The 60,948-nt window shown below is 33.4% G+C and overlaps 4 protein-coding genes and 1 pseudogene across 5 annotated transcripts; 2 read left to right on the top strand and 3 right to left on the bottom strand.

Annotated features, from left to right (window-relative positions):
- Window positions 1-429: 429 nt before the first annotated feature.
- Window positions 430-3,256, top strand: LOC107931550 (50S ribosomal protein L24-like; annotated as a pseudogene).
- Window positions 3,257-4,305: 1,049 nt separating this feature from the next.
- On the top strand, window positions 4,306-6,677 carry LOC107931543 (vicilin Pis v 3.0101). Its single transcript, XM_041082382.1, has 6 exons — window positions 4,306-4,974; window positions 5,070-5,245; window positions 5,319-5,399; window positions 5,492-5,779; window positions 5,859-6,156; window positions 6,235-6,677. The coding sequence occupies exons 1-6, from the start codon at window positions 4,341-4,343 to the stop codon at window positions 6,384-6,386; spliced, it is 1,629 nt and encodes a 542-aa protein (XP_040938316.1). The 5' UTR covers window positions 4,306-4,340; the 3' UTR covers window positions 6,387-6,677.
- A 10,524-nt stretch (window positions 6,678-17,201) lies between these two features.
- Window positions 17,202-21,305, bottom strand: LOC107931531 (type IV inositol polyphosphate 5-phosphatase 7). Of its 2 annotated transcripts, XM_016863450.2 has the most exons (12): window positions 20,786-21,305; window positions 20,596-20,683; window positions 20,154-20,222; window positions 19,922-20,009; window positions 19,715-19,819; window positions 18,971-19,598; window positions 18,688-18,881; window positions 18,482-18,590; window positions 18,211-18,359; window positions 17,761-18,063; window positions 17,604-17,676; window positions 17,202-17,526 (listed from the first exon to the last, which is right to left on the bottom strand). In XM_016863450.2, exons 1-10 carry the CDS (start codon window positions 20,813-20,815, stop codon window positions 17,838-17,840), a joined length of 1,686 nt encoding a protein of 561 aa, XP_016718939.1. In that variant the 5' UTR covers window positions 20,816-21,305; the 3' UTR covers window positions 17,202-17,526; window positions 17,604-17,676; window positions 17,761-17,837. The 2 variants fall into 2 exon arrangements, with proteins under 2 accessions (XP_016718939.1, XP_040938315.1); XM_041082381.1 differs by lacking the exons at window positions 20,596-20,683; window positions 20,786-21,305 and having other exon boundaries at window positions 19,715-19,808.
- Window positions 21,306-50,722: 29,417 nt separating this feature from the next.
- Window positions 50,723-52,349, bottom strand: LOC107931522 (EKC/KEOPS complex subunit TP53RK). Its single transcript, XM_041082380.1, has 6 exons — window positions 52,175-52,349; window positions 51,955-52,068; window positions 51,580-51,858; window positions 51,365-51,478; window positions 51,053-51,125; window positions 50,723-50,944 (listed from the first exon to the last, which is right to left on the bottom strand). The coding sequence occupies exons 1-6, from the start codon at window positions 52,241-52,243 to the stop codon at window positions 50,907-50,909; spliced, it is 687 nt and encodes a 228-aa protein (XP_040938314.1). The 5' UTR covers window positions 52,244-52,349; the 3' UTR covers window positions 50,723-50,906.
- Window positions 52,350-53,242: 893 nt separating this feature from the next.
- LOC107931512 (serine/threonine-protein kinase STY13) lies at window positions 53,243-56,889 on the bottom strand. The gene is made up of 6 exons (XM_016863426.2): window positions 56,036-56,889; window positions 54,680-54,801; window positions 54,313-54,521; window positions 54,050-54,224; window positions 53,741-53,875; window positions 53,243-53,655 (listed from the first exon to the last, which is right to left on the bottom strand). The coding sequence occupies exons 1-6, from the start codon at window positions 56,361-56,363 to the stop codon at window positions 53,452-53,454; spliced, it is 1,173 nt and encodes a 390-aa protein (XP_016718915.2). The 5' UTR covers window positions 56,364-56,889; the 3' UTR covers window positions 53,243-53,451.
- Between the last annotated feature and the right edge of the window lie 4,059 nt (window positions 56,890-60,948).

Raw genomic sequence — 60,948 nt, 5'->3', positions numbered from 1 at the left:
TGATAAAACAAAACGTTCAGGGACTTGATATGAAACTTTCCCTTTTAGATTAATTGTTGTAAAAAGAAAAACCCTAATATGAAAGTTTTTTCTTGAAATAGCTATATCAGATACCATTAAGTAAGTTATGGACATTGAAAATAGAAAGAATGCACTAGTTCGCAAACAGGGCAGAGCCAGGGGGTTGGCAGGGGCTTTGACCCCCCTAAAATAAAAATTTTAAAAATTAGTAATGATAAAATTACATTTTGACCCCCTCAAAAATAATAAAACATTGATTTAGTCCTTTAAAACCTATAAAGATACAAATTATTAAAATTATAAAATTACATTTTTAATTTCGACATCCTGAAATTTTTTTTTTAACTTTGTCTCTGTTGGCAGAAATATTGGTGACTGAAGCTCAAAGAGGAGTTTGTTTTTGGGCTGTTTGTGATTTACCAATGTTTTTTAGTTATAGTAACTTTTTTGGATCAAGTGTTTCTGGGTATGTTTCGATCTTCAATCAGGTGGTCATACCATTCTCTCCGACGACGGTTCGCGCCAGCTCTCTCTCAGTTTATATTCGGGTTGCTTCTAGGCTTAGGGTTCTTTATATAGACTTTCGGCTTCTATCTTCTAGGCTTGGTCTTTACCCTTTGTGCTTTTATGTTTCTAATCTTTTTGAGGACCATTCCTTGATTCAATGGAATTCCCATTATTGAACCTACCCAAACAAACAGAGTGGACTCTTTTGAAAAGCCCAAAGCTGAAACCAAACGGGTTGTCAAAGAATTTTAGTTCCCAACCCGTCGGAAACCCGATAATCCATAAGGGTATAAACTTAAAACCCTAAAACCTGATATAGCAGGAGCACGATCCAGAGCTTCCGAATCATTGGCGAAAACTCCGCGCTTTAGTTCTCTGAGGTACTCTCTGCCCTTCCTTTTTTTGTTATTGTTTTTTCAGTTATCTGTTTTTGTTCTGAATTTCTGAAGCTTTGGGGGTAAAGATTAAAATGGGTTGGAAAGCAGCTGAGAAGCTTATTAGGCACTGGAAAATTCTTAGGGGTGACAATGTAAGCATCTGATTTTAAATTCCCATTTTGTTTTTAAATTCAAGATAAATTCGAACCAATTATATATATAATTGTAATGGATTGAACAGGTAATGGTAATCAGGGGCAAAGATAAAGGTGAAACTGGCATTATCAAACGCGTTATTCGCTCTCAGAATCGTGTAATTGTTGAAGGGAAAAATCTGGTTAGATTCTCTTCAAATTTTAAGATACGCGTCTTTCTCTTTTACTAGGAAGTATTAAAAAAAGAGAGTTTTTTTTTTCCTATTTTACAGGTAAAAAAGCACATTAAGCAAGGTCAAGGTCATGAAGGTGGTATATTTACTGTTGAGGCTCCACTTCATGCCTCAAATGTTCAAGTTCTTGATCCTGTTACTGGGTATTGGCTTTAATTCTGATTGTATATTTTAAATTTTTTTATTTTTTAACAAATGAAAGCTTTTTTGATGGATTACTATTGTTGTAGGAAGCCTTGTAAGGTTGGAGTTAAATATCTAGAAGATGGAACTAAGGTGAGATATCTAGAGGTATAGGAGCTTCTGGGTCGATAATTCCTCGCCCTGAGATCTTGAAGATAAGGACTACACCAAGACCTACAGTTGGTACTTCACTATGCTTTTTGTTCTTCCCCAATTTAAGTGGAATTTTTCCCCTTTTTTTCATATATATATGGCTAGCATTTCTACCTTATTTTTGGAATTGCACCAGGAAGAACTCATTGCCTATATGAATTCGAAATTCAGCTCATTTTCTATAATAATAAGATGGTCGTTGTTGTATCAGAAGGATGGAAATTGTAAACATTGTTAGTCGGTTTTCAGTTCAGTGATATTGATGAAGTGGTATTATAAGTGGTTACCTAAGAAGGCTATCAATGGAAGTTAGGACTTAGAAAACTGGTCAAAGACTCTAAATAGAACACAGTAAACTGTACCCTAAAATGTAAATTTTCAAGGACCTAGAACTTAGCTTTTTTTCTATTTGCAACAGTACATGGAATGCTTTAACAATGACTACAACTAGCTTGCCTACATAGTTGCAATTCTGGAGAAGGCTATAAATTGGAATTTAAACTAGGAACTTTGATATATATGATTCTATGTTTGTAAATATTTACCTTAAATGTTTGAGGTAAATACTCTAACAATGGCACTATGTAAATATTCCAAATTTCCTTTACATGCATACTTGGTTACCTCGTATCTTTTGTATGCTCATTGCCTATTGCTGTTATCATTGTATACTCATTTCAGTTCTTTAAATCCAATTTTTTAAAAGCTTGGATGTAGTTGATGGTTGAGGGAGAAATTCCTTCGATCACTTTGTTTTTTGGGGGGGGGGTAGTCTTGTGTGATTTGAGTTTAATTCCCTCGTTTTAAGGAATACCTGAAGGGATAGTGCATATGTCCTAATGAGTGTGTAACATATATATATATCAATCAGAGACTGTGAAGAGTTGAAATTGAAAATTTCTGTTTCTCTTCTGTTTCACCACTGCTTGTCTGTCTGTCATGGGTTCTAAATTGTCAGGTGCAAATGAAGAATACGACATGGCTTTTGGTATTGTGTGCATAAATTTCATTAAAATCCAGAAAGATGATACTTTCTTTGGCAGTTTTCCTTTTCAAAGATAGTTGTTATTACTTGTCTGTTATTTCTGCTGTGTTTAGTTGGGTCATGCTACCTTCCTGTAAGGTATCAGGTCCATTTGCACTTCTTAACCATCATTAAGAAACAGGCTTTTGTTCATAAGCATGTCATAGATAGTTGTGTAGGAAGTGGAAACCAGTGCAGCACAGTGATGTAAATTTGTTATATAAAATATTTCCTCAGTGCTCAAGTTCTGCCTATAACTTATTCCGGTTATTCTGTGTTGCAGCTGGTCCCAAGGATACTCCAATGGATCTTGTGTTGCAGAATACATACGATCCTAAAACCGGGGTGGGCATGCCTGACCTTTAAAGAACCTTGTTCAATCTCATTCGAGGCACCAAACATATGGGGCAAAGAGGCTATAGAGATATGGTCCATGGTTCAGGGGCATTTGCCTATCATCAATAATACTCTTGATCAAGGTCCGCTTCTAGAGTTTAATTTGGTTGGCAGATCTTGCAATTAAATATTTTGGATTGTATTTAAACATCCGAGGTTAAACAGTTTACTAGAGTATAGCTATTTATGGTGCCTTATTTTCTTGCATGAACCATTCAGCACTTTCTTCTTTGTGCGTTATAATGCATTTGTTAAGTTTCTCACGGTTGAAAAATGGTTATCTATGCATCTTGAATCGGCAAAATTTGACCCTAAACTCGATTTAACTGGATTTGATAATAAAAAAGATAAATCTAAACTCGAATTGATCTGAATTCAAAATTAATTTGAATTTGAAATAATTTAAATCCGAAATAATTCGAACTCGAAAAAATTAGTACTTGTAAAACTCAATCCTATTGAACTAAAATAATCTAAACTCTAATTTAACTTGAAAACATCAAAATAAATTTTCCATAAGCCTACTTTGCATCTAGCCGATTTTCGAAAAGATCATTTTGTGAGCCAAGGGTATCAACGAGGCCAAAACCTTGCGAGCTTATAATCTCACGAGCATGTTCCATGAGGCCCTTGACATAAATAGAATACCTACTACTTATATATAAAATATATTTGTTGTATTGACACGACAACACATACTCATCAAGATAAGATAACAGTAGATCAGTTAAGTTTACGGAACCACGACATTAAAATAGAATAAGACTTTCATTCTGTCCTCCGATACTTTTTGCTATCTCCCTTCCTTTTCTCGAATCTCAATTCTCTTTACCAACCGATACTCCCATCACTGTTATTTTTCTGTAACTCTCCGCCTTTCGAGTGATCCATCGTGAGTCACCACTTCGATCTTGCATCAACAAAATTAATCCATAAAACGACAACATCAAAGTCCAGATATGCAGCCTCCTACCATGTCCAACGTGGTAGTACTTTGCCATAACCGTGCGCCCACGTGAAGGCTCCGTTCTCAAGACATTATGATGCCACGCGAACGCGATCTCTCTCTCCATTCCGAACTCAAAGCGTCATCAAACAAAATGGTCCCTTCATTTTTTTCATCCCATGCAAGCCAACACCACGCGGCCTTTCAGCATTTACTAGCCTTGACACGTACACTGGACACCCGTCTCCATGCATGCACGCATTTTGCCACTCTTTCCCATCCATGCACCATATATAATCCCAATCTCCATCTCTGAAATCTCTGCACCAAGTTACACTTTTTAAAATGTCTGCCAAATCAAAGCTTTCTACACTTATTTTAACCCTGTCTCTTGTGTTTCTCTATGCCGGCTGCTTAGCCTTTGCTAAGCAAGACCCTGAGCTAAAACAATGCACCCACCAATGCAGAGTCCAGCAACAATACGATGAAAAACAAAAGGAAGAGTGTGTGAGGACATGTGAAGAGTACCACCGTGAGAAAAAGGATAGAGAGTCCCTTAAAGAAGTTGGGCAAGACCCTGATGTCGAATTTCACCCTGGCGACGGATTGAGTGAGTGCCAGAGCCGGTGCGCGGGACTAGCAGGAGAGGTGCGGCAGCTGTGCCTCTTCCGGTGCCAACAGAAATGGCGGAGAGATTATGCGAGCCGGTGGGAGGAAGAAGGCAAGAAACAGAGTAAAGAAGACGCAGAAGACGAAGGAGAAGAGGAAAAGCACAATCCTTACGTATTTGAAGATAAACATTTCTCTACTGCAATCAAGACAGGGAAAGGAAGAGTTGATCTTCTCACCAAATTCACACACAACTCGGATATTCTTCGTGGCATTGAGAATTATCGACTGGCCCTCCTTGTTGCCAGTCCAAAGTCATTCGTAGTCCCAAATCATTTCGATGCTAACGCCATATTTGTTGTCACTCAAGGTTATATGATCTTAATTTCTCTCAAATATTAATGTCATATATTAAAAGAAGAAAACTTGAAATTTTGACTGAGTTCTGCATTTTGTGCATAACAGGACGTGGAACACTCACGCTGATCCATGAAGATAAGAGAGAGAGCTTTAACATTGAAACTGGAGACATCATCTATGTTCGTGCTGGGACTCCTCTATATTTGATCAACAGAGATGACGACGAGAAACTGTTTATCGTCAAGTTATTGCAACCCATCAATCAACCAGATCATTACGAGGTGAAAAATCCACTCTTTCCCACAGTTATAAAACATAAATCATAGTCCCTAAGCTTTACTTTCCTTTCTGCAGGTATTTTATGGTGCTGGTGGTGCAAAACCAGAATCATTCTACGAAACATTTAGCACTGAAATCCTTGAAGCTGCTCTCAAGGTAAAAGTGCTGTATTTAACGTTATGTATTGAGCTTGAATGTGACCAAGTTTTGCTTATTTCTTAAAATTGTTAAAAACCATAATTAACCAGACTTCAAGAGATAAGTTGGAGAAGTTTTTCGATAAACAAGGCAAAGGACCCTTCCTCGAAGCTTCCAAAGAACAAATCGAGGCCATGAGTAGCCATGAGGAAGGCAGCAAAGGCGGTGGTTTGTGGCCATTTGGAAGTGAGTCAAAATCAGAGAGTGCATTCAACCTCTTCAGAAAGCGTCAGCCTTCACATTGTAACAGATATGGTCAGCTCTTTGAAGTTGAAGAAGAAGAATTCAAGGGCCTTAAAGACTTCGATCTCAGGGTCTCCTATGTCAACATCACCAAGGTTATTTATAATTATTCCCCCTTTGAACTATTTATAACAGGTAATGGATAGCCCAACCATGACGTTATTTTATGTTCAGGGATGTATGTCAGCCCCATTCTACAACTCAAGGGCAATAAAGATAGCCATTGTTGTGAAAGGTGAAGGATACTTTGAAATGGTATCACCTCCTGTTTCCCCCAAGTCCAGTCAGGAGGATTCAGCAGGAAGAAAGAGTGGGTCTCGTTATCAAAAGATAAGCTCACGTTTGAGATCCGACACGGTGTTCGTTGTTCCAGCAGGGCATCCTTTCGTTACAGTTGCTTCAAGAAACAATAATCTAGAGATTCTATGCTTTGAGGTCAACATAGAAAACAACGTTAGGTACCTTCTTGCAGGTAAAACAAATACACATGATCCCCAACAGTCTTCCTTTAGTTTTTGTTTTCATCTAATTGTGGTATTTCTTTCTATAGGGGAGGGGAATTATGTTCAGCAATTCGAGAAGGAAGCAAAGGAACTGGCATTCAAGAGCAAGGAAGAAGAGGTGGATAGGATCTTTGGTAACCAAGATGAGGAGTTCTTTTTCCCTGGACCAAGGCAACAAAGAGGCCGATATTATGAATGAAGATTGGGAGTTGTGGGGTTTAAGCTTTGAGGGGTTATGTGTGTGTGTTAAGATGAGGAGCTCCATGGCTGAGAGCTTAGCCGAGTAGTTTCTGTAAATGCCGAAGTTGTGAATGTTGTGAAATGGGAAAAAACTGATGCGAGAACGATGTAATTAGAGATGTTTGTAAGTTTTTGAGGTAAGATGAAACCCGAATAAGAAGAAGCCTCCTCCTCCTAGCTAATATGTAAATTATCTTTGGTTTTACGTGTTTGGGCCCATGTTTAAATAAAAACTCCAGCCTTCCAACGAGCCCAGTTCTTCTAAGCTGATTTTAAATAAATACTGCACTGCACTGCATACGGGCCAAGAATGTCCGGTTCAATTTAACTTAGATTCTCACCGTAAGGTCCACCGTAAGGTCCATAGAAACCCAAATAGACATCACATCACATCAAATAGGAACATGGATTCAATCGATGATGTAGACTGCCCCTCTCAACAACCAGATGTTAGCCAATGAAAAAAATTACTCCCTCAGATGTGATTGGAGTAGGACTATCGTAAGACCCCAAGAAGACCAGGCGTCTCGTCGGTTGCCTGCTCACATTTCTGAAAAGATGCCCTTTCCCTTTCTTCCATAGGCCGAGCGAAAGTCCCGGATGCCGCCTAAAACCCAGAGTCGAGTATGTTAAGGACATTGTGGACAACGAGGGTTGGTTTGACTATACCCTCAAAACAGAAAACCCAAATTATTATTATTGACAGCCAAAAACAAGGTTAGTGTAAGAGATCTGCAAGTGGACTTTATAAACGAAGCATGACACCAGGTGTACGCCCCAAGCATCATCCCTGCTCACTGGTAACACTGACACTACTTGTTTAACAAGCAACAAATACAAGCTTAAGATGACATCACCTCATTCTAATCTGTTTTTTTTGGTCCTTTAAATTTGTGGGATTGCATCAATTGAGTAATGGAAGGGGTTGGTTTGCTGCATTAGAATGGCGTCTCCCTAGGACAATAATAAAAGACCGAGTCACAAGGTGTTATGTTGTTGTCAAGCGTGGGGGAATGCAGTTTTGTCAGGTCTCAAAAGAACCTCCATTCCAGTTTTCACTTTGGGTTCGATCTTTCAGGTAAAAAAATATATACATATATATTCCCCTTGCTGCAATCTCAATTGCAGCATGCACTTGGGTTATGCTCTATCATCAAAAGTAGCTTTTGCACTTTGATAGTTTGGGCCATTGAACCATGTTGGTCGTGCACTCATGCACTGGTGGCCCTATTGCTCGGACATAGACATTTTTACTTAGTTAAACGACCATTAAGTTGGCCTGTTTGCTGCATTTTAGTGAAGGGCAATTTTCCCCGTGCACACAAGCTTTCACGCATAGCATGATTATGCGTATCCCACATGCAGCATCTGCCCCCACGTTAATTTTCATGCCCAAAAAAAAAAAATCAATTTTGCATTATTCAATAATTCAATATCGAAAAACACCCAAATTGTACGGTCCCTCTCAGTGGATGACGTCAAGTGTGGATCACGTGGCAGAGGGGAACCCATCCCACCTCCCCTGGCGGCCTCAGAGACATATGAAGAAAGCCAAGTTAGCATGCTTAAGCAACGGGTGCGGTACGAGTCAGAGGCAGAGGCGTGCTTTTTTGGCCTTTGCATTTTGCTTTGTGTTCCTCCAAGGATGACGATATCAATGGCATTCTGAAACGTGGGGTACCCCCTCAAAGGCTGTCAGGCTTTGAGGGCTGCCATGATCCCTGGGCCTTAATATGTTCCACAGTCTATCGAAATTTACCCAAAAAAGGTTATGATATTTGGTATTTAAAGAAAATAAATTCGTTGGGTTTGCTTTTGAGATGTTTGTGTAGTTGTAATAGGATGAATTTACTATTAGTAATGAAATAGGAATCAACCCAATAGATTGATTATGCAATTCTAAAAGCTTTCTCAGAATTGTTTAGTGACTAATTTTTCCCAAATCAACAAGTAAAAGTTGTGATTTAAATTTAATTTATCCATTAGTTTATGTAATTTTATTTCTATATTGCAACCTTACTATGATCTAAATCACCCTACTAATAAACCTTTCTCCTGAAATCTTAATTGGGAAATTGTCAAGTGCATGTGCACCAAATCTTGGTGTTTTATTAGGGTGTTTGAAGAATTGTAACCCAAAACTATTTATCTTTAGTACCAGAAAGCTGGTAGAGAAAGCAGCAATGGCATATCTAACCCAATATCTATTAGGTCAAGTGGTTAAAAGTTCAATATTTCTTAAATAAAGCTTTGAATTCGAGTCTTGTAAATAAGAAAAAAAAACAATATTGAAAGAGTTCTTCACCCGTATAGGAGTGTGACCCCTATCTTAGTGACCCAAATGTTGGGAAAATGAAATGATGGTAACTATATAGCTTTTATATAAAGCCTAAGGTGTGTTGAAGGATATTGACAAAGAAAGAGCTCTCTTTGGCGCTTACTTTCCAGTAACTGTCCTCTGCCTTAGATAGCTACTTCACATAGCACATTAATTCAGACATGTTGGTGAATTAAAGTGATAAAGTAATATACATACATAGATTGATAAATCATCTTCAAAATCAAAACATATAGTAGCAGTAAGACACTTTCATGCTGGAAATTAAGGAACAAAAAAGAATACTAAAACAAGAAAAGAAAACGAAAGAGGGGCCCCGTTTCCCATCCATAAAAACGGGGTACTTCATATGTATTGTTGTTTGTAACTCTGGGTTGAATGAATTGATCAGGCTTTATGGGATTCTCTTTCAAGTTTCAATTGTAAAAAACGTCCAAACATGTGGTTTTAAATCTTACAATATCACCCAAATTTGAAGCCTGAAAATTCCCAGAGCTGAAAAAGAAAGTGTAATGTAGTGTTGGTATCAGATCAAAAATCCAGGTTTGAAAATCTGTAAAAATCATCAGACTCTGGGCAATGGAAAGCTATTTTTCCTCAGGAGTTGAACCCCACACCCTATCCAAAATGGGCCCTCTTTATCATATCTTGAAAATGATTTTATTCATAAAGAATCTTCTGTTTCATGTCTTCTCCTCATTGTTTATATAACTTTCAAGATTATTTATTATTCACTGTGTGAAAAAAATACAAATTGTATTAATATCAGTAAAAATATAATTTTTTTAACCAGTTGACTCTTTATTGTAACCTTGATGGGTTAAAAAAACAAAAGACCTTCAGTTTCATAAATTTGTTGGTTCTGATCTCTGACACCTGCCAAAGGTTTGGTTTAGTCCAAGCCAAATACAGCACAAAATGGCAGCAAGCAAATCACCAATTCAACTGCAGGCTTTAAGGGTTTTTTTTTGTTTTTTGTTTTTTAATATCATAGCTAAAATTTGCATTCACAAATTCTTATAACTCTATCTTATGAGTTTTACCAACTTTGCAGAGTAACTTACGAACTAAAGAACTGCGAGAATCAAATCATACCGATCAAGATTCAAAAACCCTCCCAGACCCATGATAAGACGAGCACACATTGTAGGGACTACAGGTCTAACAAAGGTGGCATATCCATAAACCATATTAACTAATAGAGCAACCCACTCTTAAATTAATAAAATATTATTAAGATAAGTATTAAATTATATTTAATATTAAATTATTAAAATAATATTTTTTGAATTGTTAATCTGAAATTATATTCTCTTTTAGAGTCCCAATAGAAATGTAACACTTCTACTGCTCAACCACCAAAGATCAACTACCGTCAACTACTGAAACGCCGCTGTCGCAGTCGTTGGCACCGCCATGTCTGGCGATGCAGGTACGACACCTTTACAGCACCTCGAGCAGGTTCGGTTACTGTCAATTCGATTAGGGTCAGTGACGACCTGACCAGTCTGGTCTAGCCACCGGTTAGACTGTCGGCCTAGTTTCACGTACCAGACTCGGTTAGACCAGTTTTTTGAGTCTTGGTATCGGTTCTAGGCTCTTGAGCTTAATTTATGATCTCAGGTCCAATTTTCAAGTTCAATTCCTTATTGGGCCAATTATCTAACTTGAACATTAATTTTCAAAAATATCATATTAATTTTAATTAATTTGATTAATTTAATTTTACTTGATCAAAATTAATTTTTTCAAAAATCGCTTTGATTTTTCAAATTAATTTTTCAAAAAAATTCTTTAATCAAATTTTCTAGTTGAACAATTCTCACGACCACCAAATTTAATTCCACATAAAATAAATCGACTTAATTAAATTATTCCAAAGTCGTAGAATTTTCTTCTGATTCAAATTTAATTCGATCGAGCTTTTATTGAGCTAGCGGAGGGACCAATCAGACATACAATTAAGCTCTAGTAATTGCAATTATGCCCAGAATTATCGTTCCAATAATTTACAATTACTTAAAAATGTAGTCAGCCTACAAGAAGTACAATAATTGAAAACTACTTATTTTATACTCTTTACGAAAACAATTCATCCAACTGTTTTGTCCAATGACCTCGTCATGTGTGTGTTACCCTCATATGATATCATTGATTCCTTTGAGTTAAATTCGTTCACTCAATACAATCCTATTTTATTTCATTGTCACCATTGTGTCTTCTTAATGATTAATATGATCACTGTCAACAAATGACTGTGATAAATTGCTCGTTCAAAAATAAGTAACCCATGACTACGTTCCATATTTATCAATCAACACAATGCCAATGAGAGGATATCATTAACTCTTTAATTGAGCTATGAATTCCACTGTTGTTAGAAAAGGTATGCCATACACAAGTCATATACCCAATATACCGGCTATGGGCTTGATCATCTTTACAGCACATGAGTTACATATGCATGGTCAGTGACTAACTCAGGATTTAGGTAAATCACATCATGAACATCACAAGTGAATTAATTCACAAACGGATTTAGAATTAATTCATCTTGGGTCCTGTTCAATGTATCATTCTACCAATAAATGCATCTATACCTCTACTCGTAGAGTCAACTGCTTCGATAGCCAAAACTAGCCGTATCCCCAATTGAAATTATAAACGACATAATAATCCTTCTAAGTGTTTGAACCAAATGCTCACTTTGATTCTTTTACGTGATTATGGACTCATTTAAATTATCTACTAAAATAAGTTGTCTTTCTTGCAATGTAAACATTCTTACAATGCCACTTATCTACAGTTTGAACTTAGACAATTAATGAGCTAATATTTACTTGTCACAATTTCGCTATGCATGCAAAATATAAAAGAAAGAAATACAAAAGACATAATAGTAAAATGTGCAATTAACTTTATTTATTTATTTATCGTTTAAATAAATAGAAAACAGTTACATGTTTACTACAATATATACACATTTTCCAATAGATAGACCAGTTCATAAGAAAGTAATTGGTGTTAAATGAGTGTTCAGAACCAAGATGAATCCTAATAGATGTGTCAATAGATATAAAGCGAGGTTGGTTCCGAAAGGGTTTAGCTAGCCACATGGAGTCGACTTCACTGAAACTTTTGCCCCTGTTGCAAGGTTAGACACCATATGACTACTAATAACTCTTACAACTCAAAATAGCTGGAAGATACAACAAATGGATGAAAAGTCAGCCTTCCTAAATGGCTTTGTGAAGGAAGAAATTTACGTCGAGCAACCACAACATAGTACCTGGATACGAGGCCAAAGTATACAAACTACACAAAGCATTGTATGGCTTGAAGCAAGTACCAAAGGCGAGATATGAAAGAATTGACAATCATCTGAAAGAAATGAATTTTGAAAGAAGCACTAGCGAACCCATTTTATATGTAAAGAAAACTGGTAATGAAATACTTCTAATTATTTCATTATATATTGATGATTTACTTGTGATTGGCAGCAATAACAAACTAGTTATTGTATTAAAGGATCAAATACAAGACAAGTTTGAAATGTCAGACAGGTGAAATGACATACTTCCTTGGTCTGGAGGTAAATCAAGCTAGTGATACAATCTTCATAAACTAGAAGGGGTTCACGATAAAAATCTTGCGAAGATATAGCATAGAAAATTGTAAACCTGAGAGCACTCCTATTGCTCAAGGTGAGAAGCTCACCAACAATGAAGATGTTGAGAAGGTTGATGTAACGCCCCAATTTTTGGGAATTTTGTGAATGTTGGCAAAATTTCATGCTTTGATTTTGTCATTTGTGAGTGAAATTATGAAATAGGACCTATGTGAAAATGTTTGAAAATGTTATAGGCTAATTTGTAGTGGCCAAATAAATAGTAGTGCAAAATAGGAGGATTTGCATGTCAAACCTCCCATTTTACATGAAGTGGCCGGCCATCATGTTGTTGTAGACAATATGAGCACTTGATATCCATAATTCATGGTACAAATTGATAATGGGTTAGGTAAATGTTCCATGATAATGGATTAGGTAAATATTCCATGATAATGGGTTAGGTAAATGTTCCATGATAATGGTTTAGGTAAATGTTCCATGATGGGCATTTCATGTCTTTTGTATTAAAGAATTAAATGGATGAAATATAAAATTTTATTAAAAGAAAAAGGGGTGAAAAGAACAAAGTTTTGTCCATCTTTGTTCATCATAGCCGAAAGTTAGAGAAGAGAAAGGAGAGGAGAAAGCTCTTGAATGTTCGGTCACTTGGGGAAGAAAATTGAAGGTAAGTTCATGGTAGTTTGCTTCTATCTTGATGTTCATGAGTTCTTCTTGATTCTACCTTAACTCTTGAAGCATATTTTGGTTTTTAGTTGTGTTGTGAGCATTTAGTCATGAATTAAAATGAAGGAAATGGTTGTTGTTTCATGTTCTTTTGATGAAAAATGGAAGATAGGTGAAGTTGAGCCAAACAAATGAGCATGTATGTACCTTAGATGCTAAGGGGAAAAATCAGCTAACATGTTGTGCTTTAAAATGATGAAATGGAGATTATACTTAAGTAAAATCATAGATATGCGATGATTGATTGGTGATATACATGTTTAAATAACAAGCATGCAAGTTAGGTGTGAAAGAGTGATTTGGTAATAAATCTGCTTGGGACAGCAACAATAACGTGACTTTGGAAAATCACCATAAATTGTGGGAGATGAGTTAGAAGCTGCATAAATTATGTAATTAAAGCTTAATGAGTCTAGTTTCAAATGGAATAAACGAGAACATATTTTGAATTCTGTACAATGAGAAATTTGATTCGAAATGAAGAGTGGTCAGATTAGTCAAACAGTGAAACATGGGAAACTTTAAGAAAAATCTGGTATTGATTGGCCATACCAAAAATTCTGAAAATTTTATGGATAGAAGATATATGAGTCTATTTTCAGGAAAAATTAATGGCACTTGATTTGGAGTTTCGTAGCTCCAGTTATAAATGATTTAGTAACTGTTGCTCAGGAAGACAGCTTGCAGTGAAATTATGATTATGTGGTAAACACTGACAAAAATTTGTTAATGAGTTGCTTATTGATTTCTTATAAGCTTACTCTGATCTGTAGGTGTGGTTGGCCGAATATTGTAAGGGGTTAATACGTAGTTCGTATTTTAATAGTTAGATTAACGTGTTAGTAATCCAATTGTAGGTGGTTCGTGTGTGGATCTCGTCAGCATATCGTCGCAAACAGGTGTGTAACTAACACCCTCTTATAGACTAGATCGACAAAAGCCGAAAAGCTGGTATTTTGAGAACTTGCGAGTGTACGAATGCTCGTGAGATTAATAGTTTGATGTATATGGTAAATTAAAGTGATAAGACTGCAGAGTGCGCGATTCTGTGCATTTCGATGTTTTTGGGCTTAATGGGCCAAAAACGGGATAATGGGCCAACGGGCCCAAGTCGGTAAGAAAATGCGGTAAGTGTTTCTGATCGTATGTAAATGTCTATGATATGCATGAAAACCTTAAGAATAGTTAAATTACTTGAATACCCCTATGTATGGAAAATTACTGTTATACCCCTAGGTGCAAAATTACCACTATACCCCTAGGGTTACTTTTGACTGAAAAGCATGACGATCTGATTCTGTATGATGTATGCCATGATTATATATCTGTTGCATAGGGACATGGGTTATATTATGGAGGAAGCGTCCTGGTGGCTATACCACAATTATCTGATCTGGTGGCTCTGCCACATATATCTGTTCTGGTGGCTATGCCACGATTATCTGATCTGGTGGCTCTGCTACATATATCTGTTCTGGTGGCTCTGCAACAATATCTGTATCTGGTGACTTCGTCACAATATCTGGCAGCCTCACTACGATTTCTGTGGTGTGTAGCGGTTGGGTGGGTCGAGTAGTCTCCCCATATGGTGTAAGGCTGGTACGGGGGTGTTATGGATGAATCTGGGTTGGGATTTCTGCATTCATGTAATATCTGTTCTGATCTGTTATGGGCTTATGGGCTTTATTCTGAATTCTGTTCTGGGCTAAGGCCAACTTATTCTATTTCTGTGGTTTCAGCTGATATAGGCTATGGTTGGGTTAATTTACAAACTAAGTTTCCCCAAACTCACCCCTTTTTATTTTCATCCACGCAGGTAATCCCCAACCATAGTGGGCTTGGAGCTGTGAGGGAATTCGTAGTGGCCACCCGTTCTGAAAGTTTGATTTTTCTTCTGGTGAACTGGACATCCTTTTATTTACGTTGAAGTTTTGGGTTTTTAAATGTAATAAGGCCGCTTAATTATTTTTAATGGTTTTAATATGTATTACTAAGATAGGTATTACTTATTTTAACTGTTGAAATTGGATAGCTTTAGGGCGCGTTTTTAAAAACAACAATTGATTTCAAAATAACACGACAACAAGCAAAGCTTCCGCAATGAAAGTATTTTCCAAAATTAATCACTTTTCCTAAAAATGACTTAATCAAATCGGTTTCCTAGAAATATCCATGACGTTAAGGTGTGGCAATGACGGTATGCATGTCTAGGATTGGATCCGAAGGGAGCTTGGTACTTAAGCAGTCCGATGGACTCACCACCTCTTTTCCGGTTTCCTACCTCGTGCACAGCTTCCATTCACTTTAACCTATAATGAAAGTATCTTTTAAAACACTAATTAAGTAAGTTTTTCTAGATCAACAATATAAAATGTTTTGAACGCTTCGATGTGGCATGTCGGATCAGATCATAACGTCTGGGCCGGGTTTGGGGTGTTACAGTTGATGAAACAAGCTACAGAAGTCTAGTAGGATGTCTGCTTTACTTGACAGCATCCAGACCCGAAATATTGTTCACTGTAAGTCTGTTATCCAAATACATGTATTGTTGTAATGTGAACCATTTCAAGGTACCCAAAAGAGTCTTGCGATATGTGAAAGGAACTCTTAAGTTATGGAGTAAAGTTTATAAAGGAAAAAAAAAGCTCAAGTTACTTGGTTATTCAAACAGTGATTGGGTTGGATATATGGAAAACATGAAGAGTACTTCATGCTATTTCTTTACTCTAGGATTGAATGTGTTTGTTGTAGCTCAAAGAAGTAAGAAACAGTAGCACAGTCAATTGTTGAAGTTGAGTATGTTGCAGCTGCAGCTGCTGTGAATCAAACTATCTGGTTAAAGAAACTGCTGAATGATTTGAACTTAAAACAAGAAGAAACAACAAAGATTAAGTGTGTTAATCAATTTACTGTTGCAATTACAAAAAATCCAATGTTCCATTGAAGAACAAAACACTTCAAAATCAAGTATCATTTTGTGAAAGAAGTGGAACAAGCCAAGGAAGTCACATTGGTTCACTACAATTCGCAAGATCAGTTAGCTGATATTTTAACAAAACTTATTGGGAAAATGAGGTTTGAAAAGTTGTGTTATGATATTAGGGTTCACAACATGAAGGCCAATAAGGAGTGTTGTAAAATGGCCATCCATGCAAACCCAGACTTCAACACTGCAAGCTCACCATATCTGGGAGCTCATCAACACTGCAAGCTCCTTACCCTGCAAGTTGCCAACTTGCTAATTTGCACTGAAACAGTGATGATTTTTTATTAGACGTTTTGATTGCTGATTAGGTTGAAATCAACCAATAAGAAAGCAAGTTAACTGAATCTATTTGCAAGACTAGGCCAAGTTGTAATTATTTTCAGTTTATTTAATCTTTCTTGTTCCTGTAGACATTGTAATAAGTTAATGAAACAGTTGATCACAAGTTGATCTTTCATCAAAATTTTTTTTTCTTTTTGCTTCTTTTTCAATCCTTCATAAAAAATCCAACACACGTGAGACTTTGAGAAGGGCCAGCAGCGCCCTTTATAAGACTCCTAAAATCAAGATTTGTGGTCTTCTCTCCTTCTAACCACCTTTCTTCCGCCTAAATACTCGTAACATTTCGTACAACTCCCCATTCACCGAGTGAACCATTACCAACCATCATGATCCTTATTGGGTATCAATAGAGTTAAAAAAAGCTTCAATGCTTCGTTATAATAATAGCTGAAGCAGGGCCAATAGGTGGGGCTAGTGAAATCTGAAACAACAGAGGCATTATAAACTTGCCTCTTTTTCTTTTCTTTTTCATTTTTGTTTTTCTGTTTCCTTGAATGAAGTAGATTTCAGGCTTTGTTGGGATTCATTTGTCTTTTGCAAAAGTCAAGGTCTTTCATGCATTAAATAAATAAACCAAATGAACCAAAAGTTTAATCTAATTTATTCAATATATCTCAAATTTATTTATCTCAGCAAAGTATTATCTTTTTCCTTTCTTCCTGGCTTTTTTTTCCCTTTTACTTTTTGAGTTCAGCTCACAGTTTGTAAACTAAAAGAAAATAAAAAGTAATGATAGAAATAATCAAATTCAAAGTTGAAACAAAACTAGTTTCTCTTTTTATATCAGTAAAATGATTAGCAGCAACAGTAAAAGAAGGTTTACATAAATCAAAACTTGTTCTTTTTTATCCACTAGTAATGAGCATCCATCATATCTTCAGCTTCCAGACTTTTTTTATCTTCCATCACTTGTGCAAAAAGTAAGTGCCAATTCATTATTGTTTTTTTTTTTCCATTGAAAAGAATCTTAAAAGAAAAAAAAAAGTCATATGTTAAATCAGTTTCCAATGGTAGTGAATCAATGACATGCCACGATCTTCTGGAGTTCGGGAATTTATTGACAATATACAGATTAGAACCTGTTGCAATGTAGTGAATTAGACAAATGAATTTAGGATATGAAGTTACATCGAAACTGTTAAAAGTAAAGACCAACCTTCTTTCAGATTGCTGTCGATGGTACGTGTTCATCGCCACCATGGTATAGTTTCCACAAGGCATTTACTCACCTGTAAGATGGGACCATTTAAGAACAAGCAATAGATTTTCTTTAGTCCAAGTATTTATTTAGTTATTTTGTACGGATGGATTACCTTGTACAGCCATGCAGTTAATACTGAGTCAAGTCTTCCGGGAAGTGTAGCATGGAATGAGGACTGTCAAAAAACTCTCAAAAGAAACTGAGTTCTGTATATCCATGTGACACTGGCAACAGCTCTTCAACCTCAACCCTGGCACTGGAACAACTCATGCTTTTCCTGATTCGATTATGGCTAGTAGACTCGACCTCTGCTGAAAATGCACTATAAACGGGCCTATGGTCCGAGAACTTGGACTCTCCACGAACGTAAGATATCTGATAGAGGCCTCTTCCATACCACAGTATACGATCACACCTTCACAGATATCAGGTTGATTACTTGCTCGTTTTATGATTATTATAAGATCAAATAGTTCATTATGAAAGCAAAATCATGTCACAATTTCCTATATTACGTATATTATTTTAGAATATTGAACATAAATTACATGATTCTGATTACCATGCAGGAGTTCTTCGCTTCTTCTTTGGACGCCTATCCTCCCCGGCATATCTGTCTGAATTATTCGAGAACTTGTATGTAGGAGGGAAATGTATTTTGCCTTCATTCCATCCCTCGAATACACGGCCACGCCTCTGCTCTATTCGAAGCTGGAATACAACAGTTTTTTAGATTCAGCAATTGAATTCTCATAGGAAATAAGAACAGCGCAAAGCTCCATAAAAAATGAAACATGAATATATAGGATCAAATAAAAAGGATAAGGACATGCCTGGTCATTCTCTAATAGTGATTTCCAATTGCGCATCTCAACTAGAGCCTTTGCACAACGGTAGGACAAAGCGATCCGATAATTCAAATCCCCAAGCCATATAATACGACTGTGCCAAGATATTCAAAACATAAAGTTTATACCGAAGTTATGACATTAATTTGACAAGCATTAATATGGTCGAAATTTAACATATAAAGGCTTACTCGTGCTCTAGAATCGTTTGGGGAGAATTATCATATCCCATTCCATGAACCCTGGGAAACCTTGTCTTTCTGAGGATCTCCATAACATCAGAGTTTCTTCGCAGCTCATCACCCTCCTTTTGCCCTGAGGTTAAATGACTACAGACGAAGCAAAAGCTGGTTCGATGCAAAAACATGCTAATAGATATAGAACCCTGCAAAACCAAAGAAATGAGCATGCTTCCTTATTCTTAGTTTAACAAAATCTCTCAAATCAAAAAGTTTTTAACAAGCAAAGGTGTACCTTGTTTCCAAGATAACCCATCAATCCTCTACCAACACAGGACACTTTCAAGTTGCGAACATAGTCTCTAAGATCACTCTTCACCCATACCGTTAGAAATATCCCTACCATTTGCTTGCTGGCAACCAGACAGTACCTTGAATGCGCCATGTGTCTATTGCTTCCCTCTAAGGCAAAAGATCCACCATAGGACATTGGAGAATATTCGGTATACTGAGCGTTGCTTGGTGAATCTCCAGGGCCATTCTCATCATCAGAGGAACCCCATCTGAAGTTAGGGTCATAATCACTCGGTCTATGACCAAAAATAACCCGATCACAAACACTGAAGCGACAGTCAAGCCTCGGTTGAGGCATTGCCATGTCGTTATCCATTCTCATGCTACGACTCAAGGATTGAAATGATCGGCGGTGAAAGAAAGATGAAGCTTCCTGTCTCGTTGATCCTTCAAAGTCCGCATCCAGTTCAACAAGTGGATCAGGGATTGGTGAAGGTGTGTGGAAGCCACCACTGGTACCAGGAAGGCTATTCAGAGTCTTCCTAATGAGAGCTAACCATTTCCTGGCCGGTTCATTGTCTTCAGTGCCCAAAACATTACCAGCATTTAAAGGAACAATCTCTTGAAACCTAGAAGGCCAAATAAAGGGATCAAAAAAAGGCTTCTGTCAATTCCATAAAGCTTGTTTGTTCATAAGAATAGACACATTGAGATGTAAGAATAAATCCAGACCGGTTTCGCATACCCGAGAACATAAATGTCAGCAGGAGGAGAGGTAGGAAGCCAATCTTCAAGATTCAAATAACTAGGAGGAGACTTTCCAGCCACATTCCATGTAGCTACAAAAATCCTATGCCATTATGGAAATAAAGAAACATATTGTAAACCAAATCCTATTGAGAAACAACTCAACACCAGAAAACAATTAAGATTTAAGAATGCAACAACATACTTATAATTATGCACATCCGTAAACTGAGAGACGTCGGGATCAATTTTACTTCGTCGAACTCGGTCCGAATACCTCTTGCTCAATCTCTCTAGCATCCATGTAAAACATAAAATTTGGTAAGGATTGAAACAATATTAGAATTTTAGTATTGGTTAATTGAACATTAGATAAAATGGGAAAGATGTGGTCCAAAAACAATGACTATAGTGGAGTCTGATTTCCAAATCCAAACCTGTTTTGCTTTTCTTGATAGTGCATGCCTCCCTATCTGAGAAGTTGTGCCCCCAATCTTCATCAACACCTGAAAAAGATGAACTACAAAGCTGTTAAAGCTGCTATCTGTCTCTCTCTCTCTTCTCTACTGTCTTAGTAGAGTATCAATTTCTAATATTCAAACACCATAAAAAACAGATAATATGAATTTTAGAAACAGGAAGAAAACAACGATTGGATCTTGAACTGCAAATGGCAAGCATCAAACCTCTCACTGAAATTCAAAACCGAACTTCATTTTTTTTTTGTATAAAACCAAGGGTAAAAATCATAGAGTTAGAATAATGCAAAAATTTATCTTTGTTCTTGGCATATAAATTATAAAAGGCTAAAGGTTCCAAATCCAAGATCCAAATGTATAATCTTAAATACTAAAAAGGCTTAAAATCCAATCAGATCACCTCCATAATCAACTTCATCTGCATGAAAGTCCTCAGCTTTATTCTTGATATTGAACCACTTCTTGACCAATGTCTTGGGCCATGAAAGCTTCATCAGGGAAATATACAGTCAACATCAATCTTGTACTTTAACATAAAATGAAATCAAATGAGTTTCTGGCTTGTCTCAGACAAAAAAGAAGAAAAAAACCTTGCTCTTCTTGGAGTTTCCATCTCTCATTGTTTCACAGCTTTCATATAGCCTATCCAAATTTGTAAGCAATGAATGTTGTTTTATGAAGTTGCTTCTATTGGTTCAACTATTTACTTGATATTCTCAGCTAAAACCAACAGACTAATACAAAAGTTGGGAAAAAAAAAACAACCTTGAAAACAGGTCTTTTCAGGAAAATAATGGGAAGAAAAGTGGGCTAATTTTGAGTGACAGCTGAGGAGAAAACAAGGGTAAACCTCTGTTCCCTCAGGAAATGAAGAGAAAACAAGTTCTTAAATAATCAGCATTACTATTTCATTTTCAACAAGGTGAAAAACCAAAAGTACACTGAAATTCACTTGCAAGTCTTTTCAGCTCAGCTGGAGAAGACAAAGACAGAAACAGAGAGGGAAAAAAGAAGAAGAAGAAGAAAACTGAAGAAGAATTGAAAGTGAAACGAACAGAGAGGGACAACAACTTAAGCTAGGAAATGAAAATAAGAGATTCTGAGCTTAGAACAAGACAATGTAGGAACATATAAAAGGAGAGATAAAGAAGAAATAGAAAAGATGGTTCTTTTTGGGCTTAATATATTAGATTAGCCCCTAAATTTGGAAACTTTTCTCAAATTAGCCTTGAAACTTTTTTTATTATCAAATTGGTCCCTAATTTGTCATCTGTTACACAAATTGGTTCCTATGGTGAACACCATTAGCTTTTCAATGCTTAATATATAGATTGGCCCCTAATATTTTTTCGGATCATATTGGTCTTTAATGTTGGCATTTGTTACGTCGATTAATCCTACACTAACATAATTTATTTTTGAAGAATTTGCTGATGCAAATAAGTATAGGGGAGACATGAGGAGAAATAAAGAGATAACACTAGGATTTATATTTAATCATTCTTGAAAAAAAAAACTTAAAAATTTGAAAAAAAAATCAATTTTCTTTTAATTTTTAAGAGATATTATAAATTATAAAAATACAAAAACTTGAATATATAAAAAAAAGTTAAGTTAAAATTTAACATTTTAAAGCTTACTCTTTAAATATTTAGCTCTAAAAAAATAAAAAGAATTTAAAATCTAAAAATATTACAAAAAATAATTCGTTGATTGAAGTTAACTGGGCTTGACTAACATTGACCGACACTAACAAGGAGTTGATCAACGTCAGCCAATCAATTTTTGTTTCTTTAATGTTTACAATATATTTTTAAAATTTTTAAATTTTAAATTTCTACAATTTCTTGTAATTTTCTAAAAAATTAATTAAATTTATTTATTTATTATTTTCAATTTATATACATATTTGAAGTTTTATAATTTGTATTTTTTAATTTTTTTTCAAAATTTAAAGGTTTTTTAAAAAAATTATTTAAAAAATGATTAAAGATGGATCTACGTGTCATCCTCTTATTTCTTCACATGTCGATGTTATGTTTGTCCATATCAACAAAATTTTAAAAAACACGTACGGTGTTATTGTAGGGATCAATTTGTGTATCACATGTCAACTTTAGGGATAATATGAAAAAACATTTAGGAATCAATGTGAAAATAATTGTCAAATTCAAGGACTAATCTATATATTAAGCTTTTATTTATTTATTTATGGGTTTCCTGTGAGTTAGCTTATCTATCTATTGGAACAAAAACCTCGATCAGGTAACAGGAAAAGTATCGAATTTGAAGAGAATAAAGTGCAAGAGAGCATGGGTTTCCTCTGCTCTCTCCCTCTTTCTCTCTCTTCCATTGAATGGAGCTTTTTTCTCACCCCAAAATCCAAGGCCTACTACCTAACACAAAGGCATTAAGGCAAAAGCTTTAAGGGGATATCAGCCACCCATCCACAATCAACCTTAATTGAAATTTTTATCACATACTTTTAACCATTTGTAGCTGTAAACATAGTTCAAAAGACTTAGTCATCGTTGTTGTTTACCACTGCCGAGGGTCGGCAAAGTTAGGCTTGATCTTAGTCTAATACCCCCGAGCTGTGCCCATTCACCCCATAAGGGCCGAAAAAGAGGTTAAAGAAGCAATTGAATGATTAAAAATCAATGCTTTTTATCTAACCATGTAACGCTGCTCCCGTTTTCTGACTTCCCCTTATTCAAAATTTTTAAATTTGGTTTACTATTGAATTTCCAAGTCATTTGACAACTATTGAGTTATTAATATAAGGTCAAATTGATTTTCTATTTTTTAATATTATTATTTAGTTTAAATAATTAATATTGTTAATTATTTGAATGTAAATTTTTTAACGACACCACTTAACTACATAACGAGTAGGGAATAGAAATAGTAACAAGGCGAGATGGTACAATTTTTCTCACCTTAACCTTAACTGAAATTTTTTTTTTATCTCCCGCCTTACCCTGATTTAACTTGATTTTATTCAAAATGTGTCCTCGACCGACTTCAAAATAGTTTTCTTGATTTTATCTAGACTCGTCGCCCAAAATTTACATAATATTTTATAAAATCAAACTATATATATTATAAAATCTTATAAAATCAAGAAATTATAAAGAAATATATAAAATAATATTTATAAAATTTTAAAAATATGTTATAAATTCTTATAAGACTATGAAGTTATAATTAAAAACCATAAAATTAGTTATAAAATTAAGAACATATTAATGAAAAGCCCAACACATCCCACCCCGAAATTAAATTTTCAAAATAAAAAAAACTGACCCCTTTTTAGTAGGATTGATCAAAACTCCTCAAATTCGAGTTTTTTTACTATCCCTGGTTGAAACAGGTATTTTTAAAAAAAATTATATAAATATTTTAATTAAAATAATTAATAATACAAAATATAGAGATTAAATTATTTATACCAACCACGAAACATTATAAAAATAAATGAATGATATTAAATTATGGAAACTAGAGACCAAAATTCTAATTCGAGCTTAACATAACTATGGGGGAAGTTTAAAGGGGGAAATTAGTGAGGGACTCAAGACGCAAAGAGAGTGTAGGGGAAGCGTGGGTTTTTGGGCTCTCAAACATCTATAGGATTAGGGGGTTTCGATAGGACAGAATATTTGTGCCAAAGCAATGGCTGCGTCTCCAATGTGGTGTGGGACTGGGGGATGCTTTGCTTTGCTTTTGAACTCTACAAAACCCCATATTCAATCTCCTCGAAACCTTCAGCTTTGTTGCTTTTTAGCAGCCACACTGTGTTAAGCCTGCTATCCGTTTTGGAGGCTCTTTTTGACTCCTCCTAGACTCCTGTCCATCTTAAACTAAGCAGTCCTCATATTCGGGTGCCCATTTTTTAGCTGCTTTGTTATTTTCATTCTGCAATAAAAACATAAATTCCGGTTTCAAGCATTAGATGAACTCTTGGTGCTTGGAAAGCTCCTCTTCCCAAAAATATATACGTACATATATATATATTAAGTGGTTACTAAAACCTAATTCAACTGGCTCGATGGTAAGTGATAGAAAATTTGATATCTCTTAAATAAGGTTTCGAGCTTAAGTTTTGTGAATGAAGAAAACGATACTAAAAAAGCTTATCTCCTTTGTTTATAGGTCCAATCCAACTTGACTATGAATTTAGTTAAAACCTAAAAGTGAGACTAGTTTGAACTATAATATTTGAACTATTTTTGTTTCATTTCATCTATAAAAATTACTAGCATCTAATAAAAATATATCACATGTCACGTTATTCTTATCAATTTTTTTATTTTTAGATAAATTGGGATGAAAGTGTAACGTTTTTTATTGTCAACTTTTTCTTTTATTTTTCGATAAACTATAACGAAAACAATAATTTAAATATTGAAAAAGAACAAAAAATTTAAGTACTAAAATAAAGGAAAATTAAATTAAAGATATAAATGATAACTTAAGTGATATACAATGAGAGTGACCAGCCATGCCATTTTTTAATGCAATTAATTTTGTTTTTTTTTCTGGTTTTAATTATTTCATAAATAAAACCACGTTTTTGTTAAACTTTGTTCTTATTCAAGTGTCCTTTTTATCTTTTTCTAACACTAATATCAAACTAATCCTTAAACAAAGAGTACTATTGATGGTCCAAAGCTTCTTCCCCGTGCATGCTTTCTTTAATTTTGAATAAATCTTAAAAAAGACATGCTGTGTACATGTAGGAAACTGTGTCTGGTTCCTTAAGCAAAAGCCCCCTACATTTTCCATTTTTCAAGGCTCACAGCAAATCTCCTTGTTTTCCTTTTTTATGTTTTTTTTTTTACTTAATAAAGTAATAGCAAAAGGATTAAGACGGCAAAAGACTCCAAGCAAAAACCACTTACCTTACTCTCTCAAAATGGGAATCCTTAACAAACACCATACCAAAAAAAAACAACACAAATACCCCACTAATACCCAAGTTTCCACCATAGACAAGGTTGAAGCCATTTGGTCTCAATTATAAGTTGTCGAGAAACTTGTCCATGTCATAGTTGTCGAGCCTTGAGGCTTTTGTCTCGACGTGGCACCCATTTTAGCAATAGGGTGTGAGTTTTTTTTTTTTTTTGTTATTCATGATTGACATCTAATCAAAGCCAAGTCTATAAATGATCCATTTCGTTTGCCTCTCTTTTGAATCTTTCGTAAGAAACCAACTACCATGTCTTCCAAACAATAATGTTAAATCCTCAAATTAAAATTATTTTGTTGAATGAAAAAAATTAATGGAGTTTTATGGACTGTTGGCTAGTCCCTTTCGATTTTGTTCAACTTTGTACAAGTTTTCCCATAACAATGCCAATTATTTATATAAAAAATAAAGTAGATCGAAATCGAAAGTGATATGAATTAGTGAAATGAACATAATATAAATATCTTTATTACAATATATTATAGTATAATTTCCTTTTGGTAATCGAAATTTATTTTATAATAAGATGATATTTTGTAATATTCAGTATCATATATAAACTTAATAATAAATAATACCTAATTAACACTTAATTTAGATTACATATATTACTTATTTGAGAATGCATATTGATAAATTGGAGTTGTAAGGGATAAATGAAGCTAAGCAATATATCCAAACAAATATTCATATTTTATACTATGTTAAAATATATCATAAGTCCCTGTACTCTTTGTAAATTTTGAATTTAGTTCATGTACTTTTATTTTTGGGAATTTAGTCTTTTTACTTTTTAGATTTTGAAATTTAGGTCCAACTGTTAACACTATTAAAAATATTTTGTTGAACTCAAGTCTATTACAACATCATTTTTTTTAATTATATGGCTACCAAGTGAGTACTTTTTTTATTTAAAAATGTCACATCTATAAAATTGAAAAAAACAAAAGATTAACAGTGTTAATAATTGGACCTGTATTTTCAAATCTGAAATGTAGAGGGACTAAATTGCTGAAAATAAAAGTACAAGGATTAAATTTCAACTTTGTGAAGCGTACATGGACTTTTGACATTTTTTAACCTTTATATTATAAAACTTTTATTATTAATATATTTATAATTGTAATATATATTTATTATTAAATTATTAATATAAATATTTTTTAATAATATATGAAGAATATTGTTTAAAATATTAAATTGTTATTAATAAAATTTTAATATTAAATGATTTGTTAACATAATAAATTAAATTAATTATTTGTTACATTATTAAATATGTATATTCAATAATATTGAAATGATCATATTTGATCTTAATATTTAAATATTTTTAAAATTTAAAATTATTATTAATATAGTAATATTAGGATTGATTTAAGTTAATTTTTATATAAAAATAAAATTAATTATTTTTTGAAAAATGACTTATGTATTTAAAAAAAATGTAAGTAATTTTTTACGAAAATGAATTTATTTTTCGTTGATCTATAAGTTATTTTTTATTGACTAAATTATTTTTCATGAAACAAACACAAGAAAATATAGAAAACATTTTTTGTATGTTAATTTTCGTGAAATAAACACATCTTAATTTATATAAGGAAATCAACATGTGAAAGTCTAAGTGTACCAAGCAATATCATTATGGTTAATTGGTGAACTATGATATGTTTGGGATACCTCAAACGAATAGCTTAAATTAATTAAGAGAAAAAAATCAAAGGAAAATTTTTGGGTAATCTAATATTATATATGTTATAGTATGTAATAGCTTAATAAGAATAGTTTTAGGGAAATCCTTTTCTTCATTTGGGGGTGGGAATGCCATAACGCTGGGCTCGAAGGAACTTATTTTGAGCTTGTTGATTAGTAAGTGCAAAAGCACCTTCTATGATCGAATCTTGGTGATAATCTCCCTAAGAGTTTGTTTTTTGCGGATAGCTAGAGGTTGTTGCGAAAAGACATGCCGGGAATCTTGGTGCTAGAGTTGAAAGGGAGCCATATTGGTTCTTCATTGCGGTTACGGTTGAAGAGTACAGATAAAATTTTTTTTTTTGAAAAATGTGGTTGAAAAATGATGTGAAAAGTGTGTTTATTACTGTCCTTTTTTATTTATTTTGGGAAATTTATATAGAAAAAGAATTTGAGGTAAATTCATAAAACGATGTATATAGAGTGACAGATAGTCGAGTTTAAGATATGTATGAATTAATACGATGTAACTAGTTATAATTAAGTTAGAAATTGATATTAAAAAAGTGGTGGGAAAAATAGATATTTTTATTCCCAAAAGATTTCTTTAGGATTTGGTGGGTATGGGTTTGAAGATCCTCAATGTAGGTGACCCTTTGATTGGCCTTGGCGAAGTGGTCTTACGGATGGGATCATAGCTGGAGCCACAACCATCTAAGTAGGAGGAAGGCGAAATGGAATCTTTTTAGGGCAAGTTCCTCCATAAATGTTTATGCAGGTGTAACAACATAAATATATTTTAATTTATTCTATGGGGGCAAAAGCTTCTTTCGTACAAGCCTTAGAATTTTTTTTTTTCCTTCTGTATCTTTAATCTTTTTTTTAAGCTTTTAAAAACTGGGCAATCGATCTCTTAAGTCATCTCTCTTTCACACGACACGGTTTTTTGTAATCAAACCGTTTTTATTACAATGGCCAATTCTGTACGAACTTGCTTTTACATCTTTGAAGGTTGAAAACTTTGCTTCTTTTTGCCATTTTCTTTTAATTTCTTTTACCATTTCCCCAAACAAAATTGAAACTTCGTGCGTACATCTCTCTCAGTCTCACCTTCGTTTTATTTAACTTATTCTGTGTACTTTATCTCTGATTTCTCCTGCATGGCTTTGCATGCATCATTATACGTATTTGATACGTAGATTTAATCATGTATATGTCATCATGCTTTTATTATCATCATCATCATCATATACGACATGTAAGAACAATATGTTGATGTTTTAAAAAGGTAAATTGAATCTGTATGTTCTACATTGTATGTTGCGGAAAGGATCGTTTCGAGAACTCCGATATGACTACAAGTAAATTGACCGGAACGAAAAATAAAGTGAACACAAGGATTTACGTGGTTCGGCTTTAATGCCTACGTCCACGGGCAGAGGCGAAAAGAAATTTCACTATAACAAGATGAAGATTACAAGTGTTTTACACTCAAGACACAACCCGAGAACCTCACAACTCTCAACCCCTATAGAAAACCCGAAAGCTAAAATCCTAGCTTTCAAAGAACAAGCTTTGCTCTCTCTTGGTTTGGGATGATTAATATGGCTAATGAACCTCTCTATTTATAAGAGAGTTCAAGGACATAATTGTCCAAAACTTTGGCAAAGATTTGTGGTTGAAAATGGACACCAACAACCATCCACTAATCCACTACCACCAACAACCCACTACCAACAACAACAATCCACTACCAATTTTAAGCCATTTCTTAACAAATCTCCACCTTGGCTTGAAATTTACCAAGCTGAACATCATAGTGAATTCCTCGAACTGGATCACCTCTTCCAAACGCCTCTCTGGCGCTAATCAATCCCGAATACCTATCAAGTCCAAGCAATGCTTGAACTTATATGCAGGGATCACCTTAGTTAACATATCTGCAGGATTCTTCTCGGTAGCAACCTTGCTGATAACAATGTTACCTTGCGTAACATGTTCCCGAACAAAATGATATCTGACATCAATGTGTTTGGTCCGTTCATGAAACATCTGATTTTTAGTCAGATGTATGGCACTCTGGCTATCGCAAAATACAACAGTGAAATCCTGTTGTAAACCCAAACTGCTTACTAGACCTTTCATCCACAATGCTTCTTTCACTGCTTCTGCTAACGCCATATATTCCGCCTCAGTCGTAGATAAGGCTACGGTAGACTGTAACACAGCTTTCCAACTAATGGCTCCTCCAGAATAAGTGAAAACATAACCCGTCAGAGATCTTCTTTTGTCCAGATCTCCAGCATAATCAGAGTCCACATAGCCCGTGACACTGCTAGTGCAGTCACTCTGATCATATACCAAGCATAAATCTGCAGAACCTCTCAAGTACCTGAGAATCCATTTCACGGCCTGCCAGTGTTCCTTGCCAGGACAACTCATGTATCTGCTGACCACACTAACTGCATGTGAAATGTCTGGACGAGTGCAAACCATTGCATACATCACGCTTCCAACTGCACTCGAGTATGGAATGTGAGACATTTGCTGCTTTTCTTCATCAGATTGTGGTGACAACTCTGCAGAGAGTTTGAAATGTGGTGCCAACGGAGTACTCACAGTTTTCGCTTTATCCATGCCGAAGCGTTGAAGAACCTTTTCAATGTAGTTCTTCTGCGACACACGAAGCTTGCCCGCCTTGCGATCTCTGTGAATATCCATGCCCAAAATTTTCTTGGCAGCACCCAGATCCTTCATCTCGAACTCACCACTCAACTGCGACTTTAACTTGTTGATTTCCGACATGTTTTTGGAAGCAATTAACATGTCATCAACATACAGCAACAAATAAATGTGCGAACCATCTGAGAGCTTCCGATGATAGACACAAGCATCATAGTCACATCTTGTGTAACCATGCTGAATCATGAAGCTATCAAACCGCTTGTACCACTGCCTTGGGGATTGTTTCAATCCATATAAAGACTTCTTTAATAGACAGACATGGTCTTCATTACCAGGAACTGTAAAACCCTCTGGTTGACGCATGTAGATTGTTTCCTCGAGCTCACCATGCAAGAACGCCGTTTTTACGTCAAGCTGCTCAAGTTCTAGATCAGACTTGGCCACCATGGCAAGTAATACACGAATGGAAGAATGCTTTACGACTGGGGAGAAAACTTCATTGTAGTCAATCCCCTCTTTCTGAGTGAAGCCTTTAGCAACCAATCGTGCCTTGAATCTAGTTGCTTCAACCCCTAGGATGCCTTCCTTTTTCTTGAAGACCCATTTGCAACCAACTATCTTCTGGTTACTTGGCGGCTTAACCAACTCCCAAGTATGGTTCTTGTGAAGAGATTCTATCTCCTCACTCATAGCAATTGCCCACTGTGCCGACTCATCACACGTGACAGCCTCATTATAACTGGAAGGTTCTATACCAATGGACTCCGCCACACTGAGCGCGAAAGACACCAGATTAGCGTAACGCGGATTTGGTTTGATTTGTCTCTTCGTTCTTCCAGTGGCAATGCTATATGGTTTTTCTTGAGGTGACTCATCTTCATCGGAATCTTGCACCTCAACTTGATCATCCTGGACTGAAGTACCTTCCGTAGGAATTGGAGCGTCCACCTGACACTCCACCTGCTTCTCAACACCGTGATCTCCCATTCTATCTGACACCTCCTTTTCCCGGGAATTTGTGGTGGATCGAAGCATGGATGACTCATCAAAAGTCACATCTCTGCTGATGATGAACTTGGACGAAACCGGATCAGGACACCACAACCTGTATCCTTTCACCCCTTGGCCGTATCCAAGAAATATGCATTTCTTCGCCCTCGGTTTGAGTTTTCCCTCATTTACATGAGCATACGCAGGGCAGCCAAACACTCTTAAACCAGAGTAATCAGCAGGAGAACCAGACCATACTTCCTCAGGAGTCTTCAGCTCAATAGCTGTTGACGGAGATCTGTTAACCAAATAACAAGCAGTATTAACAGCTTCAGCCCAAAATTCTTCACCGAGCCCAGCATTTGATCGCATGCAACGAGCTCGCTCCAAGAGAGTTCTATTCATGCGTTCTGCAACTCCATTTTGTTGTGGTGTTCGACGAACAGTGCGGTGTCTCACTATTCCTTCATTTTTGCAGAACTCATTGAATTCACCTGAGCAAAACTCCAAGCCATTATCCGTCCGGAATCGCTTGATCTTCTTTCCTGTTTGATTTTCGATCAAAGCTTTAAATTGCTTGAAGTTGATGAGAACCTCATACTTGCTCTTCAGAAAATACACCCAAACCTTTCTCGAGTAATCATCGATAAAGGTAAGCAGATATCTGTAACCACCTTTAGAAATTGTCGGAGAAGGCCCCCAAAGGTCAGAATGGAAGTAATCCACTGTGCCTTTTGTCTTGTGAATCCCAGTGCTGAACTTTACCCGAGTCTGCTTACCGAAGACGCAGTGCTCACAGAAATTCAACTTTCCTGTACACTGCCCAGACAATAATCCTCGTTTGCTTAGCACCGATAAGCCTCTCTCGCTCATATGCCCGAGCCGCATATGCCATAACTTCGTGGTGTCAGAATCTAGATCATCTGATGATGACACTCCCGCAACACCTTGAGAACTCCACCTTCAGCAGAGTACCGAAAGCCTTTCTTGTCCAACGTACTCAAAGAGATCAAATTTTTCTTCATTTCTGGAATGTGCCGAACATCAGTTAGAGTTCTAACAATACCGTCAAACATCTTTATACGAACTGTGCCAATCCCCATGACTTGACATGCGTGGTCATTTCCCATTAGTACTGAACCAGAATGCTTCTCGTATGTTGAGAATGCATCTTTCGAAGTACTTATATGAAATGTAGCTCCCGTATCAAGAATCCATCTCCCACCAGCGTAAGAGTCGGATACTGCAAGAACGATCTCGGCATCACTTGAAGAATCTGCATCAGCTACATTCGCACGATCATTTTGTTGCTCCTGTGATTCTGATTTCTCCTTCCTTTTCGGACAATCTACCTTCATGTGCCCGTACTTCTTACAGTAGTAGCACTGTATTCTCTTCTTGGACTGCGATCTAGGATGGCTTTTACTTGAACTTCCACCCTTTGCCTTGGATCTTCCTCGAGCAACCAAGCCTTCGCCTTCATTGTTTTCGACCACCTTACCAGTGATTTTCTTCCTCAACTCACTGGAACTTAAGGCATTTTTCACCTCCTCTAGAGTCAGGTCATCACGACCGTACATCATTGTATCAACAAAATTCTCATACGAGGGAGGCAAAGAACACAAAACAATTATTGCTTGGTCCTCATCATCGATTTTGTTATCGATATTATTCAAATCCATGATAATGGAATTGAATTTATCCAGGTGCTGGGAAACAGGTGTACCTTCCTCCATCTTCAGGGCATAGAGTCTTTGCTTGAGGTAGAGCCGGTTCGTCAATGACTTCGTCATGTACTTGCTCTCTAACCGGAGCCACAAACCGGACGCGGTTTTCTCATCCGCTACTTCTCGTAGCACTTCATCTCCTAGACATAGCAGAATAGCACTATGTGCTCTTTCTAGCATGTCATCCTTTTGCTCTTCCGAAAGCGTGCTTGGTAATTTATCTTTACCAGACAATGCTTTTAGCAATCCTTGTTGAACCAGCACTGCCCGCATCTTGATGCGCCATAAACTGAAACTATTTTTCCCGGTAAATTTCTCGACATCATACTTAGTCGATGAAACACTTGTAGCCATAATTTGGAACCTTTGAATGAATGATAATATTTTCTTCCTGATGTGAAAGATCAGACAAAGCTGCAGTCACAGGGCAATTCAGAAAATATTATCACTCCTTCAACTACGCTCTGATACCAATTTGTTGCGGAAAGGATCGTTTCGAGAACTCCGATATGACTACAAGTAAATTGACCGGAACGAAAAATAAAGTGAACACAAGGATTTACGTGGTTCGGCTTTAATGCCTACGTCCACGGGCAGAGGCGAAAAGAAATTTCACTATAACAAGATGAAGATTACAAGTGTTTTACACTCAAGACACAACCCGAGAACCTCACAACTCTCAACCCCTATAGAAAACCCGAAAGCTAAAATCCTAGCTTTCAAAGAACAAGCTTTGCTCTCTCTTGGTTTGGGATGATTAATATGGCTAATGAACCTCTCTATTTATAAGAGAGTTCAAGGACATAATTGTCCAAAACTTTGGCAAAGATTTGTGGTTGAAAATGGACACCAACAACCATCCACTAATCCACTACCACCAACAACCCACTACCAACAACAACAATCCACTACCAATTTTAAGCCATTTCTTAACATTGTATACATATTATCATTGCAATTTGGTTTGTTCTTTTTGAAGATTTTCTCAATTTACTAGGAGATTATATCAAGAATGATTTACTTGAGCTTTTTATCTCAAAAGTCGTGTGAATCATAATTGTTTAATGCCTTAGATCCTTTGAGGGGAAAGAATATTTGGCATGGAGCCCATTTTGATAATTTGATTTACAAAAATCTCTTTGATTACTATTAAATAAAGTTCCAAATTTAACTTAATTTAATCAAAATTTTATATGGGTATCCAACTATAGAAAATCTCTAAAATAAAAACTAAAATCATTAACATAATTAAGTTGAGATGAAACGGAGCCAATTAATATTCTTTCTTTTTATATACTGTTAACATTCTCTATAGCAGTCTCATTTATCTGTTTAGATTTCGTTTATTATAGAATTTATATCGTGCTATTATAGAGAGATAATCGTTGTAAGTTTACTACAGAATTTATATCCTGAGTTTCAATCAAATAAAGAAAGTGAAATTATGTTCAAAACAAAAAGAAAGTTCGAACCAAATCAATAAAAATAAAAACGTTTAATAATGGCATGTATTATTGTTTTTATGCATATTCTATTTTACATTCTTTCACATGATTAATTATAAAGCTCATAAATCTAACAAGTTCGAGTAATCAGTGAGTTATTAAATTAAATTAATTTATCACGAGTTATTAAATTCAAGTAATCAATTTATAAGTTTATGATTTTCCAATTTACAGTAGAATATTTAATAGGGAACTTAATAGTTATAGAATTAATATCTTTAATTATACTCATTGAAGATTATTTTCATTTAATAAAATATGACATGTGAAATTTAATCATTTTAATAAAATAATGTTTTAATTAAAATTATTTTTATTTAATAAATGATAATTAATAGGCTTGCTTATATGAAATAGCTATGATTTCACTTAAAAGTTTTAGATCATACGTTGTTATAGAGAACTAATTTCATAAAGAATGTTCTTCATAATTATTACTTCATAAATATGATGTTAAAACCGTAAAATTCTTATACAAAACTTAATAAATTAGAATCTGTCATGTAAAATCATCAAGAAATAAACTAAAAGTGAAAACGTACTTGAATCCATTGATTTCTTGAAATCTTCGGTCTTGTGGTTTTGATCTTCCAAATTAGCACATAAGTAATTCAAATAAAGTGACTCTTTTCTTTTTTCTAAAGATGAGATATTAGAAAGTTACGTATGTGTAATTTGTGGACCATAACCCTAATATATAAATTTTGCACATTAATCCTGATTTCTAATCAACCCACCATTAATTAGAAAATAGTTATTAGAGTATCTACACACATTTGACCCATACTTTATTTAATATCTAAAGCCTAATAAGACTTAACCAAATCAGATCACTTTTAATTTGGGCTAATATTTTATGACAGTAAATAATAACGTGTAATTACTATTATTATATATGTGATGTTCATTTTTTTCAACAATCTCCCACTTGGACCACATATATATTAATTGTTCTATAATTGCATGTCATTATAGAAGTCTATGAGCTCAAAACTTTACTATCATATCCAAAAGGTATTCCAAAAAGTCTCGTCCATTAATGATGTTAACATAGAACTAAGATGACTTTCGTTACATATATCGTAACTAAATCCACTCATGATCACATATATTAACATAACCAAATGACATAGATCAAGTATGGATGTGTAGCATGGAAATTACATGCAATGTGAACCAAACATGTCTATTTCCAATTGGTCCACCTTAAACTTAAGTGAGGTCAGTATCAAACAGAGTAAATAAACTGAATACTTCATTTCTGATCAGAAAATAACCAAATACATAAATGTTTGAAAACAAACATAAATCAAATAAAATACAAACTCCCACTAAACCATGATATCCTCAAATGATATAACATCCATATGAGTAGTATGCTCGTAAAAGACTTTGGGTGGTAAACCTTTTGCGAGGGATCTGTTATCATGGAGTTTGTCCCAATATGCTTTATGGATATTTGTCTACTTTGCACTCTCTCTTTCACAACTAGAAAATCTATGTCAATATGTTTTGACTTAGATGAGTTGCTGTTGTTCTTGGAATACAACACAGCTGACTTCTTGTCACAAAATAGATTTTGTAGTCTTTCTACATTCTCCAAACTGTGCAACCCAATGACAAATTTCCATAACCATATTCCATGGTTTGATGCCTCATAGTATGCTACAAACTTTGCTTCCATAGTAGAAGAAGCTACAAGTGTTTGTTTGACACTTTTCCAGGATATAGCTCCTTCAGCTAATAGGTAAATACAGCCTGATATATATTTCTTGCTATTTTTTCACCCAACGAAATCTGAATCTGAATATCCTATGACTACCAAATGATTTGATCTCTTATAAGTGAACATGTAATATTTTGTTATCTGAAGATACCTCATAACCCTCTTGGTTGTTATCCAATGGTCCATACCAGAGTTACTTAATTATCTTCCTAACATCCCAATAATGTACACAATATTCGGATGCGTACATATTTGAGCATACATTAGACTCCCAACAGCTGATGCATAGGGAATCTTTTGCATTTCCTGAATTTCAAATGTAACATCCTGCCCGACGAAACCCTATTACTCGAATGTTCTTTTAAAAGTAAGAATTTCCAGAATAGGTTTTGAGTAAGTTAAATGTTGGACCTAACCAAGAGGTTGAAGTCTACGGGTGCGCCCTTGGGCGAAGTCTTAGTTAGGCGAACAAGTCAGAGGTAAGCAGTAGTATAGTTCTATCCACCCAAATGATACGTTGGCGGATAGATTGGGCAAGCCGTTAACATTGGGGTAATGAGTGAAAAATGTCTCAGAAAGTGAAGCATCTCTAGTCAAGAAAATCAAGATATCGCCGAAAGGTGTTATAAGCCAAGTTTGGCTAGTTAAGGTGTTGATTATATTTTAATGAGATGGTTAAAAATGAACGATGGGTTTGATTCGAAAATATTAATTTATACATATAACCATGGATTGTCATACACATTTTCTTAAAGCTATAAACCACTCATATAGCAAATAGAATAGGATTTTGACGTGTGTTAAGTTCTTATAAGTTTAAAGGTTGTATATCTAGATAATCAGAAATTGAAAAAGGGGAGTTTTTCTTCCACCTTCTTCAGAAAGTATTTTCTTGGTCTAGATCTAAAACAATCAAAAGTGTTTTATTCATTTACAAAAAAAAATGGAGGTGTTGATCTGGATCCCTACCTATGAGTGCTCCATGTCAAATGGTTGTTGTCGATCTTCCAGAGGAAGCCTGGATATGGAGTTTTGGAACTAAGAAAGATGGAAGTCAGGTGAGTTTTTAAATTGATTCATGCAGGGATAATACAGAGTCTAGGAACTTTTATGCTAATTGGCCAAAGCATGAGACTGGAATTAGTAAAGTATAATGTGACAAATTTAATTAGAAAAGTAAGACTTATAAATCTGAATGACTACGGTGTGCTTATTTTTAAAAATAAGAACGAGTCTGATAAGAAGTGCATGTGTGTCTAAAAGCAAGAATATGTTTGTCATGAGCAAGACATTGTATGATAAGTTGATGCATGATGAATCTGTGTTTATCTCCGAAGTCGTCAAAGGAGTCCGTCAAGACTAAAATCACTAAACTCTGAAAGGTCAAGTTTATGGACATGGTACTAAAAGAAGACCATATCATGTAAGACAGTAACTGGTGAGTTATGGCATCATATAAAAAAATTTAAAGAAGGTTATTACCTAATGTGGTTCTTTATGTGTCCTAGGACGATGAGGGGCAAAACTCACTAAGTGTGAGTTTAAGCAAATCCTTATAATTTAAAACACCTAAAAAAGGAAAGTCTTTATGGTAAGTACTAAATGTTAAAGAATGCTGTGACAAAAATTTGGACATGAAAGCCGTTGTGGTGAGTACTGAATGTTAAGGAATGTCTTTGTGGCAAGACTCAAGAAAAGTAAGCCTATGTGGCAAACCCCTAAAAGGAAATGCCTCTATGGCAAATATTTGAAAAGGAATGCCTGTGTGGCGTAGTCTAAATAATGACCCCTGTGGCGACCATATAAGGGAACAATTGCGTGACAGATCTTGAATAAATGAAAGGAACCCATGAAGAATTATGATAAAATGACTTATAGGGCATTCCGAGAGTATAATAGTTATGACACACTCTATAGGAAACCATGTGTACGACAAACTCCAAAAGAAAAGTTCTATATGAAGTGTTAAGGCGAGCCTTATATAGTATTACTTAGACTCTACTAGCTATATGAGAATGTGAAATACGACTCATCTGCTTCACTAGGGCTAATGGGTGACTATTGGATCTAGTGCCCTAAATGTAGTATATTTGTTTGTAAACTTATAATTTTTTCGAACAAATATGTTAATAAAACAAATTCATTGATGTAATTTTTATAATTGTCCTCATATGGGTTTTACATGCAAAGCAAAATAGAAGCAAATGTTGTTCATTGGTTGTCTAATGTTTAACTGATACTAAACGGTATTACGTGGTTAGATCATAATTCAAAAAGACAACTTATATTAGTAGACAAACCTAAACATGTAATGAGCAAATCGATTGAAAGACTAATATGTCGTCTATCAAATTTCAATTGGGGAGATATCTTGTCTTAGACATCAGAGCGAATGACTCCCAGAAGATAGAGATATAGATGTGATTGATTGGACTAACAGTACATCAGACTAGACCCAAGAAGAATAGATTTTGAATCCGTTTATGGTTTATTCACTTGCGACGTTCATAGTGTGGCATAACTAAATCCTGAATAGATAACGGACTATGTCTGTGTGACTTGTACACTTTGATTTAAGTAAAAGTCTAAGTTCAAATAGATAAGAAACCGGAAGCTGGTGTGTTGGGTGTACGATTTCTGCAATATGTAACATCATTCACAACAATGGAATTCATAGCCCGAGACATGGGTAAATGATATCCTCTTATTGACATTACATGGTTGATGAAAAGTAAATGTGACCACAGGTCACTCGTCTTTGTGATGAATGACTTGATTACTATTTGATAGTAATTGAATTTCCATTAAGGATGATGTAATGATTATTATGATATAAAATAAGATTATATTGAGAGAACAGATATTATCACAAAGAGATTGAGAATATTCCATGAGGGTAACACACTTGTGACAAGGTCATTGGAGGAACACTAATCAAGTTGCTTTCGTAATGGTATGCTGTTGGGGATAGCTCAGTCACGATACTATAGTGAAATGACTTGTGACTAAATGAGTTTATAATTAATAGGCAAAAGCTAGAACTTAATTATAAATCATTTGAGTCTCAATTGCATATGTTTAATCGATCCTACGGTAGCTCGTTGAAACCAGAAATAAATTGTAGGATGAATCAAATTAATAGAAATGGATAGAAATAATAAAGTTAGAGAAATAAATTACATTCGGAAATTAATGTGGTTTTCTCACTAGGTATGAAAATGACATGAGAATTAATTTATGGTTTTTGAAATTATTAATTAATTAATCAATTGAAGTTCGAAAATAGATTTATATTAATTGGTCACTATGAATCCAATTGAATATAGAAAAATTAAATATATTTCCTTATAGATTCTTTTACGGTAAAGTTGTTATGATTTAACGGAATTAGAATTTGGTCGAGAAAATTATTTAATTGAGAAATTAATTCATTTAAATTAATTGAGAAAATAATATTTAATTTGGGAAATGAAAAAAAAACATGTACTAGGTTGGAAAAAAATTATAAAGTGTTGCGTTAAAGTTCATGAAGCACGTATAATTTGACCCAGTACAGGAAAGGCCCAACTCCCCTTATATGAAATACATGGGACAACAAACCCGAGTATTCTCATCTAGGATTGCCACCCCTTACCCTAAATAATAGGGAGTTAGAGATTTTTTTTAATCAAAATAATATTATTTGTATTCTACCACTTCAACCAGGATTCCACCAACTCTTCTGATAAATAGATAGCACTGGTAGGCCTCAAAACACACCAACCAAAAGAGAAAAACATAAGTTTCTCCAAATTTTTCAATATTATTATTTTGGCATAAAGTAATGAGAATTTATTTTAAAAATAAATTATATTTGCTGTGAATTTCAATTCTACCAATTTCTATTTAAGAAAGATTTATTTTCTCACTGAAAGTAAAGAAAATACTTTTGGCTCTATGTTTGATTCGATTTGTTCGAGCTCACACTCGAAGCAGTTCATAGTATAAGAGTAAATGAGAAGATTGTTTGGTAAAAAGTCGTGAATGACAAGGATCTGCCTATCCAAAAACACAACTACGAATTCAGTCCAAAGTTTATTGCTATAAATATCACAAACTGGGTCGGTTTTCAAAATTTTTATTTTCCGCTGTGCAAGAAAATTGTTTTTAAACCGAATTTTTTCAAATAGTTAACACATGAGAGGGGTCTGATCTATATCTTTTTAGCATCAATACATGAAAGACATTATGAATCTTATCAAGTTCTAAAGGTAGTGCTAGATGGTAAGCTACAAGCCCAATTCTTTTAAGAATTTCATACGGCCCAATAAACCTCGGACTGAGTTTCCCTTCCCTGCCGAAACGCAAAACCTTTTTCAAGGGTAAAACTTTCAAGAAGACTTTATCGCAAATCTCAAATTCAATGTCTTTTCCTTTCTCTTCTGTTTCACGTATCAAATAGATTCCTGCTAACTTTCTTTCGCTCAACTCTAACCAACATAGAGGGATTCGACATTTACGATTATACAAAACTTCGTAAAATGCCATTTTAAGCAAATTTTGCTAACGGTAGGAATCTTTCTCAACTGGCTTCAAACTCAATCACACAACAGCGCAACATACCCTCAAGTATTTAAATCACTTGTTTTGATTTCCCATCAGTCTGAAGGTGAACTCAGTGGTCTGATTGTCTTCAACAAGTTTTTGTTTCGCTTGCAACTCGGTGTTATCTTTTTGCAACTCTTGGATCTTTGATAAACCATAAAAGTAACACATTTTAATCCTATACTTAGTATGTTTTTGGATGATTTATTATTTAATTTAGTGAATTTGATGCTCCTAATCCTTTAATTCTATGTTTTATACTTAGAAGAGCATAGGGGAACAAAATGAGCAAAAAACGGGCCAAAAAAGACAAAACGGGCTGATTTAAAGATCTACATGGCTAAGACCATTTCCACACGGGCTAGGCACACACCCATATGAGACACACGGGCTGGCCACACGCCCATGTGGCAGCCTGTGTTGATATTGTTCCCTATTTCCAAAACACGCGAAAAAAGCTAATTTTTAGGGATTCTGAGCATTTTAAAGTCTATAAATACATACTAGAAGAGGACCTAAGGAGATACATGGAGTAGAAAGCAGAAATTACTCGATGAAAGCCATTGGAATCATCTCGAAAGCAGATTTTCTTCAAGATTAAAGATCTCCATTCAAATTTCTCTTGAAGTTTTTTTAGGTTTTTTATGTACTATTGTTTTTCTAAATTTGAGATGTTTTCCTTTTACATTATGAACTAAACTCCCTAAATACTTAGGGAGGATGAAACCTACGGTGGATCTTATTATTTAAGTATCTGAATTACACGATAAATAATTATTCTTGTTCTTAATTATGTGTTCTTAATTTTTGCCTTAATATTTTCAAGATAGTTATCCAAGTTTGATGTACTTATTCTGTGGAGCAAAAGTCCCTGTTTAAGAGTAGATCTAGCATAATTGAGCGAAGTTGATTGCAATCTTAGAAATAGGACAACATATGTAATGACTCAAATTTTACGGTTAACGGAAAAGTATATTTTCGGGTCTCTGTTTCTAGAAAAAATAGATTCATAAATATTTATTAAAAATATTTACGAAGTTAATTGAGTGGTTAATTAGAGTTTAATTAAGTGAATTAGCTTAAATTAAGAAATTAAATTGAATATAGTGTGAAAGTTTAATTATAGAATAAAAAATTTGAAGGGACTAAATAAGTAAATAAGCCAAAGTAAATGCCAAGTGTGTGGCAAAAATAAAATACAAGTGTAATAAATATTATATATACATTTGTAATACATGTATGTATTTGCTTATTATTTAAGTAAATATTAATATATTTATTATTAAATTGATATTATATGACGAATAAATTAAATAAAGACAAATGTGTGGATATGATTTGATAAAAGTGTATAAATAAAAATACATACATTTGTAATATATGTATTTAATTATTAATAGATATTTATTAATTATAAAAGATATTTATTAATTAAATAATTATATTATAAGATTTTTATGTAATAAATAAATAAAAACATGACAAATGTATGATGATGATATGTTACATGTGTAAATATAAGTAATATTACAATTGTAATAAATATATTGATTATTAAATAGATATCTAATAAGTTATTACATTATATATATATAAAGCAAATAAAAGGAAGAAAAAGAATAGAAAAATAGAATAGCATGAATCGAAACAGAAAAAGGAAGGAAAGAAAAGAAAGAAAGGGAGAAAAGGGAAAATTGGGATTTCAAGGTTTGGAAGTTTAATTAGTAAGTCAATTTAGCCCTTTTTACTTAATTTTGATGTTTCGGAAGCTTTGGAACAAGGTTTTGATGAAATTAAGAGGATATTTTGAAAATTTTTAGATTCCTAGATATTGTTCATGATGAATAAAATGATGAATTAAGGTGTAAATTGATAGAAATTCAAGTTCGAAGTGAAATAAGGATTGAATTGTAAAGTAATTCATAAGTTTTGAATGGTAGGGACTAAATTGAAAGAATTTCGAAATTATGGTCCTATGGTGAAATTAGAGAGTTGAAATAAGTCTAAAGTGAAAATTTAATGAAAATATTGAGTTAAATATGAAGAATAAAAGTTAGTCTCGATTTAGGGACTAAATTGGAATTTAGGCAAAAGTTTGATAGAAATTGAAATATTCAATATGAAAATTGAATGGTAATGTATTGATAATATTTAACTAATTTCTGTAGCTAGCGTTGTGCCGGAAAATCTTGGCTAGGCAAGGAAAAGACAAAGTTGACGAGGGATAGCTCGGAAATTACGGTTTGTATTTCTACAATCCGAAATTAGTATTTAATTATTGAATTTATTACTTAATATGTATAGAAAGTGCTTTGAGATGAATATTTGAATTAGAATAGATATCGGTTAAAATTGAAAAGTGAAATTATTTATTTATTGTTGAATTTTGATTGAATATTATGATAGTAATTGATGTAAGAATTATTGTGTCATATAATTGAAATGGATTGATTAGGTATGTGTTAAATTTATTGAATTTATACGGATATATGTGATTATTGTAAAAATTGAATATTTGTTATTGAAAAGTGAAATGAATTATATTGAACTGAAAATATATATATGATTAGCTGAAATATGTACTGAATGAAAACTGAAAGTTTACTGAATACCCTATTAACAGTATCGGGCTAAGTCGAATATAGTTGGCATGTCATAGGATTGGAAGTGTTCAGGGATATTCTGATTTTGTATCGATGAGACATTATAAGTGTCGCCTTATTGTTACTGTTCCGGATTCATTCCGAAGAGGTACTCCGTACCTTACTGTTACTGTTACTATTCCGGATTTGTTCCGATGAGGTATTCTGTGTACCGTTACTGTTACTGTTTCTATTACCATTACGGTGTATTCTGGCTCCTGTCGATGAAACACTGTATATTATTCCAGTGTATGGGTTGGATCCGTGTATCCGTCAATGTCCGAGTCATGTTAATAGGGGCAAATAAAGGTACTGAATATCTGACTGCTATTGAATAAATGACTGCTACTGAATAATTAATTGCTACTGAATGATTGAATGTTACTAAATGAATCAGATAAATTGATTGATACTGAAAAACATTGACTGATACTGAACTTGGATTTGAACGAATTACTGAACAAAATGTGATAGTTGAATATTATTTACTGATATTGAATAGTGAACTGAAGTATGAGTGAGATATATGAATGGAAAATATTATTGTTTAGATGATTTGTGAATTTATTTTCAAAAGCTAGTCAGGTTAATAGATGATAAAGATTAAATGAGTTATAAAGAATGTATCCATGAAATGAATAATTGAATGTTTATGATCATTATATGATTTTTAAATGAATGTCATATTTTCATATTATTAAGAGTTTGGATTATAGAAATACCACTGAGTTCATACTCAGCGTACGGTTTGTTTCCGTGCTCAGGTTAGGTTGAGGTCAGACCGTTGAATCAACATCTTAGTCCGATCCCGAACTCAATAAAGTAAAGCATGTTAATTGTTGATAATGGCATGTACCTAGGATGTCTTAAGTGTGTTATTTTGCATTGTGATTGTAATAATGAAATAAGTAAATTGATAATTGTTAATAATAAATGATTAGTGTTTTAAGTCAAGTATTTGATAATATAAAAAATGTGTTTGGATTGGTTTAGTATTGGTATTTGTATTGGTTGTGGTTTGAAATTTGCAGGGTTGGCTAATAAAGTGTGAAAGGCTCATTATTGAGTCCACACGGCCTGGCACATGAGCGTGTGACCAGACGGTGTGAGACACACGGCTTGCACACGGGCATGTTGTTAGGCCGTGTGTCCCTTGCACTTAAAAATGTCCAAAACAGAATGTTCAGGTTTTGCCACACGGGTAGAGACACATCCGTGTAAAAATTGCATTAGATTCGAATTGAAAATAAATCCACACGGGCTAACCACAGGGGCGTGTGACTTGGCCGTATGAAATCAAATTATTCGTAAGCTACAAGTCAAAGAGCTCCATGGGTAGAGGACACGGGCGTGTCCAAGTCGTATGAGCCACACAGTTAGCCCACCAAGGGCGTGTCTCCTAGGCCACACAGGCGTGTGGTACTGTTCATAAAGAAGAAATTTTGAAATTTTAAGAAAAATTCGCAGTGATTCTAAATTAGCCCCGAATTGATTTTACTGTTTATATTGGACCTCGAAGGCCCATTAAGGGGACGACATCTTAAAATTATGATGAGTGTGAACATTTATTTTTAATTAATGTTTGTATTGTACTATACTGACTGGTAATGTCTCGTAACCCTGTTCTGGAAATAGTATAGGGTTAGGGGACATTAAAACATAAATCTGCTAGATTAGAGTCAAATTTAATAGGGGAATCCATAAATCGAGTTAATGAGACGATAGAGGTTTTAATTAGAAAAAGATTTCAATTAATCAACCTAAAATCAGTTGTTCGTAGTCTCAAAAGAGATATTAACATAATTTAGGGATTTCTACAGGCCAAGACAGGTGAATAAATCGTTTGATTTAGATTCAGAATAATAAGTTAAGTCTAGGTGGATTCTCTCTTGGGTATTGTCTCTCTCATTGGTTTTCTTAAATATTTTCCCAATTCGATCTCTGTCGCGTTCATAGTTAATTAGTTTAATTTTAAATTAAAATACCTCCTTTAATTATTAGGCTAAATAATAGAAAGATAGTTATTACTAGTACTTTTAGTCCTTGTGGATACGATATTCCGGACTCACCATAGCTATACTACTATTCGATAGGTGTGCTTGCCTTTGTCATATTTTAGTTAGTTCGTGACGTCATCAATCTTTTACAGAAATACAAGTTTAGCTTTCAACTCAGCTAAAATAAAGCCATCTCGCTCCAAAGTCGGACAAGTATTCATTATTTTTAGAACAAACAATGATTTCTAACTTAAAGCATCCGCCACAACATTGGTTTTTCCCAGATGATAGTCAATGATCAAATCATAATCTTTAAGCAATTCAAGCCGCCTACGAGGTCTCAAATTTAATTCTTTATGTGTTAGTAAGTATTTTAGAATTTTATGATATATGAAAATGTGGCATTTTTCTCCGTACAAATAATGTCTCCAAATCTTTAGAGCAAAAATAATTGTTGCAAGTTCTAGGTCATAGGTAGGATAATTCTTCTCGTGTGGTTTAAGTTGTCGAGAAGTATAAGTAAACACTTTTCCCTCTTATTTAGTACACAACCTACTTCATTGAATGACGAGTTGTTGAACACAACAAATTCTTTTCCATATTTAGGCTGAGTTAAAATCAGAGCTTCGGTCAACATTGTTTTCAACTGTTCGAAACTCTGCTGGCATTTTTCAGACCAAACAAAACTAACATTCTTTTGTAGCAACTTTGTTAGCGAGAGTGCTGTCATCGAAAATCCTTTTATGAATCGCTAATAGTACCTTGCCAATCCTAAAAAACTTCGGTGACATTCTTTGGATGTTTCCAATTAACGATTATTGAGATTTTACTTGGATCAACACGAATACTTTTAGCTGATATAACGTGGCCTAGAAATCTCACTTCTCGTAACTAGAACTCACATTTACTGAAATTGGCATACAACTACTTTTCTCGTAAAGTTTGTAACATATCCCTTAAATGTTGATCGTGATCATTTTTATTCGTCGAGTAAATCAAGATATCATCTACGAACACAACAACAAACCGATCCAGATACGGCTGAAAAATTTTCTTCATCAAATTCATAAAAGCAGCAGGAGCATTAGTATGCCCAAACAACATTAGCAAAAACTTATAGTGTCCATATCAAGTTCGAAAAGTAGTTTTCGACACATCTAACTCTTTGACTCTAAGCTGATAATATCCCGATCGAAGATCAATCTTAGAAAACAAAGTTGCTCCTTTCAACTAATCAAATAAATCATCAATGCGGGGAAGCTAGTACTTGTTCTTTATGGTGACTTTATTCAATTGTCAGTAGTCAATACACAATCTCATAGTTTCATCTTTCTTTTTCACAAACAATACTGGAGCTCCCATAACCTCAAAAATATAAAAATTACAAGAAAATGATTTAATTGCACTAACCAATTTGTTGCATAAAACCTTAAAGATATGGCCATGGAGTTCTTTTTTAATTTTTCTTTCAATTCGGTAGAAAATATGAAGTCTTCTCTCACTTCCAACCAAATGTTTAGTCAATTAGGTAACTAACCTTAATTTAATATATATAATACCTAGTTTAATTAATTTAATGATAACATGCTTATGACATACACTTCCTAATGTTAAACATGGTATATTTGATATTTTGAACCTTAGATTAATTACAATTTAAGTCCTTTAATTGTTTTATAATTAAAAAATTATAGTGATTGGACTTTATGATTTAGTCCTTGAACCTTTATTGATCACTAATTCAGCAAAATTACCTATCCAAAATTTAAAATTCAATTCACTTATATAATAACTCTGTAAATATTTAATACAGACTCAATTTACGAAAATGGGATCCTAAAACCACCTTTTTCGATACCACTGGAAACCATGTCATTACACCATTAATAGTTGCAACATCAACAATCGATCCATCATTTTGTATTTGTACATAATAACAACACCAAAAACAAAAAAAGAAACAACATCCCATTATAAAAAAAAAAAAAACCGCAATAACTGCCACTGTTTGTCCAAAAATAAAAAACGAAACAATTCCCACAAAGCATAAATAACCAAAGCCCAACCTATATCTATTTAAAGAAGGCCCAATTTCTTGCTAACAATTATGGAAATTTTGGCTAACAGTTCCACTTCATTTTTCAAAGAAGACAAATATTCTCTCTTCGTTAACTAGATTAACTAGTTCCAAGTCATCAACATATTTTTCACTGATCCAAAGGAGAAAATATTCCCTTTTCTGTCTTGCAATAATAACCGTTGATTTAAGGTAGATCTCACTTTAGTCGACACCCTAAACAAGCTAACAAAGAAGAGACAAAATGTATCAAATTATTGGAAAAAATGAGAGTATATTTTTATTTAAATATTTGAATCAATTTTAAATTCTAAAAATCCCTATTGTTATAAAAAAATTTACCTCAATATCACCCTAATCCAACAAAATTAATCTCATCAAAACACTTTTGGTTATACTAAATCTATATATATATATATAAATATTGAGTTTTCAATTGAAATAAGACTAGTTTCGTATTGATGTGAAACTTTTCACTTGAAGGTAATTATAAAAAAGAAGTGGGTTTCAGTTCACCAAATAATTTAGGAGCTCATCAACCTTCATTGACCTAAGACAAAGATCTTGTCACTGTCTTTTCATTATTTTTACATAGCCTTCCCCAACCCTGAATTTGATGATGCACCCATCACATCAAAAAGGGGCCTCCTCCATTTCATGACTTGTGAACCAGACCCCTTCCACCTGGCATTCTTTCACGTTCATATGTCCAGCTTTTAAATTATTATTATTTTTCCACGTTATTTTCAAGCCTGACTTCTTCTTCTTCTTCTTTTATAAGTAATCAATTAATCATGTAATTATATAGTTTTAAAAGTATGGGAAGAGTTCATTTGGATTAGTTCTTGAAAGGGTCTTTAATAAAATCTTTCTTAAGGATACTCCTGTTGAATATGGGTGTTATCTTTGCCTTGAGATTAAGACAAAATATTGTATTCAAATTATTTATATTGACTTGTAATTTTTGGAAGGGTTCAAAAATATAAAATTTCCTTTTTAATTAAAGGTTTAAAAGGGATTAAATTGAATTATAAATTTTAAAATGATTAAAAAAATATACATTTTAATCAATAGGGTCAAGTATCAAAATTATAACTCATATCAAATACGAATATCGATTTAGACTAAAAAATAACACAAATACTATATTTTAGATGCAAAATTATTTATTAATCCTAAAAAATAATACATTAAAAAAAGTTCATAAAAAGAAACAAATTTTTAATATCCTCAGCACCAAAACAAAATCCACCAGCTGTACCTCGGATGGAAATCTTTTTTTTATTATTATTATTTTCCTTAATTAATTGGATTCTTATGTGTAATAGGTGTCACCCTAAAATTGATGCTAGCAATGTAATGGTGATGCTAAATCTTGCTAAAAATGATCATCTGGTAACCTCTTTGACTTATGAAGCATAAACTACTTACAGAAAATATTGGTGTTCAAGACTTTAGAAATCAAACTTAAAGCAAACTGGTCCTACCAAAATCCCCAAAAGCAGTATGCTTAAGCAAAAGATTAATGGGAATTTAAAATAAAATTTAAAAAAAAAAAAAAACAAGAGCATAAATGAGTATTGGTATCACATAGCTTTCATGGTTTAATTGATCCTCACATTGGCCATGCTAACAACACTCCAAGAAGCTATTTTGACATTGAAATGTCTGATTTCAACTTCAACCAAATGCTTGCCATTGTAAGTACTTGAGAGACAAAAATGGAAATCAATGCTTGCCTGTACATGTTAAAAAAGACTTTGTGCTCCTGATAATCTAGTCCTGGAATTTTTCCTTGTACCTATATCAAGGGGTTCACCCCACATGTACAGTTTCATTTGTTGCAGTCAACATCATTTAACTAACATAGCAGTACCATGTTGGTATTGGTTTTTATGGCTACTGCGAAATCTAAACCCCTTTTAGAGCTCAAGAAATGAAACCCATTTTTGTGAAAGGAATTTTCGGGTGGGTTTCACAATAGACACTAAAATCCATAGCTGACAACAAATGGTTGGTTAAAGAGAATTTGACTAGTTTATGTCTTTGCAATGAAACAGGCCAAAATATGCAGATACAATGGATGTTAGGATGTTGCTTTCGGCAGATTTCAATAAAGCAGAGATCGAAGCTTATGGTTAAGGTTTTCTCAACTTTGAGTGTGTCACGAATGAGTTCATTTGTCATTATTCAGTGTAATATACAAGTCTGTTTTTATTTTTAAAATCAACTCAAGCTAGTTTCGAATATTTCGTAAATTTTTATACGATTAATATTTTAATAATCTAACGATTAGATTTATGAATATATTTGTACTTGTCATGCATGTAAATTTTTTAATCGACTCGATATCTCTATCGTATCAATCTAAAATATTGTTTATATTAGCCCTCAAATTTTTTCAAAAAATACATTTAAGCCTTTGCTTATTCTTTTTTCACTCATTTAGGTACTTAAACTTTTAAAATGCATAAACAAAGCCCTCAAACCTTTTCAAAAAAAGCAATTAATGCCCCACTTTTTTTTTTGCACTCCATTGGATAATTGAACTTTCAAAATGCATAAAAAAGTCCCTCAAATCTTTTTTAAAAAAATAATTAAGTCTTTGTTTTTATTAAAAATTAGAAAAAAATTATAAAAAGATAAAATCTATAAATATTATTAAATTTTAATAAAAAATTCAAATATTAAAAAATTAATAACAATTAGAAAAAATATAAAATAGTAAAAAATATAAAAAATTGTAAACTTTTATAAAAATTGTAAAAAATTATAAAATATATAGAAGTATAAAAAAATATAAAATTTTATAAAGTCGTAAGAAAATTATACAAAATGTAAAGAAATATAAATTTCATAAAAGAATTTATAAAAATTATTGTGCCATAAGAAACATTTTATAATTTTTCTATAACTTTTATTGATTTTTTTATCATTTTATATCAAAAATCCCCTCGTTAATTTTTTATGATTTTTATAAAATTTTACAAACTTTTTATGATTTTTATAAAAAAATTCTATTTTTAATAAATTTTAAAATTTAATAATTTTTCTAAAATTTATTTTTATATTTTTTTCTAATTTTTAATAAGAGTAGGGTTTTAATAGCTTTTTTGAAAAATTTTAAGTGTCTTTTTAATATATTTTGAAAGCTCAATTACCCAGTTAAGTGGAAAAAAAAATGGGCTTAATTGCTTTTTTTGAAAAAATTTGAAGGCCTTTTTTTATACATTCTGAAAGTTAAAGTACTCAATTAAGTGCAAAAAAAAAGAGTTTAATTCTTTTTTCTTTTTAAAGTTTAAAAGATTTTTACACCCTTAAGTCTTTATATTAATATATATTTAACAGATTAAATTTTTTTTCATAAAACAAGTAGTTAGAAATTTTTAATTTATATCAAACTTGACATATATAATCTACATGAACAGAATATGAAATATGAAAATTATGAAAATTGGATTATTAAAATATTAATTGTTTAAAAAATTACGAGATAATGTAAAACCATTAAATTTTAAACCAATATAAACCAATATAAATGGATCACTTACCATATATATTATAAGACACATACCGCACTTTTAATTTATTTATGTAATTACATAAATAACCAAATGAGTCATTATTGCTTAGCCTATGAGGTAAACAATTCAAGCCCAAGGCCTACACTTGAGAGGAAAGGAGATGGTCCAAAATGTACTAAAACCTGGTCCAGAAAAGTTTCCTTCCAAGAACATTTCACTTTTATTTGCTGATACACACACATATATTCCAATGGCGCCCAGGTTGAAACTGAACCAGGAAGATCCACGCTTTACAATTTCAGGTTTCAGCCTTACTACTCGGCTGACCATCAGAAATGGAAAAATGATTAGAACGACTACTTTTAATCACTTGAATGAAGTAAGAGCTAATTGGAATACAGGATTCAGAATACACCCAAGTTGAAATAAATCATGTAATTGTACACCATGATCAAGTCCAATGTTCAAAACGAGAGCATTACAATTGCAATATACAGAAACTATCACAACATAAAGACCCTAAATCATTAACCACCTTCTTCCATTGCATTAAATCAAAATCTTTAACAGATTTCTCAAAAGGAGGCTCATCCAACCATTGTTCGCTTGCGGCCCCTTTGTCGCACTGCAGTTCATCGCCAACCAACAAGAACACAATAAATGAGATTAGGGTGGTACAAACATATGAAGTGGTAAACTTGCGAGCGAAACTTAAAAAAACAGACTGCAGTACCTTGAGCTAGCTTGTTCAATGTGGAAGACCACTGCTTTGATGATTTCTTGTATGCAGCAAGTATAAGATCCATCTATGCATCAAGTTAAGCACATCCGTAAGATGATGATAAAAATTCACTCAAAATGACCATTTTAGGATCTTCATTCAATTCCAAAGTTGCTTAGTTAAACTGATATGTAAAACCCATATTTTTTTGGTATTTTAATGAACCTATTATAAACAAAAAGAAAGCTAATCTTCCAAAACACTACCATGTTTTTGCATACATAATGTTCATTAGCAAACACAAGAACATGATGTGTTTCTTACCACATTCCCACAGGAAGAATGCATTGAAATCAAGGCTCGTTCCAGTACATACAAGTCAACAGCTTTGTCTTCTGGAAGGGTTGATGTAAAGCTAAGACCAGAATCGATAAGGACCTAAACAAGGAAAAGGCCATTTAAAGATTATGCAAAGAGGAAGTAACGTTAACTAAAAGCATACTCAAAGCTAATTATAGAAGTAAAGAATAACCACTGACGAGCTTATTAGTTCCATTTCTGATCAACATATTTGAAGTGGTGAGGTCACCGTGGACGAGTCCACCGTCGTGTAATTTGCCAATCGCGTCGCCAATTTGGGTGGCGATATCAGTTAAACGCTCTTGAAAGACGCCTGTTGACCCAATTCCGAGAAAAACATCTTTAACGGAAGGCCCTTCGACGTACTCGAAAGTCAGGGTATGGATCACAGGGTCGACGGCGTAAAGAACCGGAGTTAAAACGCCAAGCCGTCGAGCCTTGGTCATGCACCTAGCTTCCTTCTCCGAACCAAAAAGAAAAAAAACACTAATTAATTCAATTGGTTTCTACGAAAGAAAACAAGAGCGGGGGGGGGGGGAGGAGGGAACACGAACCGCGTTTAAACGCTTGAGAGTGAGTTTAGAATCAAGAGTAGGGTGCCTGTATTTCTTGGAGAAGCGTTCTTTGACGATGGACCTTTTTCCAGCGAATACGGACTCGAAAACTCTCTGTAAAGGGCAACAATAACAATGGAATTAAACAGAATTTGCAACATTTTTTCCTTTTTTAGGTTTCTTAGAAAGAAAAAGGGAGAGTTTTTTTTTCTTTACTTACAGCTTCAGCTCCTTGCTTAACGAGAACGAGGGCGGCATTTTCAGAATCAGGTTTAGGGTCAATCTCCATTGGAGAGGTTTATGATATCAAACACAACAACAGATTCTTCAATTACCTGATAAGTTGGAGCACTACCAGCGGCTCTTGCGAGGGATTGAGGAATTTGACCTTTTTTTAATTATTATTAGGGTTTAAGTTTGTTGGGCCCTAAAATGGATAACAAATTAATATGGGTCCGCCCTCAAAACCCAAAAAAATAATTTTAAAATTTTAAAATTTTCTCCAAGTCCTTGTACTATTCGTACATTCGGAACGTAGTCCTTCTAAATTTATTTTAAAAAAGTCGATCCCTCAACTTTTAGAATTTAAAAATGCAAATTTAATTATTAAAATTTAAAAAAAAATTATTAAATTTAAGTTTATTACAATATTCTTTTTTTTTGTTATATGATTACCGATTTTTTTTATTTTAAAATATGACGCTAACAAATTTAATAAAAGAATTTATTCAAAATAACAATTGGACCTGAATTTTAAAATCTAAAAAGTAAAAGGACACGGCTAACAATCTCTTGGCCTAGTAATAAAAGCATAAGTTCTATCCAAGCAATCCTATTCCTCTCCCTCAATTAACAAAAAAAAAAATACACACCTAACTCCAGCTCATCACTCTGAAGGAAATTCCAACATAAACTGGAATCATTGCAGGAGCGGGAGAGCTACAATGGTGTAAAAGAACAAGAAATAGGTATAAAAGTTCAAAAAAGGTAAGAACTTGGCTTTGGAATTGGATTAATTATCATTTTTACCCCTCCAAGTGCAGCTCAAACAACACATAATTAGACTTTGCTAGTATGAGCTTTGAGAGGGATAATCTTTATTGTTTGACATAGACATAATCTGATCTTGAACGACATTATTGGTGCTGGTTAATGAAATTTTATGGGATATTAAAACACACATACACACACACATAATTTGTTCTTGCCACTCGGGTCTGGTGGAACATTTGTATCTGCATATCTGAAGTCTGAACATTATATTTCCCAATATTCCATTTCAACCATCTTTACCGACCAAAAGGGGTATATATATATATAAAATTTTAACCTTTACATGCTACTATATGGTTACATTCATGTGTAGTATAGAAATCAATGACCTTAGTGAAAAACCAGCTAGAGCCAAACAATGATCTGTTTCATGTTCTCTGTCAACTAAACATGTATATATGTATATATATGTACGACAAAATAAATGAATGAGCTAAAGTTTTATCAAGGGCCGCGCCGTGTGAAACAGAAACAACCAGGGGATTGGTCATCAGGTATCATGCCACCTCCCTTGCTTGTATCTACTGCTTCTAGCAACCTCACCACCTCATCCATGTCTGGACGTCTGTCGGGGTGTGCATCCCAACATTTCCGCATGATGCTTGCCAACAAACCTGGGCAACATCTTGGAATTTCGGGTCGTAAATTCTGCAACCAACAATCTCCTCTGTCAGTTAACATGTATACCGTCATACAGTAAGACCAAAAGTATCGAGGCAATTTTAACTCGTACCTGTCGTACTACTGCAGATGAAACTTCAGCAAAACTAAGATCGGCGTAAGGCATATCGCAGCAGTATATTTCCCATAAGCATATACCGAAACTGTAGACATCGCATCTCCTATTGTAAGGCTTCCCATCAAGGACCTACAAAAATGGTTGCATTATATTCTCGTTCTTTAAAGAAAAGGAAAAGGAGGGAACTTCAAGCATTTAAGTGATCCAATTGTTGTTGCGGTTGATCAGAAAAAAGTTTGCATCGTTACGATAATTGCTGGATAAATAAATGATACAATTAATGGATGTCAAGGGAGTGGATACCTCTGGAGCCATGTAACCAAGAGTGCCTGTTTCCCCAGTCATATCTTTTGGATTCTGAGCTTCAACTCGAGCAACACCAAAATCAGCAATTTTCAAATTTCTACGAGCATCTAGCAACATATTTTCTGTCTTCACATCGCGGTGTACAATCTTTTTGGAGTGAAGATAGCTCAAACTGCAGAAGTTGAACAAAAGATATTCATTACTTTTCCGTAGAGTGAACACCGGAAATCCTAGCATGCATAACAAGAAAAGTTGCTCACCCTCTAGAGAGGTCCAAAGCAAGTTGAATCACAACCTTAAAGGCAAGTTTCTTCCTCCTGTTTCTGATCAAAAAATTCTTTAATGTCCCGCCAGGAAGGTACTCTACAACAACACAACATGCTCTCGATGGAAGAGAATTATTACTCTCGCTTGTTGAATCTTTGGACGGGATCTTAAGGTTGGAAGTTCCCATTGAAGCTCCAATAAACTGAAAAACAACAGTCACAACTTGTGACATTAGAAGGAACTCATGAAAACCGGAAGAAAAGAAAAGGCAGTGCCATCCTCCCATGCCAACTGCAACCAATATAAGATGTATAATGAACTGTCTCGCCCACATAAAAGAAACAATATCATCAATATTACCTTTGTAACATTTGGGTGGTCAAGCTTATGCCAAACAGCAACCTCTTGCCGGAAAGATGCCCGAAGAGCTGCAGCTTCAGCAGCTGTAGCAATCCCATCTTCCCCCCAATCCAATACTTTCACTGCAAAATTAAGAAGTTTTTGTAATTAGAGATATCAGCAAGCCAAATGTTTGCTTAAGAACTTTATCATTGCAGCAAAACAGATGTTTTCGGATCAAATAGGGGCAGAATATGGGCAGCAAGTCATATAGAGTCCATTACTTGACATCACTGATTACTGCCCCTATACACATGTTAGAATCAAGCATCAGAAAACTTAAGGCCACCTTTGAAAACACATATTTGCATTCAAAACAACTGGAATTCAAATTGACCAAGTTTATTCAGAAATTTAAGGAAAGCCATCTAAAGAACTCGGTCAAGAACAAGGCGACTTGGAGCTCCATGGCAACTCCAATTAAGCCCTTTAAACCAAGTAAACAGAAATAGGCATGAGGCAGTTGTCCTTTTATTGAAAGTTCCATAACCAAAGCAAGTATTCATTGAAATCAAGATCAAAATTTTGTAATTTCAAAGTGAAAATAAAAAGAGCTGCCAAGGCAGTCTCATTTTGTAAATCATGCAGCTTCATTGACAGTTCTAGTAAGCATGCATCATTCGTATGCAGCATCTAGACAAATTGATACTAACTTAAGGTCAAGTAGAATTGAGATAAAAGTACTATAGAGGTCTCTGAACTGAGAGTCAGATTGCATTTTGTTCTCTTTACTCAAAAAACAGGCAAATTAATTATTGTAGATCAAAGAGCAAACTAATCTTTTTTGTTAAAATTTTCATCCGTTTCTACTATTAAAAATTGGTGTAGTTGATAAAATAACCAGCCACTTGTACCTCATTCTGATTTACTGACTTACAAGGACCCAATTTGTAATAGTAAAAATAGATTGAAATTTTAGAAGTAACATTTTGTGCTTTAATCTAATATATAGGAACTAATTTAATCATTTATTGAGCAAGTTCAAAATACAATCCACCCGGTTGCTTTTACCTAGAATTGATGCTATAATTCCCTAGACATCCTGTAACTCACCTCAAGTTGCAAGCGCCACTATGCCACAAACTATTCCGTATTAGACATATGATCCTCGGCTAAAAATCCAACCCTAAATATTCTTCTACTCCTAAAGAATTCACATCCCAGGGTCATGTTTGAACAACATAGAAATTGTAATTGAACCCAACACAACAAATCAAAAACAGTAACTAATAACATCTGCATAGCAGTCGATGATGAACAAGAAACCCAAGATGGATTCTGGATTTTAGCAACATATAAACACATAAAACAGGTTACCTGCAACATCCTGGTTATCATAAACACCTCGGTAGACTATGCCATAAGTTCCATGAGCTATAACATGTCTTATATCAAGCTTAGCCAAATCGATTTCCCACTCGTCCTTCTTAGTCACAAGCGAAACATCTTTGTCCCTAGACCAAGCCTTGCTCAAGTGCTTATCCAGTTGCAAATCCCAGCTCTTAAAATCTATCTTATCAGCTCTTGTAAACACGTCCTTGTTGTCGCTGAGGTTCCCAATGGAACACCCCAAAGCCTTTTCCTCTATAGGGTTTGTCTCTGTTTTATCTACAGCTTTAGCCCCTTCACCCTTGTTTGTCGCCATAACGATAAACAAAGAAAAGAAAAAAAAAACCCCCACAAAGTAAAACTACCTAAATCAACAAAAATTGATCAAAAAAATTCCTTTCGAAGCTGGAAAAAGTAAAGGCTGTATATATATTATAAAGTATAAAGGTAATCAGATGAAAGAGAAGGAGAAGAACAGGAATTTTATTCAAAGTTAGTGACTTTCAACTATATATACCTCATTAAATTATTCTTCTTTCTACTTTAATCTCTAAATTATTATTTTATAAATAAAAAAATTTATTTGAAATTTAACTGCAATTAGAAAAAAGTTAATATTGAAATTCCATCGTTATAGCATATTCCAGCATCAAAGATTAGGAAGAAAAAAATGATTAGAATTTTATTTAAATACGACCACAGCCAGCCTCACACCTGGATCTTCATTTTCCCATTTACAAATCAGCAACGAAACACCCTTTTTTCCACAAAACAGCTTCCACCACCACGACTGATGTCAAAACCATAATAATTATTTGGAAAAAAAGAGAATAAAAGTCGAGCATAGTTGACTTTTTATATAATTTAATTAAATAGGATGGAAATTTGGTAAAATACCGTGCCGTGCTTTGCCGTTGTCCTTTTTGTAGGGTCCTTTGAATTGATGTAACGGTTGACTGTTTGATTGGCGCGTTTACACTACATTAAGTTTGGCTTACGCGCGCCCACCGAATATTTAATATAGGTTTATTTGTGGTTTTAGTCCCCGTTATGTTGCTGAAATTTAGGAGTTAATGCCTTTACCTTAATTTGACCTGATTTCATCTTTATTTTTATAGTGGTATTATTTTTTGTATTTTTCACATCCTTTTTATGGTCTATGTTTAGGTTTTTATAGTGTTTGTTTTAGAATCTGAATTCGGAGTTTCTCGACAACATTGTCTCCAAGGTTCGAACCTTCGTTATCTCTTTAGGAGTGCAATATGTCCTACCATTACACTTAATATTTATTGGTATTTTTATAGTATTATCAGTATATCAAAACCGGTAATACTGTTAATTTATATTAAAAAAATTATTTTAGAATATTTATTTTAATAGAGTTATTGGCAACAAAAAGGAAATTCATGTCACTGATTTATTAATTTAAACCTACTAATAATATTAAATTTATGTCACGCCCACAATAAGAGCAAAAAAAAATGTAATAAATATATTTATTTAAAATGTACATTAAAAAGCAATTGATACTTTGATTACAATGGTAAAATTAATTATTTCCCGAGCATAGTATTTCAGTTCAAATCTAATTATGATCAATTTTTTATTGATTTATTATATATAAAAAAAAACATCCTCGTAAAAATATAACTTAATTTGTATAAGAGAGAATATTTTAGTATGCTCTGTTCAGTTTCAGAACGGAATTAAATTATATGTTTTCACAATACTAAAAATATAATTTTATCATTTTAATAGCTTATATCTTTATAATTTTTAAAGGAGTAAGTCAAATTTTTATCATTTTTGGGGGCCAAAATGCAATTTTATCATTATTAATTTAAAATTTTATAAATTATAAATAGCCTAAATTGAAAGTTTACCATTTTAAAGGGTCATGGCCCCCCGGTCTCTTAGTGGCTTCGCCATTAACTATATTAATCCGTATTACTAACTCAGTAAAACATTTAAAATAAGTATATATATATAGATTATTTAAAATATTAATAAATTAAAGTAGAGAGAAAGGAATATTATTATGATAATAAATAAAGGATTAGTCATGGGCATGGATTATTATTGTATTTTATAAAATCATCATTTAAATAAAAATTGCATAAATAAAAAATTACAATGTATATTAAAAGCGATGAGATATAATTTAGTTGAAAAAATTAAAAAAAATTATTATTATAAAATGTAAATTAAAATAATTATTTATTTAAAATGTTCATTATAAGCTCTAAGTAAAATTTAACAAATATTTTAGCAATATTATAATTTTAAATATTTCATTGGCTTAAAAAAATATAATGTAATGTTAAATTATAGGGTAAACTATAAAAACAGTCACTTTTGTTTGTCTCGGATTACATTTGAGTCATTTATGTTTGAAATGTTACGTTTCAGTCACTTACGTTATCGTTTTATTACGAAGTGGTCCTACGTGGCAGTCGAAATTAAATTTATTTAATTAAAAATCTATTATCATCCCAACAACTAGACATCCAAATTGGCATTTAAAACCCATTTGGATTGCCATGTAAGATTGCTATTAGGGAGTTAACGGATTTTAACAGTAGAGTGACCAATTTGTAACAAAACAATAACGTAAGTGACTAAAACGTAACATTTCAAACATAAGTGACTAAAAAATAATCTAAATCAAACAAAAACGATTACTTTTATAGTTTACCCTAAATTATATATACATCAAATCATAAAAAATATATATAAATGATAATAAACATAAACAATAGTGTAAATATATTTAAATTATTTTTATATCTAATTAACATAATGTTAAATATTAATAGTTAATTTATTCAAATTATTTCCAAAATAAAAAATCGACCTACCTGAAATGATTGAAATATTTCTACCAAATATTTTTAAAAAATAATTAATTTTATATCGATACTTTATAAATTAAAAATGATTAAAATCAATAAAATTACCTTTTAATTAGTCTTGATAATTTTGAGGAAGAACAATTATGAAATCTATAATTTGTATAAATAAAAAACCCGACTATTTAACCAATTAAAAAAATCGACATATATTATATATTTAGCCTAAATTTTTATTTTTCTATTTATTTGACTTAGATAAATATTGAGAACTAAAATTAAATATTAAAATAGAACACGCTTTCTCTATCACACCATGAATTTTCTTTGCAAAAATGATGCCTTCTTCACTTCCTTTCTTCAGAGTTGAAACTTAAAATGCGTTAAAACTTTGAATTAGACTTTTTCCAAGTATGACTCTGATTTTCAAAACATGTTTTACAAATTGACAATCTCTTTTATTTTTATTTAATTGTGCTTGCTGTCCCTCTCTATATATATTTTTTAAATTTTTTTGAAATTTATGTCTCTTTGTGTATAATATATTTATTGATATTTGTATCATGAAGATCCTTATATTAAGATTCAAATTACATTTTACCCCTTTTTTATTTAAAAAAAAAAGAAATTATTCCTTACGTGTTAGATAAAAAAGTAAACAATTTCATCCATTTCTATTATAAAGTGATATGAATTTTTTTTTCATATATATTATTTGATTTAAGTGATGTAGGATCGAAGGGTAGATAGGTAGTTTTTTTTTTTCGAGTTTTTTCCCCTTAATATACCACATCGAGCTTTAAGAGTTCTTTTTCCAAATAAAATAATAATAATTTTATATCGGATATTGTTTGTTATGTCATTGTTTAACAATTGATTTTTAATAGAATAATTAGTTTACTCTTTTATCTAACGTAAATAGATTAATTTGTTCGCCTTTTGAGTAGTGGTGGCAAAATGTAATCTTAATATTAATACAAGGGTCTTTATGATACTTTTACCCACTTTGACTTTACTTTTTAAATTAAAGAAGAATCCTATCAAATTAGTCATTCTATTATTAAATAAATCAATTTAGTCATTTTATTATTAAAAGGAATTAAATAAGATTAAATTTATTCCTATTGGCGCGATAGTTAGGGTGTTCACTGTCCTAGGTGTCATATTATTGTTAGGATTTTGTCTTCCTCTTATAATATACCCAAAAAAATTTAACAAGTCAACATTTATTATTTAAAAATAACATGAATTTTTTTTCAATTTTAGTTCAACTTCAAAGAAAAAAATTGAAATATAAAAATTTTAAAATATTAATTTTGTTAAAAAAATTTAATTTTTTTAATAATATAAAAATTAGATTACTCTATTTATAACAATGAGAATAATTTGATAAGGTTCTAACCACCTACCAATTATTTTGACCGACAATGGAATATTAGTTAAATTTCAAACAACATAATTAAGAACTTGTTTTTTTTTAGTAAAAGGATGTTTGTGGACGTGAAAGAGCAGAGCAAATGTGACTTTGGATTAGGATCAGCCACTTGTATTGCACAACAACAACAAAAACATCGTTTTGATTACTTAATTGATTCATGATTTTACATTAGCCATGCGTATTAGTCGTTCATCATAATCCACTTCCTTATGATTGAGGGAAAAAGAAAACCAGAAGATCAGCCGTTAAAAAAACAAATTTACTTTAAACAGATGGTTGTGCACCTGGCCTTGTTGGCAGCATGTGTTTGGTGCATGTCTGCACGCCTGTAAGGATGATCATTGTGGAGTCATATATATATATAAGGCCAAATTAGGCAGGCGATGGCTACATCAAATGACACAGGTGTTCACATCTTGATTTGGAATGTTTTTCAGTTTCCCTCTCCATTTTAACTTTCTATTTTCGTTTTCTATGTCAGTGACAGTGACACTGAAACTTACTTTTGTAGCATATAAGATCAGAATATTTTGTCTGCTGGTCTATCCATGGACTTGTTGATGTCTTTCATGTAGTGAACCAGGTTTGTGGAGGATAATAGTTTGGACTTGGTA

The sequence above is a fragment of the Gossypium hirsutum genome, chromosome A12 (genome assembly GCF_007990345.1).
Source record: "Gossypium hirsutum isolate 1008001.06 chromosome A12, Gossypium_hirsutum_v2.1, whole genome shotgun sequence".
Taxonomy (NCBI): Eukaryota; Viridiplantae; Streptophyta; class Magnoliopsida; order Malvales; family Malvaceae; genus Gossypium; species Gossypium hirsutum.
The sequence above is the reverse complement of the archived record's forward strand: the minus strand, read 5'-3'. Positions and strand labels throughout refer to the sequence as shown.

What these genes read in the sequence shown, in the direction of transcription:
- LOC107931543 (XM_041082382.1), top strand. Translation starts at nt 4,341, where the DNA reads ATGTCTGCCAAATCAAAGCTTTCTACACTTATTTTAACCCTGTCTCTT. An exon ending in CATATTTGTTGTCACTCAAG is followed by an intron (nt 4,975 to 5,069) that starts GTTATATGATCT and finishes TGTGCATAACAG; the next exon opens with GACGTGGAACACTCACGCTG. An exon ending in CGTTAGGTACCTTCTTGCAG is followed by an intron (nt 6,157 to 6,234) that starts GTAAAACAAATA and finishes TTCTTTCTATAG; the next exon opens with GGGAGGGGAATTATGTTCAG.
- LOC107931531 (XM_016863450.2), bottom strand. Translation starts at nt 20,815, where the DNA reads ATGAGAGATGGAAACTCCAAGAAGAGCAAG. An exon ending in GCTGACATTTATGTTCTCGG is followed by an intron (nt 19,599 to 19,714) that starts GTATGCGAAACC and finishes TTGGCCTTCTAG; the next exon opens with GTTTCAAGAGATTGTTCCTT. An exon ending in CACTATTAGAGAATGACCAG is followed by an intron (nt 18,360 to 18,481) that starts GCATGTCCTTAT and finishes GTTGTATTCCAG; the next exon opens with CTTCGAATAGAGCAGAGGCG.
- LOC107931522 (XM_041082380.1), bottom strand. Translation starts at nt 52,243, where the DNA reads ATGGAGATTGACCCTAAACCTGATTCTGAAAATGCCGCCCTCGTTCTC. An exon ending in TTAAGCAAGGAGCTGAAGCT is followed by an intron (nt 52,069 to 52,174) that starts GTAAGTAAAGAA and finishes TGCCCTTTACAG; the next exon opens with AGAGTTTTCGAGTCCGTATT. An exon ending in GAAATGGAACTAATAAGCTC is followed by an intron (nt 51,479 to 51,579) that starts GTCAGTGGTTAT and finishes TTCCTTGTTTAG; the next exon opens with GTCCTTATCGATTCTGGTCT.
- LOC107931512 (XM_016863426.2), bottom strand. Translation starts at nt 56,363, where the DNA reads ATGGCGACAAACAAGGGTGAAGGGGCTAAAGCTGTAGATAAAACAGAG. An exon ending in ACCACCCAAATGTTACAAAG is followed by an intron (nt 54,522 to 54,679) that starts GTAATATTGATG and finishes GTTGTTTTTCAG; the next exon opens with TTTATTGGAGCTTCAATGGG. An exon ending in TTGGTTACATGGCTCCAGAG is followed by an intron (nt 53,876 to 54,049) that starts GTATCCACTCCC and finishes CCATTTTTGTAG; the next exon opens with GTCCTTGATGGGAAGCCTTA.